This window comes from Notolepis coatsorum (genome assembly GCF_963971535.1).
Source record: "Notolepis coatsorum genome assembly, chromosome: 7".
NCBI lineage: Eukaryota > Metazoa > Chordata > Actinopteri > Aulopiformes > Paralepididae > Notolepis > Notolepis coatsorum.
This window is the reverse complement of record NC_140171.1, coordinates 46,471,848-46,543,936: the sequence shown is the minus strand read 5'-3', so window position 1 is coordinate 46,543,936 and position 72,089 is coordinate 46,471,848. Positions and strand designations below refer to the sequence as shown.

Below are 72,089 nucleotides of genomic sequence, written 5' to 3'. Positions count from 1 at the left end.
TCGCGTTCGTTGGTTGACTTTTTTTATTACATTGGATGCCATTTTGTCACAGGAAAGATTAGCCTCTAGGATGGAACCCAGGTAGGTAATTTCATCTTTCCTTGTGACAATATTGTCACCCACTGTAACCGAGAAGTCGTCAGTCTTGCTGAGTTTGTTATTTGAACCGAAGAGAATGGACTCTGTTTTGCCCATGTGTAATGATAGTTTGTTGTCGGCGAGCCATATGCAGATTTTGCCTAGTTCCGAGCTGAGGGCTTTTTCAACCTGTAACTTGTTCTTGTCAGAGACCAGCAGGGCTGAGTCGTCCGCAAACAGGAACAAGTTGCAGTCACAAGCTGACGACATGTCATTTGCATAAATTAGGAATAGTAGCGGTCCTAGTATGCTTCCTTGTGGAACACCACAGCTCACTGTGAGGGGGGGGGATAGGGTACCGTTTACTTCCACCATCTGTTCCCTCCCCTCCAGGTAGGATTGTATCCAGCTCACTGATAAACTATCAAAACCAATTGCTTTTAGCTTGTCAATCAGAATGGTGTGATTGACAGTGTCGAAGGCCTTTTGTAGGTCCAGCATGACCATGCCGCAGTATTTGCCCGCGTCCACCTCTTGTTTGATGTGGTCGTTCAAGTAGAGAAGGCATGTGTCAGTGGAGTGGGATGTTCTGAAGCCAGATTGGAATTCGTAGATTAGATTTTTTTCCGCGAGGTATTTTTCGATCTGTTCGTATACTATTTTTTCCATGACTTTCGAGATGGATGTAAGGATAGAAACAGGGCGGTAGTTACCCGGGTCTAATTTGCTGCCCTTTTTGTGCAGGGGTGTTACTCTCGCAATTTTGAAGTCCTTGGGGACGTGTCCCTGTTTTATGGAGAGGTTTATTATGTGTGTGATGACTGGGGTGATGGCTGCTGCTGAGTCTCTGAGGAATTTGGAGGGGATGTTGTCATGGCCAGTGGCCTTGTTTGGTTGGAGGGCGCTCAGTTTTTTGAGTACCTCATCTGTAGTTACTATTTCCAGTTTGAAGTCGTCTTTGTGGACGCCTAGGTTCATGTAGTATGCTACTATGTGTTCTACCCCATACTGCCCTGAGTGGGAGGGTAGTTTGTTTACCAGTGTTGTGGCTATGTTTGTGAAGAAAGTGTTTAAGTAATTGGCTACATCCAGCTTGTCTGTGATGAGCGTGTTGTCCGTCTTTATGTTTATGTTTGAGAACCTGGTTTTGAGTTTTTTACTGCAGCCTAGTTGATTGTTGAGTAATTTCCAAAGTTCACGTGGTTTATTTTTGTTTTCCTCGGTTTTGTCATTGATGAAATTTTTTTTTGCAGTTTTGATCATGGAGTTTACGTCATTTCTTAGTCTGTTTCTTTCTAGTTTGAGTTCAGTCACGTGGTCTTGGAGTTCACTGCTCGTGCTTTTGGTAAGCTTTGACTGACTTTTACGAAACTCAGAGCATTTTTTGTCTCTGGCTTTCATAGCGGTCAGTATTTCAGTGTGCATCCATGGCTCAGCGCGATTTTTTACCCTGGTGGTTCTTAGGGGGGCCATTTTGTTTAGTATTGATGAAAATTTGGTTTTGAAGCCAAGCCAAGTTTCTTCAACCAGTGTACCATTGAGTTCATCTGACCAGTCCAGACTCTCCAGTTCAAGGTTAAAGGCCTCGCTAGAGTAGGTTTTGAGGTCTCTAGATGTGACTGTTTTGTGACAGCCAGCCTTTAGTTTTAGCTTTTTGCGGGTACAGAATATCATGTAATGATCACTTAACCCGCATGCTATAACCCCTTTACTGGAGATCTTGGACTTGTCAGAGGTCAGTATGAGGTCAATGGTAGTCTGAGTTGATTCACATATCCTTGTGGGTTGGGTGATTAGTTGGCTGAGGCCGTGCAGATCACAAAACCTATTGAAGGATTTGAAGACGGGTGCATTTTTTTGTTGCATATCCGTGTTCCAATCCCCAATAAGAATTTTTTCCGCATCCTCAGCTCCAGCTAAGCACACATCCAGAGTATCATAAAAACCAGTCTGTTCTGGTGGTCTATAGATTGTGCCTATTAGTACTGATTTTGCCCTTTCAAATAAGATTTCAATCCATACAGTTTCAATCTCGTCATGGTTAAGGTCAGTACGGTTGCTGAATTTGGTATCTTTGTGTATATACACACAGACACCACCTCCATACTGGTTCCTATCCCTCCTGATGATTGAATAGTCCTCGATTTCTATCTCTGGATCCTGAACAGATGAGTCAAGTTTTGTTTCTGTGAAACATAATATATTTGCCTTACCGTTTAGAAACAAATGTCTGATTTCAGCCAATTTCGGTTTCAAGCTGTTTATGTTTAAGTGAAATATGTGAAGTCCATTTGAGTTTGTTATTTCATTAATGTCGTCTAGTTCAAATTGTTTTTCCACTGTGGTGTGTGGTTGATCTTGTGGCGGTAGGTGGGGAGGGGGGGATGGGGTCCTGTGTTCATTGATGTTAGGAGGGGGGGTGGGGATGATCCTTTGTCCTCTGCTGGTGTATTTGGTCGGTGTGAAAGCCCGCGACGTGGGGGGGGGGGGCTGGTTGCTGTCCTCAGATGTGTCTGGAGGCCCTCCGTTGTGGGGGAGGGGGGGTGGATCGGTTAGTCTAGCTGTCCTGGCGGGGCTAGCCGAGTCAAACGGCGGGTCCCTGGTGCTCACGTCCCGCGCTGATATGAGTCCCCTGATTGCAAGCTCTCTCCCTCTTGCATCTCGGCTCCTCTGCTTGGGCTTCGGTGAGGGGATGTCGCCGCCTGCTGGTCGGTTGGTGCATCCGCTGGCCATTGTGTCCTGGGCCGGCGACGGTGTGGAGATGCATGCTATTGGCGGTGTGAGGATGAGCCGTTGATTCTTCGCCTGTTGGCGCGTTAAAACAGGTCCTGGGTTCTGATGAATGTCTCCAGACAGGAGCAAATACAATAAAAACATCGATTTTCTACCAAACTTGCCTGTCGGGGGTAGTCTCTTTCTTTCGGGATTCGCCGTCAACAGTCTGTGAATAGTTGCCGCTCCAATAGCCGGATGTTTACTCTCCGAGCCATTTAACAGGTAAAAGTCACAATGGGACTGTAGATTTGCGCGTTTGTTGCCTTCCACCGCCGTTTCCTGACGATTCTGTGCTGAATTCAGGCACACGTCTGTAATCCAAAGTATGGCGAGCAAGAAATGCATAAATATTCCTGTATATCTTCTTTTTGCTGATTTTTGTTGTTGGTTTCCATGGGGACAGCAAGAGCTGGATATTCTGCGACCGTTCATGTCGAGATAGATGTAGAAGTCACCTATTAGCTATGCGATTAAGAGTTAATGCAAAATTTGCAGATATAACTACCATTAGAGCACAACAAGTACTTGTTACAGACCCTGAAAAAATAAACGCGACATTCAAAGAATTCTACTCCAACTTGTATAAATCAGAAACGACCTTCGATCAAAACAAAATGGACACATATCTTAATCAAATTAATCTCCCTAAACTTTCAGAGGATGACGCTAAACAGTTAGAAACACCGATCACACTAGAGGAACTCAAGAAGGCCATATCCGAAATGCAAAGTGGTAAGGCTCCTGGAAGAGACGGTATCCCACCAGAACTGTACCTCTCTTGTTGGGACATAATTGGACCCTTATTACTAAATATGATTTTATACTCAGTCAAGGAGGGGAACTTCCATAAGAACGACAATATTGCACTCATAACAGTCCTCCTTAAAAAAGACAAAGACCCCACGAGTGCGGTAGTTATAGACCCTTAAGCATCCTCGGAACAGATATCAAACTGTACTCTAAGGTATTAGCCATCAGATTACAAAAGCATATGACGTCTTTAGTTCATCCGGACCAAACTGGCTTCATAAGAGGCCGCTTGATCACTGATAACATAAGACGATTACTGCACGTACTAGATGCTGACAAGGACGACACATCACACCATACCTAAGGCGATGCTGTCCCTGGATGCAATGAAAGCTTTTGACAGGCTGGAATGGTCGTATCTATGGGCAGTATTAGAAAGGATGGGGTTAGGTAAAGGTTTCATTGATATGATTAAAGTAGTATACAAAGACCCATCGGCCATGATTACAACAGGTATAATCACCTCCGGAATCTTTCCGGTATCACACTCAGCTAGACAGGGTTGCCCTCTTAGTCCCGGACTATTCGATCTATCATTAGAGCCTTTAGCACAATATATAAGACAATCCCAATCCATAGAACCAATCGTAATCAAGGGCACACAACATAAAATTAGTTTATATGCGGACGACGTAATACTGTTCATGCAAAACCCCAACACCACATTGCCTCATCTGCTCAAGTTGATTGAGGACTTTGGAGATTTATCGGGATTTAAGATAAATTGGCCGAAGTCGGCTTTCCTTCCACTTAACGCCCCTGCAAAAAAAATATAACCCTCCCAGAAGAGATACCTATGGTAAAACACTTTAGATGTTTAGGAGTGGAAATATTCCCCACCATAGTTAAGATGGACGTACTACCGGCGGTTAGGTGGCGTAGCGGAGATTGCGTTCGTCTCCAACCCCGGAGCTGTGAGCTGGATTCGCACAGCTCCGGGGTTGTCACCAGCTTGGCTGGCCGTTCACACTAATACAATTGGCTGTATTAGAGGGTGGGAGAAGCTGGCGGGGTGGGTCCGGGTCGTTGTAAACAGTGACTCCTACAGTTCGGTCAGGGCGCCTGCTAAGCGCGGATAGGACCTGAGTGGGATAGTGTGATCCTTCCACAAGCTACGCCCTCTCAGGGAGGATCCGCGCTGCCAGGTGAAAAGAAGCGGTTGATTGGCTGGACGTGTGTCGGAGGAAGCACGTGATAGCCTCCACTCTCCCAGATGATCTGACTGTGGGGGGTAAGTGCGCAGCGACCAGGAAGGGGATTGGGAATTGGCATACGACTAACATTGGGATGGGAGAAAATCGGAGGAAAATGGAGGGGGAAAAAGATTAAAAAAAAAAAAAAAAAAAAGATGGACGTACTACCTAGAATCAACTTATTCAGCTCAATGCTACCGTTACCCCCTCCAGAGGGTTACTGGAAAAAATTACACTCCTCCACATACAAATCTATTTGGAATAACAAACCACCACGTATAAAAAGATCCACCGCACAGAGAAACAAAGCAGACGGCATTTCCAGATTTTTTCCACTATTTTAAGGCGTACACTTTAAGACCATTGACAACATGGTTTGATCCCCAAGCATTAGTATCCTGGAGAAAATTAGAAGAAAATATAGTAGCCCCACATAGACTGAAGGACATAGCATACACTAAATGATCAATTAAGCAATGCGAACGGAAATTTGGCCCCATAATTACTCATGTGATCCGGATATGGCGTGAAACACAAAAAAAATATTCTAACCCACATAAATGGCATAATCATACTCCCTTATTCAATAACAATGCACTCTTGATTGGAAAACGACCTATAAGATTCCCTATATGGGAAAAGCAAGGCATACACTCATTAGGTGATGTTTTTAACAAACAGGGTTTTTGTAGTTATGAAGAAATACGCAAAAAAATGTATCTCACCGAGTCCACACATTTTTTTTACGCACAGTTATTGTTATGTTTGAAGTCTCACAGTGTTCCATTAAAGATAGCAATTGAACACCACAGATACCACAAATTCTTCTATGAAAGAGAGACATCGAGAGGTTTTGTTTCAGATTTTTATCATCAATTACTAACGTCCTCGTATGAAACCCTCCACCTAGAATCCGTCTGGAGGAGGGATATACCAGACCTGGAAAGTGATTTTGATTGGCAAGAAGCCTGGGCAAATGTTCGATTTACATCAAGGAACCCGGACCATCAACAAATAAATCTTAACACTTTGGGTGCCATGGGTTAAATTCATGATATACCATAGATTGCCAGCTCTATTTGTCTATGGAGAAGTACCCCTTCTTTGCATGGCTATAACTTTTTAAATTCTATTGCTACATTGCCATTATTAGGGCCCATTCAAAGTCCTATATGTATTGTTCATTGTGTAGCAACGTTAAACTTTTTCATTCACATATTCATAGTAAAGTATGGTCTAATGTATAAGTATGTTTTCATCTCTTTCTGCAGCTTTCTCCAGAACGTGATCTATAGCCCCAAATGCATTATATTGATGATGAAATACAGTTTGATGGCAATCGGGGCGATATAAAAAATGTCAATTGGACGTACTTCTAGAATGATCTACGTATGATCTGATGATGACCGGATGGGCGGGGGATCGTTTATAATTCCGTGGGCAGCGTTATATCATTCATCTAGTGTGGGTCATATGTTCATCATAACAGTTTATATGGAACACGTTCAAAAATAACGCTGAATCTTACCGGATCTTCCTCGCGCCGTTGGACGATCAGCGTGGTGTAGACCGTTTTCGATTATGGGATGTTTATCCTGATGAACCATTTCCAGCTTGTATAATACTATATACGTCCAAATCATGTTGTTTATCGAGTTATTGGCAATGGATCGCTATATATTGTGACGAGCCAGAGTGCCGGTAGCCAAACCGAGTGCCCGGAAGTAATATGGCCGACCAGCACAACCTCCACAGCACTTCCTGTTTGGCGATTGCGCCGATCGGCCACCAGATGGCGCTCCTGAACCGCCAGAGAGCTCAGTGGGTCCTCCTGGTGGATCTCAGGCCAGCGGAGGGGAAATATGAATCCGATCACAGATTTTTGAAATATTGATATTAAAGACGCTGTAAAGCGTCCTTCGGCAACTTGAGCATGGCCGGGAATGACGCTGTAAAGCGTTTTCCGGCACCCAAAGTGTTAACTATATTCACAGGACATACTTGACTCCTATAAGACTGAAAAAAATGGGTCTTAAACAAGACTCCAAATGCTCCTTATGTACAAATGGGGACGAGGGGACATTTATGCACATGTACTGGGACTGCCCACCAGTTAAGATATTCTGGAAAGAGGTGACCCAGCAATTATCAAATCTCTTAACTCTGAATATACCTGTACACCCCTCTGTATTACTGCTGAATGATGTTTTTGAGTGTGCAGTACATCCACAGCTAAAGAGATTGGTTTTTATCGGGTATCACAGTGGCTAAAAAGCTGATAGCATCAAGATGGTTCCAACCGGAAAAAATGTGCCGAAAGGTCTGGATTATTACATATCTCGATGTGATTTATCAAGAAATATCTACAGCAAGAATTTTGGGTCTCAATGAATCCAAAATGACAATGTGGTTAGAAGTGGTGGAGAAAATAAAAGCTAGCATATAATGGTAGTGTCTGGTTAGGAGTGAGGGATAATGGATGGATTATCCAATGGGGGGTCCGGGAGGGGGGGGGGGGGGTACGAGCTAGAGCATATGTGTGTAGGGTATTAGATAGCAGGTATTGGGGGTATATCCTGTATAAGACATTTAACTATATGGTGATTTCATTGGATGTGCACTGTTAATAATGCTTGTATATCTTATCGTGTGTTGTCATGTTTGTTTATGTTTGTTTAAAAAAAAATACAAAAAAATAATAAACAGCGAACGATTTGGTCAAGAAACTAATGAAGGAACGGGACATTGCTTTAAAAATTGCCACAAAATCAAAGCTGTCTCACGATAGACAAAAATGTGTAATGTTGAGAAACAAAACAACAAGGGAACTGAGAAAAGCAAAAGGAGATTTCTTCATCTCAATTATTGAAAATGCCCACGGTAACTCAAAGGTTATATGGAGTCAGATCAAGAAATTAACTGGTCAAAACAAAGCTGCAATTAAGCCAATTGAACTGAAGGTCAATGACAAAACTTTTCTTTTTTAATCAAATTTGGTCAATGACAAAACTTTACAGTATCAGTCAGACGTAGCACCGGCCCTCAATCAGTATTTTGTAGAGTCTGTGGCCGCAATAGCCCAAAGCTTCGCAGTTCAGACAGTAGTCCTAATCTGCCATCTACTGCAGTGGAGGCTGGTGACCAAATTTTTAGGTGAAGCACAAATTATTATATTATATTATATATTAAATTATATTTTTAAAACATCCCCCACTGTGTGTCAGTGGTCAGTGGACACAGATGAAAACATATTAACATTAGGTGACAGCACACCTGACCAGATGAAATCATATTAGGTGACAGCCAGTGGCAGCTGCTGACCAAATTGAGCAGAAATTATATTTTTAAAACATCCCCCTCTAAACAGTCATCAGTAAATACTCACAGTGCGCTGAATTGAGGGAGGGACTGGGGGTTTGGGTGACCTCTGTTTCAGTTGGACAGTTGAGGGAGGGACACAGGGGGCTGTTTCTTCTCCAGGAGAGATCAAGACTGGTGTTGGACACAGGTAATTTCATCTGGGAAAACATAAAAGGCATAAAAGCATATTAGCAATTATCACAAATAGCATTTTATACAATGTGGATGTAGCCAAAGATGATCATTTTACAATGATTGTATTGTATTGTATTGATTTGTGTGGACCCCAGTAATAGGCCTGTGATTATATCCAAGGGGCTCAATAAAGGAATATCTTATCTTATACTGACACCTAGTGGTGCAAAGGAATAATATCACCCTAAATTAAATTCACATTTGTTCTTGCTGTTGTTAGTCTGACCTTTCACCTGGTACTAGTACACATAGCTGTCAACATTGGCAGGAGAAAAAACGTGCACGTTTTAGCCCCGCCCCCTCCCACCCGGCCCCGCCCCCTCCCTCCCGGCCCTGCCCCCTTCCAATGGAGCTGCCTCGTCGCTGCCATCTGCTGCTGGTCAAAACCTGTATTAAGGAAATTCACTGTATTATTTTTAGAGCTGGGCCGTTAACGGCGTTAACGTGCTGCGTTAACGCTATACTAGTATCGCGCGATAATATAATCAACGCATTAATCTAAAAATAATTTTTCTTTTTACATTTTTTTTTTTTATCTTTATTTACCCAGGGTAGGTTCGCTGAGCACAGATGCTCTTTTTCAGGAACGCCCTGCTTCACATTCACACAGTTCCATTCACACCTGGGAGCTGCCCAGTACAACCACAGTTGACACCATTGGCCACTGAGCAACTCCACTGGAGCAGTTGATTCAAGCCATGTCACATAGTTCAAGTAGTACAGCAAGGTCCTGCTCATAGTACTCAAGATATTAAGATCATAAGCTTTCCCACCACGCCAAGGTCACAGCAAATAGGGAAAGTTCTGACTCACACACTCCACTCAGTTATATGAGTGGAAGGTTGAGTGGTTTGGGAGTTTTATTGTCCCTTTATTATTTATGATTTATAATATAATGTATTCTGTATTATTATTTATTATTATCTACTTATTATATGCTATTTTTCAATTGGTTTTACCTTATTTTAATTACTTATATTTAATGTGGAGTGAAACTGTGGAACAGTCTAAATGTGGTGCTAAAATTTTTTCCAAACATGAGACAATTCAAACTGATGTATAAGGAAATTATGTTCACAAGGTACAGGGATGAGGAAGGGACTTGATATTCACGGGTGTTTACATTTTTATCTTATTTCTTTCATGTTTTACATATATAGTTTTTGTTTTGCATATATATATTTTTTTTTTCTTTTTTATGTTTTTAAATAGTACACTCATTTGAGTAGTGGAAAAGGGGTAGGATTAAATAAGTGTATATTTCTTCCTACTCCTTTTCGAACATGTAGATTGAGTTGTGTTTTGCTTTTGTTATTGTTTGTTTGTATTCATTGCATGTTCGAAATAAAGATTTCAAATCAAATAAAAAATTAATTATGTTATGTATTATAACTTAATATTAGGCGTATCTTTCCTAGATATTGAGTTACTTAGTTGTTGTAGCTAGCTAATAGGTAATTATAATTATTCTAACCCCTTGGATCAAATCTTAGGTAACAAGAACTGAACTTCAATTATCATATTAACAAAGTGACCATCGTTCTTCCATCTCAGAAATATAGCAAAAGTGAATCAATGAATCAAAATGAACTGAACCTAATTCATGCTTTCATATCTAGCCTAGACTAGAGGTCCAGCAGATTTTTTTATTGAGTTTGGTTTAGATGCTGCATATTGTTATGCCCTTCTCCATTGTACTCTAAAGAGTCATAAAGGTTTTTCCAAACCATAGCATCATAAAGGTTTTTCCAAAACATATCGTCGTAAAGGTTTTTCCAAACCATAGCGTCATAAAGGTTTTTCCAAACCATAGCGTCTTTGAATTATGGGTCCGGGGCCCATATGCCTATTTCAACATATGAGCTCCATTTCAACAGGCCCCTCCACCGATACCAACCTGTGACTGCAAACCAAAATCAATATGAGAGCTAAGCTCACTGCGCTCAACAGGACAGAACACAGAAAAACAAAAACCATAGATCTCTGATACCACCACAGCGCCCATATCCATCCCACCTGGCACTGGCAGTTCAGGATACTGCAAACCGTGAACATCCAGAGTAGGATGCACCGCCTCAGGTACAGCCCCACCGTCCCTGGAACATGGCAATACATCAGTCACAAAAGCGTCTGGAATACCATCCAAAATGGCGTCACACACAATAACATAGGGGCCCAAGGGGATCAATAAAGGAATATCTTATCTTATCTTATCTATCATCAAAGTCACCTCCGCCCACAGGGAGGGCCATTTATGTTGATGTGTGTGTGTGTGTGTGTGTGTGTGTGCATGAACATGTGCATCTGTGCGTGAGTGTGTGTGTGTGTGTGTGTATTAGTGTGCCTGTGTCCATGTGTGTGTGTTCAGTAACTGTTGATTGATATGCACTGTCCCTAAACTAAACGTGCCGGTGAGAATCAATCAACTCAAGTCACATGGTTATTGATTCTCCCTCACAGCTTGTAAATTAATTCTATCCTCCTTTCTTTCTTTGTGAAGTTGTCAATCACTCTGTCATACCAGCGAGGATTTTTTTCCATCGACTTGATTAGTCTCTTCTCAATTGCTATCACTGCCAAGTTTCTAAGTCGTTCCTGTCCCATGGTGTTCCTGGAGTATGTCTTGAGACGCTTCAGACATGAAAAGCTCCTCTCCACACCAGCTGATGTTACTCCAATAGTAGCAATTAAGCACATGAGCTGATACACCTGTGACATTGCCTTGTCCAGCTCAGTTGTTTTAAAAAAAGCTATGAGGTCACACAACTTGCCTTTGCTGATATGAAGCTGTCTGTCTGAGTACAGATGTCGCAACTCTGCTTTCAACCTGTCTGAATCAAAGAAATGCCCATAGCCTTTCTTTAGACACTCAAATGCCTCAAAGGGGAAATCTTTCGCCATGCTATCAAACTTCACTGGATCAAGCAGCTCCAGGAAGCGTGTGTTATCCATGTTAACATAACGCTGGGTGATCTGGTCAATCAAGTTGGTCAAGACAGCCATGTAAACATCCCTGAAATGCTGCTTGGGATCTTTAACGTTCCCTCTGCGTCGTCTTTTCCTGGGATGATTATCTGGCTCCTCTGTCATCCCAGCAGCTTTTGCATAATTTATACTGCTTGAAATGATGCCTCAGACTTCTTCTCCTTTGCAAAGGACAGAAGAGACTCAATTCTTGATTTGCAAAACACAACATCTGCTGCTTTCTGTTGCACAATATCAAAAACCACAGCTGTCTCACAGAAAATCTGTTCATATGAGAGTAACATAAATACAAAATCGAAATCTTCTAACGTTCTGATAAACCCAGTTGCAGCGCTGATAGTCTCCTCATCTGTCACACTGTCCGATTCAATCATGCTCTCAAAAGTTGTGATTCGCTTCTCGTGATTGTTTAATACTGTGCTGACAACGCGTGACGAAAAGTTCCAGCGTGTTGGTGCATTTTTAGGAAGCTTAGAACAACCACTTTCCTCCAAAAAAATTGTTCTCTTTGTCGACTTGGTGAAAAAAGTTGCAAAACCTGACAGGTTTGCAAAAAAGATCCTAGCCTCTGGTATGCATTTTGCTCCCTGACTCAGCACGAGATTGAGCCGATGCGCATAACAATGAACAAATTCTGCATATGGCGCAACTCTTTTTACTTTAGCCTGAAGGCCATTCAACGCAGATGCCATCACAGCTGCACCATCGTACGTTTGACAAACACGTTTCTGTTTGTAATCATAACTAGCCATCTCTCTGTCAACTAAATTAAAGACAGACTCAGCATCCCTGCCTCCTGACACATCAAAAAAACCAATGAAACGTTCCTGTATTATGCCTGCAGCATCGACATAGCGTACAATTATTGACAGCTTGGCTTTGCAAGAAATATCTGTCGCCTCGTCTATCTGCCACGCAAAAAACGGCGCAGCTGCAATCTCACTTTTGATCTCATCTTGAACAGTTGCAGCTATAGCTTCAATCAAGTCATTTTGTATGGTCTTAGACAACCCAGAAAATACAGTGGCCGATTTCAAATGCGCAGCTAAAACATCATCATAACGGGACAGTAGTTCTATCATCTCTCTGTAGTTACCCTTATTATCAGACGTTAACGTCTCATCGTGCCCCCTAAATGCTTGTTCCTGACGACCCAATAATGACACAGAATCAATCAATCTTTTCATAATGTCGCGGTTTTTACGGACCGTGTCGTTATGCTTTGTCAACTGGAGACGCTTTCCTTCATCAAGCAGAGTATCAATTCTGACTGTTCCCAACAGACTTAATTGTACTTCAGCGCTGACGTGATCATTAGATTTCTCATGAATCCTTACAGACCTGTCGAAATTCAGTATATCCGCAAATCCTTCTCTTGCAAACTTTGAACACCCTATTCCAGCAGGAGACTTAAACATAATGCACGGCCAACAATATGTGCGGTTTGTTTGCATGCTCCCAGTTAACCACAACACTTTATCATACTTAGCTGGTTGAAAACGGCGTTGTTTGCCCGACGCAAGTTGTTGACTCAAGTTGATCTTAGGTTTTGGTCTCCCGTCTGCTTTTACTCTTAGCTTTTCTTCATAGGAGAATGTGTGAAAAGATTCCTGTATGATCCGATCTACGATGTTTGGAGGAGCATCCATAATTCTTTGCAAAAATAATGTCCTATATTAGCCAGCTACAACAACAAGGAAGTTTGTTAGAACTACACTAGTCTTCAACTGAGATTTAAAAAAAATATATATATATCATCCAAGTAAACGATGCAGTGCACAACAATAAGTGAACAAGTGAATAAAGATCTTAAAATATGAATGATTATATTAGGCAAATTAATGTTCTTCTTCAGGCAAACAGATGATGCAACACAACGTTGACTAGTAGAACACTGACGCCAGTCCAGCTGCAGACTTCCAGGCACCACTTGCAGACAGTCTCTGATTGGATTTTGAAGGTTGTCAATCATTCAACCTCCGTGTAATATTGGATGTCAAGGGCTGTCAATCAATCAATCCTCCATTCAATGGCAAGAGTTTAACTGCACAGACCGTGCTTAGATGAAGTTAATAGCCTATTTTGATTCGCTGTTATATATTATTTATTTAACAAAGGGTCACACCTGTGAAGTTTTCTTCACGAATAATTACTGCAGGCAATACTGCAGTGCAGGCCTGCTCAGAGCTGTCAATTTTGGCCATTTTTGAAAAAAAATTTAAATTCACTGGCATTCTTTTTACAGAGGAAAACATTTATAATAAAAAAATAATAATAATAAAAAAAAAAAAAAATATATATATATATATATAGGTATATGTAAATTAATAATAATTATGAATTATGAGTGAATTTGTGTTTCACGTGTTGTCATAGAGAAACCTCCACTGATCTACTGTCAATATTTATGAACCAGCAGTCATACCAAAATCAGTCACTGAGATAGAGGTTGCAAATATAATTACATCCCTCAAATCCTCAAGAGCTAAGGATATATATGGCATGGACACACTCATGCTGAAAGAGATAAACTCCTCTATAGTGAAGTCACTGACCCATATAATCAATATGGGTTTCAATCAAGGGAGTTTTCCTAACCCATGGAAGCCTGCAGTTGTGTTCCCTTTATTTAAAAGTGGTGACCCTCTCATGACATCCAATTACAGACCCATCAGTATTCTACCCATAGTGTCCAAGGTGTTTGAAAAACTGATTGCCAAACAGGTCACTGATCATCTCAATAACAGCTCCTTCCCACTGCACCCAATGATATTTGGATTCAGGGCTAACCATTCAACAGAAACAGCAACATGCTTCTTTTTAGAGAGAGTCAAGGCTTCAATTGACAGGGGTGGGGTTGTGGGGGCTGTGTTCCTTGATCTAAGGAAAGCTTTTGACACTGTTAACCATACTATTCTACTCCAAAAGCTGGTCAATTTCAACTTCTCCATAGAGTTCCTCAACCTCTTCAAATCATACCTTTCATTCCGTTCCCAACTTGTCAAAATTGAAAATCATAAATCTACTGCCATCTGTATGTAAACTGGTGTCCCGCAGGGCTTTGTCTTGGGTCCAATCCTGTTCAGCATGTACATTAACGATTTGCCTTCTGTGTGTGGCCAATGTGATGTACTGATGTATGCTGATGATACAGTGATCTTTACACACGGTAAAACCACAGAAGAGGTTGCCACAAAACTGTCTAATGTCATGGTGAATGTCACATCCTGGCTTAAGAACAGCTGTTTACAATTGAATGTCTCTAAGACTGTCTGTATGTTCTTCTCCAAGGGCCATAGAGAAGTTGCAGAGCAGGATATCTTCATCTCCGGTCATAAATTACAGGTAGTATCAGAATATAAGTATTTAGGATTACACATAGACCCAAACCTTAGCTTCAAAAATCACATAAAAAAAGTCTGCAATAAGGTAAAGTTCAGCCTATCAAACTTCCGGTACATAAGAAACTTCCTTTCAACCAAGGCAGCAAAGCTATATTTTCATTCAATGGTTCTTTCCCACATCACATACTGTTTGATAACCTGGTCCAATTCACATTCCACCATTCTGAAACCACTTCAATCACTTTACAAACAAGCAATACAAATTCTAGACAAGAAACTATTCAGGTACCATCATTGTCACATTCTAAAAAAATATAATCTACTCAGTTGGGAAAACCTGACCCTATATCAAAACGTCTGTCTAGTTTTTAAAATAAAGTGTGGATTGGCTCCTCCTCCTTTGTCCGGTTTCATCAACCTCAAGTCTGCCTCAACCAGGAACACTAGAGGTCCGGCAAGGGGGGACTGTACAATCCCTTTAAAAAAAAGTGTATTTGGCCAGGCCGTCTTCTCATACAGAGCATCCCACCAATGGAACTCAATTCCTCAAACAATTAGAGTGTCCACATCATACCATTCATTCAAGTGCAGGGTTAGGGAATGGCTCATTGAAAACCAGAACTGTCAACACTGAGGTGTCTGTGTGTGTGTGGATATGGTGCGTCTGTCTATGTCTGGGTCTCCTAATATGTCATGATGTGCTCTGTCCTTGTGTCCATGACTGTATTATGACCTGTATCCCTACTATGTCTATGTGCTTTTGTTGTGTTTCTATTCTAATGTTATTTATCTTGATTTTATTCTGTTTTTATTGCTAACCTTTTTTTTACACAGGATTTTAGCCTGTACCTTCTGGCAGGGGGACTGCCAATGGAAATTAGCCTTTTGGCAAAAATTGGGTGCATTTACATTTTTAAAATGTTTTATTAATGTACACTGTCCCCCTTGAACAAATAAAGTAAACCTAAACCTACGTTTTGACTCTTGTGTTGCTTATTGAAGAGTTTGGCTGGCCGTCTACCTTTGATTAAAAACATCATTGGGAGGACAGCACAGTTAGCGTTACGGAGTACTACCTGCAGTGGAAAAGGAACGAAGTACCAGGTACCTAAAGCGAGTAGAGTAGAGTCGAGTAGTTACTATGCAATGGAAAAGAGGCAAAATTATCATACTAAAAGGAATACATGCATTCACTATTCACCAACATTCCTGAACATTCAAAACATGTTTCTGCCAGAACCAGAGCATGTTAACACTTTGGGTGCCGGGAAACGTGTTTAGACGTCATTGCCGGCCATGCTCAAGGTGCCGAAGACGCTTTACAGCGTCTTTGATCTGTTTACATCTTTTTCCGATTTTCCCCGTCTGAACTTCACTGCCGAGCTTTTGGCAGAACATTTTAACCGGAAACTGCATTTCCTCTCAAATTTCACTAGGTGGCAGTGTCCCCCTATTTTCTAACACTATCACAAGAGGGTGAATATTGTACCCCACAATGAATCTGGCATTTGATTGGCCAGCATACCTGGCCAATGTGACCACAGGTATAAAACGTTAGCGCGATCCCAGAATCGACGAGGTTTTGGAGGAGAGAGAGAGAGAGAGATAGATAGAGCGATAGAGAGAGATTGAGAGAGATATTTGAATTGAGATCAGCCTATAGTCTATATTTATAGTGTTATACAGTATAGTGGTAGTATCAGACTAATTGTAAGGTTTCAGCTGTGCTTTAGAAAGTACTTAGTCGTGCTAAGTAGTAGTACTATTGTGAGGGATTAGTGTGTAGTCTAGGTCAGGGGTTCCCAAACTTTTCAGGCCGGGGCCCAGAAAATAAGGCGTCAGAGAGCCGCGGCCCAATGCACATCGTCTGGCCTTTTTTTTTTTTTTTTTGCCAGGTGACCGATTTTTTAAGCCAAATATCACTTCAATCCTATTAAGTTAGTTCAAGTTAGTTATTCATTTATATGTGCTATTTATGAGAGGGCTAACTTGTTGCAAAATAATAATGATAATAATAATAATAGCCTCATTAAAATACTATTGTTGCTTCGGTTGTTTTCAGCGTTTTATGTGCATAATCTGTTATTTAGTTTGAAATGTTCGTTGAAATAAGTAGATTTTTCGTTTTTGTTTATTTATTATATAGTCACATTTTAGAATACAATAGAATAGCATTTTAGAATACAACTAGAAACACTGTCCTGGCCTGCTTCTAAGTTCAGTGACCTGACAATTTTTTTTTAATTTTTTTTTAATCATCTCGCGGCCCATCCGTGGCTGCTCGCCGCCCACCTTTGGGTCGCGACCCCGACTTTGGGAACCACTGGTCTAGGTAGTCTATTTCAGTAGTAGTAATAGTAGTTTGATCAGTTAGTAGTTTCATTTAGATTATTAGTTCAGTATGAGGAGACGTAGTGTAGGTAAGCGTGGGGACAATCCGGCGGCGGGTCGGTTTGTTCAAACGAAGCTGGCGTTTGGACCCGCGGTTGCTCCAGCAGCAGCAGCACCAACCTCTTTGGTAGCTCCGATCGGAGAGAGCCGTGAGACCGTTGCTGGGCCCAGCAACGCGTCTCGCCCCGGGACCGGGACCGGCTCACCCCGACGCAGTTCGAGGAAGAGGAAGGCTGCGGTGGTCATAGCTTCTTCATCCGAGTCAGCGGACAGCGATTTGACCGCCCACGAATCTGATGGGAGCGCCGATTGGGAACCACCAGGTAATTACACGGTCTTATATATATATGTGTGTGTGTGAAACGTGTATTTGATGATTTACCTAACGCTTATTTGAATCATTGTATACTGTGACTATGTAACGTTAGTTCGCCAAACCAACGCCGATATGCATTTATTATATATGTGATTGTGTGTGTGTGTGAAACGTGTATTTGATGATTTACCTAACGGTTATTTGATTCATTGGATACTGTGACTATGTAACGTTAGTTCGCCAAACCAACGCCGATATGCATTTATTATATTCTAGCTCCGGAGTCATTTGACGATGATCTCGGCTTGGATCGGAGGTGTTATGGGTCTGATTCATCGCACGAGTCAGACGTGGGACGCGGTGGTGGTCGACGACGGGGCAATGGTATGTCATTTTGCAACGTGAATATTGTTTTATGTTCAAATCGATATAGTTGATGACCATGTGCTACACGTTAGCTTTAGGTTGCATGGCCGTGTGTGTGTGTGTGTGTGTGTGTGTAGATGCACGCCCTTTGAAGTGTGTAGATTTAGGTTGCATGGCCTTGTGTGTGTGTGTGTGTGTGTGCATATGCAGGCCTCGCCATAGTTCAAAGGTGTTGGAGATGGTTGATGTGGTGTGTGTGTGGGGGGCAATGGTATGCCATTTTGCAATGTGAATATTGTTATGTGCATGTTCAAATCGATATAGTTGATGACCATGTGCTACACGTTAGCTTTAGGTTGCATGGCCGTGTGTGTGTGTGTGTGTGTGTGTGTAGATGCACGCCCTTTGAAGTGTGTAGATTTAGGTTGCATGGCCTTGTGTGTGTGTGTGTGTGCATATGCAGGCCTCGCCATAGTTCAAAGGTGTTGGAGATGGTTGATGTGGTGTGTGTGTGGGGGGCAATGGTATGTAATTTTGCAATGTGAATATTGTTATGTGCATGTTCAAATCGATATAGTTGATGACCATGTGCTACACGTTAGGTTTAGGTTGCATGGCCGTGTGTGTGTGTGTGTGTGTGTGTAGATGCACGCCCTTTGAAGTGTGTAGTTTGGTTGCATGGCCTTGTGTGTGTGTGTGTGCATATGCAGGCCTCGCCATAGTTCAAAGGTGTTGGAGATGGTACAAGTCTTTGATGTGTGTGTGTGTGTGTGTGTGTGTGTGTGTGCTGTAATCAATGGAATTTTACATATGCTACACAACCATGCATATATAGGCCTCACCATGTGCCCATGCCCTTTGATGTGTGTGTGTGTGTGTATGTGTGTGCTGTAATCAATGCTATCACGACTCTGCTATGTACACACATGCATGTTCAAATCGATAGTTTCATGCTATAGAGGCAGAGGCATCACCATGTGCTATATATTTGATTGTGTGTGTGCTGTAATCAATGGAATTTTACATATGCTACACAACCATGCATATATAGGCCTCACCATGTGCCCATGCCCTTTGATGTGTGTGTGTGTATGTGTGTGCTGTAATCAATGCTATCACGACTCTGCTATGTACACACATGCATGTTCAAACCGATAGTTTCATGCTATAGAGGCAGAGGCATCACCATGTGCTATATATTTGATTGTGTGTGTGCTGTAATCAATGGAATTTTACATATGCTACACAACCATGCATATATAGGCCTCACCATGTGCCCATGCCCTTTGATGTGTGTGTGTGTGTGTATGTGTGTGCTGTAATCAATGCTATCACGACTCTGCTATGTACACACATGCATGTTCAAATCGATAGTTTCATGCTATAGAGGCAGAGGCATCACCATGTGCTATATATTTGATTGTGTGTGTGCTGTAATCAATGGAATTTTACATATGCTACACAACCATGCATATATAGGCCTCACAATGTGCCCATGCCCTTGTGTGTGTGTGTATGTGTGTGCTGTAATCAATGGAATTAGCATATAGAGGCCTCACCATGTACTGCGAAGTTCAAAGGTGTTGGAGAGGATTCATGCCTTTTGATCTTGTGTGTGTGTGTGTGTGTGTGTGTACAGCACACACACACACACACACACACACACACACACACACACAAGATCAAAAGGCATGAATCCTCTCCAACACCTTTGAACTTTGCAGTACATGGTGAGGCCTCTATATGCAAATTCCATTGATTACAGCACACACATACACACACACACAAGGGCATGGGCACATTGTGAGGCCTATATATGCATGGTTGTGTAGCATATGTAAAATTCCATTGATTACAGCACACACACAATCAAATATATAGCACATGGTGATGCCTCTGCCTCTATAGCATGAAACTATCGATTTGAACATGCATGTGTGTACATAGCAGAGTCGTGATAGCATTGATTACAGCACACACATACACACACACACACACACATCAAAGGGCATGGGCACATGGTGAGGCCTATATATGCATGGTTGTGTAGCATATGTAAAATTCCATTGATTACAGCACACACACAATCAAATATATAGCACATGGTGATGCCTCTGCCTCTATAGCATGAAACTATCGATTTGAACATGCATGTGTGTACATAGCAGAGTCGTGATAGCATTGATTACAGCACACACATACACACACACACACACATCAAAGGGCATGGGCACATGGTGAGGCCTATATATGCATGGTTGTGTAGCATATGTAAAATTCCATTGATTACAGCACACACACAATCAAATATATAGCACATGGTGATGCCTCTGCCTCTATAGCATGAAACTATCGATTTGAACATGCATGTGTGTACATAGCAGAGTCGTGATAGCATTGATTACAGCACACACATACACACACACACACACACATCAAAGGGCATGGGCACATGGTGAGGCCTATATATGCATGGTTGTGTAGCATATGTACAATTCCATTGATTACAGCACACACACACACACACACACACACACACACACACACATGTACATGCTTTGATGTACAATGGCCGCTGATTTATTTTGTGTTCATACAGGATCCGACACAGAGTCTGGGGCTGATACACCAACATGCTTGGGTATGTACTAACTACATTCATGTATGTAAATGTATTACTATTGTGTTTTATGAGACTTACTTACTGAATGAATTTAATCCAATTCAGATTCTGGCGCAGACTCCGCAGAGAGTGACGCAGAGACTGGCAACGACATAGGATCACATTCTACTCCTGCAGGTAATTGTACATAAAATATAACACATAATAATATAATAATAATAATAATTTAGGACCTGCTCCGAGGTCACCATTTGGCACACATGCGAACCATGCATACAATGCGTATCTGCGATTAACCCATCCCGTCGTCCTTCCCCCCCAAGGGCAGCCGGGAGCAGACAGGCGCCACGTGAGCCGCGCCAGGGGACCAATCCAAGTGCTCCTGTCCGTCTTCGTCAAGGACGCCACAGCGTTAGCGATCTTGTTGTTGTGCATGTTTTTCCATTGGGTTTATCTTATCGGGGGGGGAAACCCTTGCGAGCACGGGGAGAACATGCAAACTCCACACAGAAAGGCCTGGGAGATACCCCACCTGGGTAACTGGCATCATGGAAACCTGGTCCCCAAGCGGGATTCGAACCCTGGACCTTCTTGCTGTGAGGCGACAGTGTTAACCACTACACCACCGTGCCGCCGTGTATATATATATATATATACATATATATATATATATATCATGTAAATACAATGACAATACGTTGCCCTAGTGTAATGTATTACATCATGTGATTCTAGAACTGGATGCTAGTCTGGACATGCCGGAACCCGTTGCAGGGCGGAAATGCACATCTAAGAGCGGTAAGTTGGCCTCACTCTGCACACCACTTCCAGCTCTGACCTCTGACCCCCACACCACGTCCAGCTCTGACATCTGAACCCCACACACACTCACTCATTCACTCACACACAGTTTGTAACTACGTGGCATATGAATGTCTACAGTAGGGGTGTTATAGTATATTTGTATAATTGACAGGTCGTGGCGTGCGACGCGGAGGAGCGAAGAGCAGGGCTGCGATCCGCCAGGAAGAGGAGAATGCCTGGTCTCGTGAGGGCTGGGTGCCTCACAGGATCCCCTTCACAGCCCAACCGGGGTTGCTCCAGGACGCCAAGGCACTCAAATCGTACCGGCCTGCGAAATGGATGGATCTGTTCCTGACAGATGCTTTTCTGAACTCCATTGTTGCCCAGTCCAACCTCTACGCTGAGCAGTTCATTGCCCGGCTGGACCCCACACTAACCAGTAGCAGGGCACTGCTTTGGAAGCCCCTCACATTGAAGGAGCTGAAGAAGTTCCTTGGACTCAATTTCCTTAGCAGTGTCCTGCGGAAGCCTCGCGTGGACCAGATGTGGACCACTGACGACATGATGTACACACCGTACTACTCTGAGACCATGCCACGCAACAGGTTTCAATTGATCTGGCGATTCCTCCACTTTGCGGACAATACTTCCCTGGAAGTTAGAGACAAATTGTGCAAAGTACGCCTTGTTGTTGACCATGTAAACGCGAGGTGCAAGGAGCTGTACCAGCCTGAACGCGAGCTCGCCATTGACGAGGGGGTGATGGCATGGCGAGGCCACCTGACCTTCCGGGTCTACAACCCCAACAAGCCCACCCGCTATGGCATCAAGTCTTACTTCCTGTGCGAATCTCGCACAGGATATTGCTTTGCATTTAAGCCATATTGTCGGGAAGGCTCGCTCCTGGGGGACACGGTCGTCGGTCTGCTTGGACGTCTGTCTGGGGCCGGCTATACGCTCTATATGGACAACTTCTACAACTCGGTACGTATGTCCGCCAGGCTCCGACAGTTGAGGACCGACGTCTGTGGTACCCTCAGGAAGCACCGGGGGGAGCCAGCCATCATCAAGAACGTGACCAAACGTGACATCGGTGTGGGGGAGCGCATTGCGGTCAACAACAAGGAGGTCCTGATCGTGGCATGGCGCGATAAGAGAATCGTGAAGACCATCAGCAGCTTCCACGAGGACACCATGGAAACGGCGATGGTGTGGAAGAAGCAGAAGAAGGGCAAAGCGCTGAGGGTGGAGATGCTCAAGCCGTCATCAATCATGGAGTACAATAAATTCATGAACGGCGTCGATCAGCTGGATCAAAATATATCGTACTATCCGGTTACACGTAAGACTGGAAAGTGGACCAAAAAGTTTGTGATGTATCTGATCCAAATATGTATGTTCAACGCTTTTGTCTTGTACAAAAAAAAGCACTCACAAGGGCATTACTACAACCTCTTCCGGTTCACCAGGGCTGTGGCGCGGACCTACACAGACGGTAAGGAGAAGAAGATTCCTGGGGTGACAGCGGAGATGGAGGTGGAGGCGGAGGCAGGGGAGGAGGCAGGGGAGGAGGCAGGGGAGGAGGCAGGGGGTGGGGATGAGGAGGAGGCAGGGGCTGAGCAGGTGGGGCGTGTCGACCCTAGGGCCCCACTAAGGGACCCGCAGAGCAGATTAGTGGGTGGCTTTGTGAAGCATGTAATGGTTGCATACAAAGCCACCCCCAAGAAAAAGCTACCGTGTAGGAAATGTCGTGTCTGCAGTAGGCGTGGCATCAGGAGTGAGACCAGATATTTTTGCACATCGTGCAAAGTCCCCCTACATCGTGACAAATGCTTCACTCTGTACCACACAAAGAGGGATTTCTCTAAATAGTTTCTTTATTAGTTGTCATACAGAAGTACAGACTACTTCTAAATAATCCGGCACACAGAAGTACAGATTACTTCTAAATAATCCATCATTGTGTGATACAGACAGAACCATGTGTACCGGTACATAGTATAGCTAGCTGAGAGTAGTATAGTGTAGTATAGTATAGTATAGTATAGTGTATGGGTAGTTGCACTGTTTTCTGTACAAGACAAATGCGTTGAACACATGTATTTGGGCCACGGTTGTCGATATTGCATAGGCATGTTTGGACCACTTGCAGATGAGACGTTATGTTAGCGATCTAGCTGTATCGACTCCATTCATAATTTGCATTGTGTGTGTATATAGTTTTTTTTTTATTTATCTTTTTCCCCCCTCATTTTTACCGTTTGCACAGAACCAATGGTTGCTGACAGTCACCCAGTTTATAAAAGTATATACTGTAGGTAACATACCACACTTTTCTAATGCAGTCCATTGGCCTCTTATTTATATACTTTGGAAGCATGTATTGGATATTTTTTGGTCCACAGATCATCTGGCGCTTCATCCATTTATCAATGGACAATGCAGTCATCGATGCGAGAGACCAAGTAAGATATGCCCTGTAGTTCATGTGACGTGAATGTTACCAGCAAACTTCTAAATGCACTGAAACAATGGTTGGTTATCCTCCAGTGTTAACTTTTTATAAGGTATTGTCTTGGTAAATTACCATAATCCTATACTGTGAATGTTACCAGCAAACTTCTAAATGCACTGAAACAATGGTTGGTTATCCTCCAGTGTTCACTTTTTATAAGGTATTGTCTTGGTAAATTACCATAATCCTATACTGTGAATGTTACCAGCAAACTTCTAAATGCACTGAAACAATGGTTGGTTATCCTCCAGTGTTCACTTTTTATAAGGTATTGTCTTGGTAAATTACCATAATCCTATACTGTGAATGTTACCAGCAAACTTCTAAATGCACTGAAACAATGGTTGGTTATCCTCCAGTGTTCACTTTTTATAAGGTATTGTCTTGGTAAATTACCATAATCCTATACTGTGAATGTTACCAGCAAACTTCTAAATGCACTGAAACAATGGTTGGTTATCATCAGCCAGTGTTCACTTTTTATAAGGTATTGTCTTGGTAAATTACCATAATCCTATACTGTGAATGTTACCAGCAAACTCCTAAATGCAATATCACAATGGTTGGTTATCATCAGCCAGTGTTCACTTTTTATAAGGTATTGTCTTGGTAAATTACCATAATCCTATACTGTGAATGTTACCAGCAAACTTCTAAATGCACTGAAACAATGGTTGGTTATCATCAGCCAGTGTTCACTTTTTATAAGGTATTGTCTTGGTAAATTACCATAATCCTATACTGTGAATGTTACCAGCAAACTCCTAAATACACTGAAACAATGGTTGGTTATCATCAGCCAGTGTTCACTTTTTATAAGGTATTGTCTTGGTAAATTACCATAATTTTATACTGTGAATGTTACCAGCATATGTGTCTAATGCACAGCAACAATGGTTGGTACTGATGACTTGTCACCCAGTTTATTGAACATATTTTACAATAAAAATTTTCATGGCATCAAAGTTTCAAGTTTTCTGCATTGTAAAGTATTCTGTATTTTATAATAATGTTTTCTGGACCTACACCAGTAGTTATAACTTACTTGTTCATTAGCGCCAGGCATGGTGGTTGATGAGGTAGTAGTATTTCCAGGTGAAACTAATTGATATATTATCAATACAAGATATTATTACTTTATGAATGTGTTTATCATGTATGGACGAATAAATTGGAAAACAGGTAGGTACAGAAAAACACTGTCTACAACACAGGAGCAGATTATGCACAGTACATGAATGAGAAACAGTCCAAATGTTTTTTGTTTAGTTTATTGCATGCACATGATCTATAATACCTGATCGGTACAATATCTACTAACCTGATCAATACAATATATTCCCACCTGATCGATATAATAGTATTACTGCATTTCAAGTTTGTCAGTCAGTCGGACTGTCAGTCAGTCGGACTGTCAATCAATCAATCAATCAAACTACCAACAAATCAATCAATCAATCAATCAAACCAATCAATCAATCAATCAAACAATCTATGAATCAAACAATCAATAAAACAATCAAACAATCAATCAATCAAACGACCAACAAAACAATCAATCAATCAAACAAATCAATCTATGAATCAAACGACCAACAAAACAATCAAACATTCTATCAATCAAACGACCAACAAAACAATCAATCAATCAAACAAATCAATCTATGAATCAAACAATCAACAAAACAATAAAACATTCTATCAATCAAACGACCAACAAAACAATCAATCAATCAAACCAATCAATCAATCAATCAAACAATCTATGAATCAAACAATCAATAAAACAATCAAACAATCAATCAATCAAACGACCAACAAAACAATCAATCAAACAAATCAATCTATGAATCAAACAATCAATAAAACAATCAAACAATCAATCAATCAAACGACCAACAAAACAATCAATCAATCAAACAAATCAATCTATGAATCAAACGACCAACAAAACAATCAAACATTCTATCAATCAAACGACCAACAAAACAATCAATCAATCAAACAAATCAATCTATGAATCAAACAATCAACAAAACAATAAAACATTCTATCAATCAAACGACCAACAAAACAATCAATCAAACAAATCAATCTCTGAATCAAACGACCAACAAAACAATCAAACATTCTATCAATCAAACAAATCAATCTATGAATCAAACAATCAACAAAACAATAAAACATTCTATCAATCAAACGACCAACAAAACAATCAATCAAACCAATCAATCAATCAATCAAACAATCTATGAATCAAACAATCAATAAAACAATCAAACAATCAATCAATCAAACGACCAACAAAACAATCAATCAATCAAACAAATCAATCTATGAATCAAACGACCAACAAAACAATAAAACATTCTATCAATCAAACCAATAAAACAATCTGTCAAACAATCAATCAATCAAACCATCCATCCATCCATCCCAGTCTAAATTGCTTTATAACACGTTCAGTACCTATTATCACCCCGCCGGCACACCGTTCATAAAAGTGCCTGTAACTCCTGTTCTAAAGAATTTACCTGTATTTTTACCCTTTGTTGACGTTTTTTAACTTGTATTGTGAACGAACAAACGGTTTTTTTCATTGTGTACATCAACTTGTCGTCTTCAAATGAGCCAAAACATTTCCCCATAGTTATAATATAAAATATAGAAATAGCTCCGCTAAGATCATGAGATATGCTAGAATCGCCCAGGAATCCTGGCAATCCACAGTCATTTTCCGGATTTCTGGCCGGCACCCAAAGTGTTAAATGTATTTCTTTTTAAACTCATAAGATATAGATACCGTTTGCTATAGATAGAGTTTCAAATAATTCTACCAGAAATAATGTACAGTATTAATTTATTAAATTCTGGCCTTAAAGGACGACTCCACTTTTTTTGGAAATTAGCTTATTTAACATCTTCCCTGGAGTTAGACAAGAAGATGCATACCTTTTTTGTCTCTGTGCGTGCATTTTAGCTTTGGGAATAGACGCTCCGTTAGCATAGCTTAGCTTCATCACTGGAAGTGGGGGAGGACAGTAGCCTTACAGTGCCTTACAGTGTATTGCAAGGTCTGACATTGACCAAACTTGATATGCATGACCTTGGTGGGCTCTAGGTCAACTCCTGAAAAGGGGGTCAATGTCAGACCTTGCAATCAAAAGTTAGGGGGCGCACTGAAATTATGGCAAGGGTTATTAGCCCCCTAACTTTGATTGCAAAGTCTGACATTGACCCCCTTTTCAGGAGTTGACCTAGAGCCCACCAAGGGCATGCATATCAAGTTTGGTCAATGTCAGACCTTGCAATACACTGTAAGGCACTGTAAGGCTACTGTCCTCCCCCACTTCCAGTGATGAAGCTAAGCTATGCTAACGGAGCGTCTATTCCCAAAGCTAAAATGCACGCACAAAGACAAAAAAGGTATGCATCTTCTTGTCTAACTCCAGGGAAGATGTTAAATAAGCTAATTTCCAAAAAAAGTGGAGTCGTCCTTTAACTCAAGATCTTAACAGAGAAAACACATTAGAACTTGGCTATATTGAATTATCAAAGACATTTTATTTCTATTAATATTTTTTTGTTCCCATATGTGAACATATCACAAACAACACATGGAGCTCATTGGCTCCAAATCCACCCTCACCAAATCACAAAACACCCCAGTTCCAAACATCACCATCGACGGCTTCCCTGTACCCTTCTCCCCCCAAGTTAAAAGCCTCTGTGTCATCCTGGACGGTTTCCTCTCCTTTGCACCACACATCAAAACCATCACCCGGTCTGCCTTCTTTCACCTCTGTAATATCTCCAGACTCCGCCCATCCCTGTCCCAATCAAATATGGAAACCCTGGTCCACTCATTTGTCACATCCCAGATCGATTACTGCAACGCTCTCCTCACCGGCCTTCCCACCAAACTCATCAACAGACTCCAAATCATCCAAAACTCTGCTGCCAGGATCATCACCCGCACAAACTCATCCGACCACATCACCCCCGTCCTCATTCAACTACACTGGCTCCCTGTGCACTACCGGATCGTTTCAAAGCCCTCCACAATCTAGCCCCCATCTACATCACTGACCTCCTCCAGGATTACGCCCCCTCCTGCACCCTCCGCTCATCCTCTACTGGACTCTTATCCATCCCCAGCTCACGCCTCAGCACCATGGGTGCCCGAGCGTTCAGCTGCTCGGCTCCCAGACTCTGGAACTCCCTGCCCCCACTTATCCGACAGTCTGACTCACTCTCATCATTCCGATCACAATTGAAAACCCATCTATTCAAACTTGCATACTCACTACTACCCTCCGTCACTGTCCTATACCCCCTGCTGTTTGTTTGTCTGTTATTTTAACTTCACTGTTCCTTATACTTCTTGTTGTTTGTTTGTTTTATTTATTTTTTAACCTTGACTTTTAACTGCCTTGCACACTCACTATAACTGTACTCTGTGTGCCACTGTTTTATATTTCATACTTAAACAATGTTTGTTTTGTTTTTAACTCCACTGACACTTTTGCCAAGACCATTGTCTGTAATTTTGACTGTCTTGCTTTTATGCCCTGTAAGGTGACCTTGGGTGTTTTGAAAGGCGCCTCCAAATAAAATGTATTATTATTATTATTATTATTATTATTATTATTATTATTATTATTATTATTATTATTATTATTATTATTATTATTATTATTATTATTATTATTATTATTATTATTATTATTATCATGATAAGTGCAATGTCCCCCAATGTAATGTGTAAGGTGCACATGCAATTTTGACTACCACACTCTCCCAAGGTTGTTGAATTGCAACAAAGACATAACAAGTTCAAAATCAAATGTGATGACTGTATTCCACAATAACAAAATAAATACATGTTCTAGAATCTAGACATTGTAATAATCCCAAAAAAAATATTTAAGGCATTTTACTTACTTGCATCTGACAAATCCAGTCCAATAAAACAAAGAGGTGTTGCTTGCAGGAATAGTGAATGAATGAATGAAAACTTTATTTAACAGATTGCAGAATGGGTACAATACAGTACGGCTCAATACATACAATTGTTAAGGGGATGCAGACCTGAGAAAGACGTTTGTCTTGTTTCCATCAGGGTCCCCCATTTTCAATTCATATAGACATATATGACATACATGACATACAGATAGTCAGTACTGCTACATCTATACATTTATGACATACCAGATTTGCAAATACAGTACTGTTTGTGATACAGAAGGAGTCAAGAAAAGGGAGTATATACATTTGACGTAGAAACTGTACATTGGAGGTTGGGTGGGGGGGGTTGGGTACATTGGGATATTGACAACCATACTGGGTAATTTACATTGGAGGTGGTTGGGGGGGGGGGGGGGGGCGGGGGGCACACTGTATAAACAAGTAACACTGTACATTGAGGGGGGGGGGGGAGGAGACACTGTACAAACAAACACAATTGTACATTGAACTATTGACAAAACCATACTAGGTAAATGACTGTACATTGGAGGGGGTTGGAATGATTGGGTTAGGATATTTACAGGGGCCAGTGTTGAATTGCAGTCTCCCGTAGGTGTCCCTTGAGAGAGGTTTTGAAAGTGGGTAGTGATCCACATTCCTTTACAGCTTTGGGTAGGGCGTTCCACATTGATGTGGCATAATTGCGAAACGTGTTTAGTCCCTTATTTGAGCCGAATCTGGGTTTGACATGATTTGTGGAGCTCCCTCTGGTGTTGTGATCGTGGTATTCACTGACCTTTGGGAAGTATTTTGACATGTACATGGGTACCTTGGTCGTGTAGTGTATCTTGTAGACCAGGCCCATTGCAAGTTGTTGTACTCTGTCGTCTACTCTAAGCCATCCTAGGTTGTCGAAGTGGGCAGGGGTGAGGTGGGTTCTAGGAGTAAGGTCAAGCAGTAGTCTGACCAGTTTGTTTTGAGATGTTTGTAATTTTGTTTTTAGCGCCTTTGAGGTGCTTTGGTACCATGAGGTGCAAGCATAGTCGTAGTACCCCTGAATGAGTGCTCCTGCCAGAGTCTTCAGGGTGTTCTTGTTTACCAGAGAGGAGATCCGGTACAAGAATCGAGTTCGTTGGTTGACTTTTTTTATTACATTGGATGCCATTTTGTCACAGGAGAGATTAGCCTCTAGGATGGACCCCAGGTAGGTAATTTCATCTTTCCTTGTGACAATATTGTCACCCACTGTAACTGAGAAGCCGTCGGTCTTGCTGAGTTTGTTATTTGAACCGAAGAGAATGGACTCTGTTTTGCCCATGTGTAATGATAGTTTGTTATCAGCGAGCCATATGCAGATTCTGCCTAGTTCCGAGCTGAGGGTTTTTTCAACCTGTAACTTGTTCTTGTCAGAGACCAGCAGGGCTGAGTCGTCCGCAAACAGGAACAAGTTGCAGTCACAAGCTGACGACATGTCATTTGCATAAATTAGGAACAGTAGCGGTCCTAGTATGCTTCCTTGTGGAACACCACAGCTCACTGTGAGGGGGGGGGATAGGGTACCGTTTACCTCCACCATCTGTTCCCTCCCCTCAAGGTAGGATTGCATCCAGCTCACTGATAGACTATCAAAACCAATTGCTTTTAGCTTGTCAATCAGAATGGAGTGATTGACCGTGTCAAAGGCCTTTTGTAGGTCCAGCATGACCATGCCGCAGTATTTGCCTGCGTCCACCTCTTGTTTGATGTGGTCATTCAAATAGAGAAGGCATGTGTCAGTGGAGTGGGATGTTCTGAAGCCAGATTGGAATTCGTAGATTAGATTTTTTTCCGCTAGGTACTTTTCGACCTGTTCGTAGACTATTTTTTCCATGACTTTCGAGATGGAGGTGAGAATAGAAACAGGGCGGTAGTTGCCTGGGTCTAATTTGCTGCCCTTTTTGTGCAGAGGGGTCACCCTCGCAATTTTGAAGTCCTTGGGGACGTGTCCCTGTTTTATGGAGAGGTTTATTATGTGTGTGATGATTGGTGTGATGGCGGCTGCTGAGTCTCTGAGGAATTTGGAGGGGATGTTGTCATGGCCAGTGGCCTTGTTAGGTTGGAGGGCGCTCAGTTTATTTAGTGAGATGCTTCCACCTGCAGAACCACAGAGCCCCGCAGGCTGAGGTCCCGCAGGCTGAGCTCCCGCAGGCTGAGGTCCCGGACGCTTCCATTGGCTGATTTGGGTCACGTGACCGTCCCACCCAATGGCTGAATTGGAGTGTTGCACCCCTGAGGGGACCCGCAGGCTGAGGACGCTCGCTTCCATTGGCTGATTTGGGTCACGTGATTTGGAGCGGCGGAAAGGAACCAAAAAATAATAATAATAAACACTGAACAGACGTAAACAATATGGGGGCATCTTTGGACACCCCTGCGGCTTGTCCTTTGTGTAGTTATGCATATCGGGACCCGATCACGTTGAAGTGCAAGCATCGTTTCTGCAAGCGCTGTATTGGAGACTTCTGGAGTGACTTTGCGACCGGTCCGTTTTATTGTCCCGAGTGGCGGTGCAACACCTCGTACAAGATTGATTGATTGATTGATTGATTGATTGATTGATTGATTGATTGATTGATTGAAAAGTTTATTAACAGATTGCAGAATGGGTACAGTACAGTACAGCTCAATACATACAATTGTTAAGAGGATGCAGACCTGAGAAAGACTGATGAATGAATTGAAAATGGGGGACCCTGTAAACAAGACGAAAGTATTTCTCTGGGCTGCATCCCCTTAACAATTGTGTATTGAGCTGTACTGTACTGTACCCATTGATTGATTGATTGATTGAAAAGTTTATTAACAGATTGCAGAATGGGTACAGTACAGTACAGCTCAACAATACACAGACCAGAGAAAGACTTTCGTCTTGTTTACATCAGGGTCCCCCATTTTCAATTCATCATAACATATATGACATACACGACATACAGATAGACAGTACTGCTACATCTATACATTTATGACATACCAGATTTGCAAATACAGTACTGTTTGTGCTACAAAAAGTGTCCAGAAAAAGAGTGTATATACATACATACTTCCTTAACTGTCTCAGGTGGTAGAGGCGCTGCTTCACCTTCTTTACGACTGAGTCTAATAATAATAATAATAATTTAGGACCTGCTCAGAGGTCATCAATCGGCACACATGCAATTCGTATCTGCGATTAACCCATCCCATCGTCCTTCCCCCCCAAGGGCAGCCGGGAGCAGACGGGCGTCAACGTGAGCCGCGCCAGGGGACCAATCCAAGTGCTCCTGTCCGTCTTCGTCAAGGACGCCACAGCGTTAGCGATTTGTTGTTGTGCATGTTTTTCCATTGGGTTTATCTTATCGGGGGGGAAACCCTTGCGAGCACATGCAAACATGCAAACATGCAAACTCCACACAGAAAGGCCCGGGAGATACCCCACCTGGGTAACTGGCATCATGGAAACCTGGTCCCCAAGCGGGAATCGAACCCTGGACCTTCTTGCTGTGAGGCGATAGTGTTAACCACTACACCACCGTGCCGCTATCGTCTGTGTGTTGTCCATGTCAGGTCCTCTGAGATGTGGACCCCCAGGTACTTGAAGCTGCTCACCCTGTCCACGGTAGCCCCGTTTATAACATTACATCTCTAATATATTGTATAACATTACATCTCTAACATACTGTAGTATTATAACATTACATGTCTAATATATTATATAACATTACATCTCTACCTACTGTAGTAGTTTAAGTAACAGGACATGTCTAACTCATCTCTGATCGCCTGTCTTCCTCTTGTATAGCTGGGCATATCTCCACTGTTGTTCCATGAGGTCTACCTGCCAAAGAAGGACGACGGGGTAAAGACCGTGTCCCGCCGCCTGGACAACCAGAAGGGACACGGAGGCAGAGAGGACGGGGTAAAGACCGTGTCCCGCCGCCTGGATGACCAGAAGGGACACGGAGGCAGAGAGGACGGGGTAAAGACCGTGTCCCGCCGCCTGGACGACCAGAAGGGACACGGAGGCAGAGAGGACGGGGTAAAGACCGTGTCCCACCGCCTGGACGACCAGAAGGGACACGGAGGCAGAGAGGATGGGGTGAAGACCGTGTCCCGCCGCCTGGACGACCAGAACGGACACGGAGGCAGAGAGGACGTCTCCCTCCCCTGTCCCCGACTCTGTGTCCTGGACAGAGAGGAGACCGGGTTCGGGTTCCACCTGGGCTGTGTTCAGGATGAGCCCGGGACATTCATTAGCCAGGTACTCCATACTATAGGGATGCACTGATCCGACTCTTTCAGTCCCGATACTGATACCGATATACCTGGGCTTTGGGTATCGGCCGATACCGAGTACCGATCCGATACCCATTGTTCAATTAATAAACTGTATGCCTCACTGTGTGGAAGAGACTGGGATCATTATTTTGTGCAAGGCAACATCAGGCTTGACATAGATATAAATGTACTGAATTGTTATTTATTATTAAATTAAATATAAACATATAAAAAACAATAAAAATATATATATTTAAAGTGTCTCCGATACCCGATCTAGCTATTTTCGGGGCCGATATCCGATATCAATATCGGATCGGTGCATCCCTACTCCATACTGTTATACTGGATCTATAATGGATGCCTTTTATATACTGTAGTGATGCACCGATGTGAAAATTGTGGCCGATACCGATAACCGATATTAATATTGCTGTTCTGGCCGATACCGATATTTACCGATGTCGATATCTCTGTATAGAAAACACTTTTTTATGATAATCAAATAAAGAGCTATTTTCCAAAACGCATAATTTTTTTACTTTTGTAACTTATTTTCAGAAATGACTGATATTTTGAAACTATTTAAGGCCAAAACATGTAAGAAGTGTGTCGACGATATATCGGCCGATATATCGTGCATCACTACTTTTATACCAAGAATGATCTAACGTCATAATGAATATATACATTAAATTGTAAATGGTGCATTTATATAGCAGCTTTTATCCAAAGCGCTTTACAATTTTTGTTCCTCCACATTCACACACCGACGGCAGAGGCGACCACGCAAGGTGCCAACCTGCTCATCGGGAGCAGTTAGGGGTTAAGCGTCTTGCTCTTGTTTCTTTATTTTAAACAATATTTGTATTGGGTTTTACAGTACACAAGTCAGGTTTTCATTGCCATCAATTATTTGATTGACAAAGGCCACAGGCCGAAACGTTGTGTTATAGTATATTAAACTTGGGAACACGGCAGACGGTGTGCTGACTTTTTTTCCCACAACTTTACATATCTATTTGAGTCGAGCACCCGTGACTATACTTGGGATGTGTGTGAGTCTTTTCTACTACGTTTACTACTATGCACTCAACACTGCAGCACCCAAGTTTCAGCACTGTTTGATGAACATTGTTACTCAGCTGTAAGAGTTGTACCCTTCCTTCCTGCTGACTTGGATAAAAACGTTCAGCTAAATGACTAAATGTAAATGAGCGGTGTATATATTTTCTGTTAGGATCTCTGTTTAAAGTACTGTATATTTGCATATCTTGTGTGTCAAATGTAACAGTACTATATACCTGTATGTCATGTATGTCATGATATATATCTCCTGTATATCTGTATGTCGTGTATGTCATAAATGTCACTATGAATTGAAAATGGGGGACCCTGATGTAAACAAGGCGAAAGTCTTTCTCTGGTCTGCATCCCCTTAACAATTGTGTGTATTGAGCCGTACTGTATTGTACCCATTCTGCAACCTGTTAATAACATTTTCAATCAATCAATCAATCAATCAGCTCTGAGTGCAGCTCTGTGTTCCGTCCACCAGGTGGTGCCAGCGGGCTCGGGCCAGACGTGGTGGAGGTGAACGGACGCAACGTGGAGAGGGAGTTCTTCGAGGAGGTGGTGGCGATGATGAAGAGGAGCGTGTCGCCCCTCAGACTCCTGGTGGTGGAGGGGTGCGGCTACGACGCGCTGACGAAGAGCGGGCTTCCGGTCACCGCACGTCTCGTCCTCTACAGCAGCATGCAGGTCAGGGGTCAGGAATCAGAAATCAAGTTTTGTTTGATTTGTCACACATATATAAGGTACATTATATACCAGTGTTGTAGTACTGGACTGATTTTCAGGACTCGTGACTCGACTTGAGCACTGATGACTCAGACTTGGACTTGGACTCGAGCATCGACTGCATTCGGACTCGGAAGGTGCAGACGAGGACTCTGACTGGTTAATTGATAAATACAGTTATTTATATTAAAAAAATTATTGTAATAGGCCCTAATAATTTTCCATAAGATATTGATGGCTAGTGCATTTTGTTTGGCTATTGTGTCACAAAGTAAATAAACTCCCTTTGAAACGGTGACCGCTGTGTCATTTATGTTTAACGTAGACCTTTTTTTATTTGCATGTCAGCTCTTTGACTGCCAGAGTGGAGTGGACTCAACCTCGATGACTCGGACTCAGACTAGGGTAATGGGGACTCGACTCGAACTCGACTCAGGCTCTTCTTTGGTGACTCGGGACTTGGACTCGTGCTCGAACACTGGGGACTCTCGACTCGGACTCAAGATTTTGTGACTCGACTACAACACTGACATGTACATTACAGTGAAATGCTTGGTTCTGTATGAGTGGGTTGGAGTTGACTGGTGGGGGGGGTTCCCATTGCTGGCCTCACCTCAGGCTCTGCCAAGAGAGGTCTGGAGAAATTCACCTTGCAATACGATACAGTAGAGGCAAGCGCTACCGGAGTCTCATGGCCAGTACAGAGAGACTCAGAAGGAGCTTCTATCCCCAGGCCATCAGGATGCTCAACGACAATGACACTATTTAACAACCCATCATGACTACACTCACACAGCACACACATCCACATGCACACACTCACTTTAAATAAACACTCACCTTGGGCACCCAAGTGGCGACCCATCTAACGCACTGCGTCGCGAAGCGGCCGACCCGGGTTCGATTCCCGGACCCGGCGTCCTTTGCCGAATGTCTTCCCCCCACTCTGTCTCCCGTTCTTCCTCTCTCTCTCCCTCTGCCGGACTGCCCGGTGGAACAAACAAATAAAAACCTACCAAAAACATAATTAAAAAAAATTAAATAAACACTCACCTTAACACCCACTTTAGACACTTTAACACAATTTAATTTATATTTATTAACAAAGAGATTTGCACTACAATTCATACCTCATTGCACCTTACCCTAAGTTTTACCTCATCCCATTTCTGTATTGTACCTCACTGTTACTCTTTTTACTCTGTATTGTATATTGTATATATTGACTGAACACTTTATTTCATGTACTTTTGACTTTTTCTATTTGATACTTTTTATCTATTTTTATCTAGCACACTCCCAGGGGCTCATACAGGAAAAAGCATTTCATGATAAAGTATTCTGTGTTTTACTATGACAACTAATAAACAAACTTGAAACTTGAACTTGAAGAGGTCACTGTTTGGCGACGTTACAGATTCTACCTTCAAACTAAATGTTTTTTTTGTTTTCCTCTTTAAGGTTTCAGAGAGAACAGCTGATGTGTGATGGAATATCGGGGGATGATGACCAAGAAGGCCATCGCTGGACAGAGGAACACCAGGAATATGGCCTATACTACTAAACTGAATTGGTAGCACTGCAGGCCCTGTCCTCTACTCTACACGCACTCAGCTGCTTCTTCTGACGCAGGACTGAACCCCTCCGTCCACATCGCACACCTTCCCTTCCTCTCTGGACCACGGCGACGGAGAACCGATCCGTCTCTCTTGACCTCTGCGACCTCCTGCTGCCCTCTTCGAGGGGAAAGTGCGATGTGAACGGAAGAGGATTACACGCCGCTTGGATTAAATTATTTATCTTAATTACTGTGTAATAATAATGGATGAAACTTTGTTTTGTTTTCAAAGAATAAACACCATCGTGATTCATCGTATGCTGCAGCGTTACTGGGGGGGAGGGGGGTGTACGCATTAAACCCATGTCGATTCGCCATATGATTGGTTTATTAAACTGTTCTTAGGCTTTTATGTAGCCTATTAGTAAGATTAAGAATACATCATGTGTTTTTGTATTCATCAATGTATGTATCAATATCTGGAATTACTCCTATTTCCTATTAGTTGGCTATTTATATATTATCTGGTTATTGTAAGGAAGTTATTGTATCTTATTTCTCAGGCTACACACATTGATATGAGCTATAACCAAACTTTTATGCAAGCCTAGCTTAATACAGGAAGTATCAGTAGGCCTACCGACCATAAAGCAATAGTCTCAATGGGTTTCAGAATAACCAGGGAGTGATACTGGAGTCCCTAAACAGTTGGTTGTTGATATAATAGTCTATCCACCGACACGTTTGTTTAGGCTTCGATGTTCTTTCATGATAGGATATAATAGCTTACGTCTTCCATTGATCTCGGGAGGAAATTGGTCGTTCATGCCAAAGGTGGTGTTCTTTAACTCCCTGCCCCTACCCTTGACAAGCTCCTTCTGCTGGTGATGCTCAAAACGAGCCACTATTGCCCATGGTCTGTCCCCTGAGGGTTTTCCCATTCTGTGTACTCTAGAGAATGTGATGTTCTGAACAGTGTCCCTAGGCAGTCTTAGCTGGTCTGAACTCCCTTATGACTGTTTCACAGTCTTTGCTCTCCTTCTCTGCTATCCCTGTAAAACCAGATTGTCTTGCATAGACCTACACTGTACATCCAGAAGAGATTCCTTCAACTTCCTGTTGTCTATCTCAATTATGTCTACTTTGTTTCCCATGTATTCCACCTTTCCTTTCAGGTCAGCATTATCCTTGACCAGCTCATCAATTTGTCTCCAGTCCAACATATCCAGTTTATCAAGTCTCTTATTGATGGCCTGTAATGTTAGATTCATGTCAACCTCTCTTATTGTCAGCGCTTCCTCCAATGAAGCTTCCTCTGCATCTTCAATGTCAGAACGTGATCTTTTACTCAGTTTGGGCTTAATACAGTCTGTAATCTTCTGTGACTTTATATATAATACAATATATACATACATGAACAACACATTTAACACTGTACATAACAGAATATTTTAAATAAAGTGCATGATGAGTGGTAACAGTGATTATCAAGTCCAGGTAAGTGCATGGTGCACGTGAGGGGACAGTCAATGAGCGTTTAACAGTCTGACTGCTTGGGGGAAAAAGCTGTTCTTAAATCTTGAACTCTTGGCATGTATGGACCGGTATCTCCTCCCTGGGGGAAGGAGCTAAAAGAGGTGATGTGCTGGGTGAGACTGGTCCTTGATGATACACTTGGAGCGGTGGAGGCAACAGGAGGTGAAGACGGAGGTGATGTTTGGTAGAGGAGTCCCGACGATCCTGCCTGCCGCCTTCACCACCCTCTGTAGAGCCTCTTGCTCTGCCTTTGTGCAGCTGGAGAACCACACAGACACACCGTAGGTCAGCACACTCTCTATAGTTACTGTCTGTACAATACTGCTGTAGGCCTATAATACTTATGTAAATAAGTAAGGCAATTGAAATATATCTGCAGTACAGCTCAATACACACAATTGTTAAGGGGATGCAGACCAGAGAAAGACTTCCATTTTCAATTCATCATAAATGTACAGTTCCCTCCCCCTTGTATATATTTACTGTATGTCACAAATGTAACAGTACTGCATGGTCTGCATCCCCTTAACAATAGTGTGTATTGAGCTGTACTGCATTCTGCAATCTGTTAATAAAGTTTTCAATCAATCATTCCGGGCCTGTGACGTCACTGTACCCATTCTGCAATCTGTTAATAAAGTTTTCAATCAATCAATCAATCCGGGCCTGTGACGTCACTGTACCCATTCTGCAATCTGTTAATAAAGTTTTCAATCAATCAATCAATCCGGGCCTGTGACGTCACTGTACCCATTCTGCAATCTGTTAATAAAGTTTTCAATCAATCAATCCGGGCCTGTGACGTCACTGTACCCATTCTGCAATCTGTTAATAAAGTTTTCAATCAATCAATCAATCAATCAAACAATCAATCAATCAATCGGTCACTGTACCTGTTCCATCCGAGGAGTTCTGGGCTAGGACGAGTGGACCTGCACATTGGATTACCTTACCCGGACGACGGCGAGCCCTACACGGCTTGGATTATCTACTTGCTTTGGGTGCTTTGATTATGCCATGGATAACAGCCAACACTGGTAAGTGTTGGAACTACCCCCGAGAGGAGTCCAGGTGAGACGGCGCTCTAACCCGAGTGAGGTCGCCTCACGTCTCTTCGTTGTGGACCGGCAGCTACCGTCTACAAGAGGGCCCAACGGTATTCATCTGTGGACCAAGGTTCTGTGGGCACCGTGTTCAGCACTCTGAATTCTCCCAAGAAATCGTTGGCCAGATGGGATATCGCCAGCGGCTCTCCTAACCCCCCCCCCCCCCCTACTGACTTACAACCAGCGGGACCCCCTTTAGTATATCCAGCTATAATCATTAAGTACCATCGCTATAGTTCCCTAAAGAACCAGGTTGTATACTTGCTTCCTGCGTAACCAGAGATTGGACATTCAATGTTGATTTGCCTACGAATACTCATTTGCCTTACAAGTGCATTCATATCTATATCGTGTACTGTGTGGCCAGTAGTTAAAGTACATAAAGCGGTAGTGGTTTAATGATACCATACTTATCAATACAGTCAGGGAATTGTACCCCTCAGTTACAATTGGTCCTTCGAGCCGGAGGGTAACTAGTGTAATATTAATATAGTGTTATTAATATTAAAATGGCCTATGATGAACACTCCACGAAACGGTCCTCCTAACGTAGAACGCCCGCGGCGCAGACGACAGCCACCTCCGTACTTAGAGGATTACGCTGTCAGTCAACTACCTAGCCTTCTACAGACGGTAAACGCGGTAAAAGTAGAAAGTAAAATTATGTCTGACCTTAACGACCAGGTTACCCCGACCACAGAGGCCCTAGTGGGTTCTAATGTAACTGACCAAGCTCACGGTGGGGACCAGGAGGGAGCTGACATGCCTTTACCCCCCGCCAATACCGAAGAAGTAGTCCCCGACCAGCCCCGGGAGGAAGACAACCCTACAGAGAGAACTCTGCACGGAACAAGATGAGGAGAGCGCCGAGGAAATAGAGCTCCAGGACTCCCCGACGAGTACAGCCAGGAGCGGCTCACCTCTACAACCATCTTCTCCCAGCGAAGCGGAGAGGATGCTATCACAGGCGTTCCTCGTCAGCCTGACAGCCTCTACCGAACGCGATCGACTCCAGGGTGAACGCGATCGACTTCAGACACAGCAACGGAGCGAAGAAGAGCGCATACGCCTGGAGATGAGACGCCTTCAGACGGAAGAGAATATGGCAAGAGACCGAGCAGACACCCAGCGTGCCGCTGCCGGTGCCCAAAGAGAAGCAGAGCGCGACATCGCTTTCATCAAGCGCGAAGCCGAGCGCGACAGACTACAAGCGCAGCTAATGGAGCAGCTGATCACCAAGGCAACACCCTCTCCCTCCGCCAGGGGTTCAAGGAACTCGTCGAGACAACAGTCAAGGGCAGCATCCCCTAACCGAGCAAGCGACCCTGAACTTGACCAACAGACCAAGCCTATACCCCCCGCAGACCCCCTTCCCAGACCGGTCCAAGCGAGACCCAGCTACAAGGAAGGAGCAGCATACACTGCGGAGAAGCTAAATAAACGACTACAGGATCTAGAGGACCTGATAGAAGAAGAAGAGGGAGAGGAGGAGAACCAAGCCCGACGACAGCACAGTACTCCACCGGACCAGGAGGTCCAGTACAGCCCAGGCTATACCCCCGCGGCGCTGTGCTACAGACCCCCGACTCTATTCACGGGTGAGCATGACGCACGACCAGCCCCGAGGAATAGCACCTGGACCAGCGGGCCATGGTACCCTGCCGGTACCAGCCCACAGAGAGGCGCAAGAGGAGACTCGCCTAGGAGGCCTCTCCCCCAACGCTTGCCGATGTATCAGCCATCCACGGCGTCATACATTGGCACACCGACGATTCCAGACTTCACCCATGAGAATCGAGCACAGTACACGGAGCTCCGGATGTGCTTAGAGACAATGATGGTGGATGTCGCTGATGAACGCCACAAGTATGCAATATTACTGAAGCACCTGAAAGTACCCCGAGCGCACAATATAGCGCTAGCCTATGCCACCTCTACGACCCCATACACCGCGGCTCTAGCAGCGCTGGACCAGAGATATGGACGTATATGGGATTACGTAATCCAAGAGATAAGGCATATTGACCGCCTACCCCCAGCAACAGACAATCGCTCATTAGACGACCTGTCTATAAAAGTGCAGTCCCTGGTAGGGATGCTGGGAGCGCAACGAGAAAAGGGTATGCACGAGCTATACGCCAACTCTAACGTCGAGAGGATTTTAGAGAAGCTGCCACCCGCCAGACAAGAGCGCTTTAGGCGGCAGAGAGACCACCGTGATCCTAACGGTCCCGAACCATCCCTCCTCGATCTAGCCGACTTCCTGGCGAGAGAAGTCAGCAGCTTACGACTGGATACGTTCGTGCGGAGCACACCAAGCTCCAGAGAGGGACCCAGGAGAATAAACGATGGAAGAAGATCGCTGACTGTCATGCACCAATCAGAATCAGTACCGAGCAGTAAGAACCACAGTACCCCCTCGAGGAAAGAGAAGTGGAAGATGGTGTGCCCGTACTGCGAGAAGGAACACTGGCTGTCACAATGTGACCTGTTCACCAAGATGAATGCAGAAGAAGTGAGTCAATGGATAAAGTCCAACAGGCGCTGTTACCGATGTGCGCGCAGTCACATGGCAGCCGAGTGCCGCCTAAAGAAGAGGTGCAGTCGGTGTGACGGAGCCCACCTAGATGTCCTACACGACAGTAACAGAAGAAAGCCTGCACCTGCACCATCGAGCAGCACCAAGGCAAGTGTCATGTACATTGACCCCGCCAGCAGCAGCGGCGCCCAAGTGCTCTTAAAGGTAGTCCGTGTAACATTGAGCTACCAAGATAAAGTCATGGACACTTACGCCGTCCTTGATGACGGGTCAGAGAAGACCCTTCTGCTCGCGTCCGCTGCGGCCCAGCTGGGACTGCGGGGGAGCGAGAACCAAATGACGATTCGGACAATAAGAAGAGATTTAAAGACGATAAAGGGCGAGAATGTCTCCTTCACTATCGCAGCAAGCGGGCAGCCAGAGCGACGGTATATGATTACAAATGCTTTCACCAGCCAAGAAATAGGACTATCACAGTACACCTACCCCATCGCCAAGCTGATGGATAAATATGTGCACCTGCGTCAACTACCTATCCCGCTCATAGACGGCGCCACCCCGACCCTGCTGATAGGCTCCGACCATGCAGACCTCATAGTCCCGATAGACCGGGTCCATACAGGACCCAGAGGCTGTCCTGCAGCAGTCGAGACCCGCCTAGGATGGACACTACAAGGCCCCCTCGCTAAATCTCTTAACCGAACAGCAGCCACTAGCTGCCTCCACTCCAGAGTGACAGAAGAAGACACCACTCTCCTGCAGCATGTCGAGAGGCTATGGACACTAGAGACAATGCCCTTTAAGAACGAAAAGAAAGACATTCGTTCTAAAGAAGACATTTACGCCATAAACCTCCTCGAGCAAGGGACAAAGAGAGTCACAGTCAGCGGAGTGATGAGATACGCAACTCCACTCCTGAGGCGAGAGGGAATGCCCACTTTTCACGCAAAGAAAGAAGCTACGGAGCGGTATCTATTGAACACAGAGCGGCGCCTAGCCAAAGACCCCGCTCAAGAGAGTGTGTACCGCGCTGAGATTGAGAAGCTAATCACAGCGGGACACGTGACAAAGATTGACATTAAAGAGGCCGATCAGACGACCGAATCATGGTACGTGCCGCACCACAAGGTCCACCACAACGGCAAGGATCGCATTGTGTTTAACTGCAGCTACCAGATCGGATCCCAAAATCTGAATAAGAGCTCTTGCCCGGCCCCACACTCGGCCCCTCTCTACTAGGCGTGCTACTACGCTTCCGCCAGGACAAGGTGGCTATCAGCGGGGCTATCAAAGGGATGTTCCTGCAGGTGAGACTAGTGGAGGAGGACAAGCCCCTGCTGCGGTTCCTATGGAGAGAGAGGATCGGAGATGAGCACCCCGCCATCTATCAATGGGAAGTCCTCCCTTTCGGAACTACATGCAGCCCGTGCTGTGCTACATTTGCACTACAGAAACACGTCGCAGAGGACCCAGCAGCAGATGAAGAGGTCCGACACAGTGTGAAGAACAGTTTCTACGTGGACAACTGTTTACAAAGCGTTTCGACTCAAGAAGAAGCCGAGGCTCTCCTACTCAAGCTACGCGCCTCTCTGATCAAAGGCGGCTTTGATCTCAGGCAGTGGGCCAGCAGCGACCCGCACGTATTGCGCAGCCTCTCCCCCACGGACAAGGCTGCCAGCAGCGAGACCTGGATGGCGACAATCCCAGGAGAAGCCCAAGAAATGACACTAGGACTAGTCTGGCGCTTCAAAACAGACTCGCTCCACTATAGACACAAACCCCTGACCACGGAGCAGGGAAGGTCGACGGCGATACCGACCACCAGACGGAGTGTGTACAGAACACTCGCCAGACAATATGACCCGTTGGGATGTATTCTACCTTACACCACCAGGGCAAAGATGATTGTACGAGCACTATGGGACAAGGACCAGGGCTGGGACGACCCAATACCCGCACCCCTTGCCTCCACATGGAGAGAGTGGGAGACGGAACTCCGCTCACTCCCAGGCGTCAATATACGCCGCAGCTACTTCCCACCCACAGTGAGGCCAGAGACATGCAAGATGGATCTACACGTCTTCAGCGACGCCTCCGAAGTAGCCTATGGATCAGTGGCCTACTTGCGTGCCCAAGAGAAGGGAGAAGAGATACACACCGCCTTCATCCTGGCTCGCTCAAGAATAGCCCCACGAAAGCAACAATCTATCCCGCGTCTAGAGCTCTGCGCAGCCCTAGCAGGAGCGCATCTAGCCACGTTAATCCAACGTGAACTCACCATTCCGGTGCACAGAACAATCTTGTGGTCAGATTCCACGACAGTACTCACATGGATCAAGTCTGATTCATGCAGATACAAGGTCTTCGTGGGAGTCAGAGTCACAGAGATTCAAGAGTTAACAGAAGCAGCGAGCTGGCGGTATGTGGACACCAAACACAACCCAGCTGACGTCATCACCCGGGGAATGTCCCTAGATGACCTCACCCGTCACAACATCTACAGTGACGGACCAGAGTTCCTCAAGCTCCCGGAAGGAGAGTGGCCTACGCCCACCCCACGGGAGGCGAGTAAAGAGGAGGCTGAGAACAAGAAACCTATGTTCTGTGGACTGAGCACAGTCGCCTCCACAGACCCCAACATAGATGATTGCCTCACCCTACAGAGTGCGCAACTAAAGACATTTCTGTGGCACCACCCAGAGATTCAGCCCACTGCCGACATTTCAGCAGCTGACTACGAAGAAGCAGAACTTCTTCTACTACAACGAGCCCAGAGAGACTCGTTCCCCGACGAGCTAGACTGTCTACAGGGAGGAAAGCCCGTCCCATCAGACAGCAGATTGCTCCACCTGGCACCCGAGAGCGACGCCCATAATCTCATCAGAGTGGGTGGTCGTCTGCGGAGGGCCCCCAATCTACCGGATGACGTTAAGTACCCGATAGTCTTGAACAGCCGACACAAGGTCACAGAGCTGATCATAAAGAAATACGACGAGGATGTACACCACGCAGGAGCAGAGAGAGTCTTCGCGGAGATCAGACGTCGCTATTGGATACTTCAAGGAAGAGAAGCAGTGCGACGCTTCCAGCGAACCTGTCTAGACTGCCGAAAGTGGCGCGCGCAGCCCAGCATACCCCGGATGGCTGACCTACCTCCCTGTCGCCTCCGACTCGGCGACAAGCCATTCCACTCCACAGGCATGGACTGTTTTGGCCCGTTGTATATAAAGAAAGGAAGAGGAACCGAGAAGCGGTGGGGTATTGTATTCAAATGCATGACCACCAGAGCGATACATATCGAACTCCTTCCAACCATGAGCACAGACTCATTCCTTATGGCCTTCCGAAGATTCACATCACGGAAAGGAAAACCGTCTACATTGTTGTCTGATCACGGGACAAACTTCAAAGGCGGAGAAAGAGAGCTGAGAGAGAGCTTCCAAGCTATGGGCCCAGAACTTAAGACCCACCTCGCTCCATCCCAGATTGACTTCCAGTTTAATCCCCCGAACGCACCCCACTTCGGTGGAACCTGGAAACGAGAAGTACGTTCTATAAAGACAGCCCTGTACGCCGTGCTTGGGGCCCAGACTGTAGCGGAAGAAGTCCTAATGACAGTCCTCACGGAGATCGAGGGAGTATTGAACTCCAAGCCCCTCGGCTACGTCTCCAGTGATATAGCAGATGTCGACCCAGTCACCCCCAACACACTCTTGATGGGGCGGCTGGACCCCGCGCTACCCCAGACAATGTACAGGCCTGAAGAAGCGAACGGCCGAAGAATGTGGAGGTACAGTCAAGTACTAGCTGACAAGTTTTGGAACAGCTTTCTACTCCACTACCTACCGTCTCTACAGACCCGCCAGAAGTGGGTAAAAGAGAGAGACAATTTGACAGAAGGAACAGTCGTCATGATTATCGACCAGTCACTACCCAGAGCTATGTGGCCGGCTGGCCGCGTAAGCAAAGTGATCACCGGTGCCGATGGCAAGGTCCGAGCAGCTGAGGTGCTCGTCCAAGGGCGAACTTACACACGACCCGTGGCGAGGCTAATAGAACTGCCCAGACTCCCAGACACTATCGATGACGACCATGACCCCACGACTTTGTGAGTTGACTGACCCTTGCAGCGGACGTTGAGTGGTAGACAGTGCGGTTAATCTGTCTCTGCTTAGCTAATTAGGTGGGACTAATTAGGGGGCGGCTGTTGTGAAGGATCAGATTAAACCGAATATATATATTTATTTATGGATATATATTTAATAGTATTTGTATATCGTTTGATATCCCTTGTATATTCCTTGTACATATACACTGAATATCCCTTTAGTCTACTAACAGCCCATAATAGTTTCATTCTCTCATTGGACAAGAACTTGGCGCCAGCAGCCAAGCCCCTTGGTTCAAGTTCAATCGTGCCGACGAACATGTCGTTACTAGCCCGGTTCCGCGTAGGAATACGTCTGGCGAAACACGAATGGTACTATTTGTTCACAGCGCATATATATATGGCGCAAGTAAAGTAGAACTTTCTTTTTAGTCCCTTAGCCCTTAGTTCTTTACCCTCCAACCTAGTGGCAAGACGTTAAGCCTCACCCACGATACACGTGTGGTGCAGTATGGTCAACTTGGCCTCAGAATGGCATTGAGACATCGTGTGGATTAATAGTTGAATTGTCATAGTTTGGCACTATACCGTCGAGTGGGACGTATTTCTATTAAGTTAATAATAGTCTATTATGTATGGTGCATCGTTCGGTTAGAGTTATAAAGTGAGCAGTACCCCCATCGTTTCCTCGCGTTATCTAGAGTCTTAACCAGGCTGGGCAGACCACGTGTGGTGCTTTCATCCGAGGAGTTCTGGGCTAGGACGAGTGGACCTGCACATTGGATTACCTTACCCGGACGACGGCGAGCCCTACACGGCTTGGATTATCTACTTGCTTTGGGTGCTTTGATTATGCCATGGATAACAGCCAACACTGGTAAGTGTTGGAACTACCCCCGAGAGGAGTCCAGGTGAGACGGCGCTCTAACCCGAGTGAGGTCGCCTCACGTCTCTTCGTTGTGGACCGGCAGCTACCGTCTACAAGAGGGCCCAACGGTATTCATCTGTGGACCAAGGTTCTGTGGGCACCGTGTTCAGCACTCTGAATTCTCCCAAGAAATCGTTGGCCAGATGGGATATCGCCAGCGGCTCTCCTAACCCCCCCCCCCCCTACTGACTTACAACCAGCGGGACCCCCTTTAGTATATCCAGCTATAATCATTAAGTACCATCGCTATAGTTCCCTAAAGAACCAGGTTGTATACTTGCTTCCTGCGTAACCAGAGATTGGACATTCAATGTTGATTTGCCTACGAATACTCATTTGCCTTACAAGTGCATTCATATCTATATCGTGTACTGTGTGGCCAGTAGTTAAAGTACATAAAGCGGTAGTGGTTTAATGATACCATACTTATCAATACAGTCAGGGAATTGTACCCCTCAGTTACAGTACCCATTCTACAATCTGTTAATAACGTTTTCAATCAATCAATCAATCAATCAATCAATCAATCAATCCGGGCCTGTGACGTCACTGTACCCATTCTGCAATCTGTTAATAAAGTTTTCAATCAATCAATCAATCAATCAATCCGGGCCTGTGACGTCACTGTACCCATTCTGCAATCTGTTAATAAAGTGTTCAATCAATCAATCAATCCGGGCCTGTTACGTCACTGTACCCATTCTGCAATCTGTTAATAAAGTTTTCAATCAATCAATCAATCAATCAATCAATCAATCAATCAATCCGGGCCTGTGACGTCACTGTACCCATTCTGCAATCTGTTAATAAAGTTTTCAATCAATCAATCAATCAATCAATCAATCAAACAATCAATCAATCAATCGGTCACTGTACCCATTCTGCAATCTGTTAATAAAGTTTTCAATCAATCAATCAATCAATCCCGCAGTGCAACGTGACCCAAATCAGCCAATGCCCGCAGTGCAACACTCCAATTCAGCCATTGGGTGGGACGGTCACGTGACCCAAATCAGCCAATGGAAGCGTCCGGGACCTCAGCCTGCGGGAGCTCAGCCTGCGGGACCTCAGCCTGCGGGGCTCTGTGGTTCTGCAGGTGGATAGTATTGGGAATAGTTGGCAGTTGTGTGACTTGGGAGGCTAGAGGGTGGGACCTATAAACTGATTTACTATCCAATAGCATTGTGAGGCTGAACAACAAGACCCATTGACTATGTAAATGTATTAATAAACATTTTTAACTAGCTAAAAGTGATGTTGTCATCTTGCAACTGAGGGCCTTACAGGGTTTTAAGGAAGACACAATTCAATTCAGGGAGGTGGTTAATTATCTTACCAAATATCCAAATTAATGAACATCATAAGGTTAACTTGTTTTACTGTTTGCTACTTTTGCATCTCATTCCTCTTCCTCAATCACTTTGGTTTATTTGTTATTAATTTACAAATGCCATTTTACCTGTGTCCGTATTGCAAATGTAATGAGACTATTGGGATTTGAAAAAACAGGATATTTTTAAAGAACATTTACACTAAGTTCTCTTTTACCTCTTATTTAATTCATTCATTAATTTAATTATAGGCACTGTTTATATTGTTCATATTCCTGTGTGTTGTATATTGTGTCCTATGTTACTTTTGTGTTTATTGTCTCTTTCTATATACACCGTGGGAAGGGGGGCACGTAATTGAATTTTATACTGGCACATGGGTCTAATACAGCAATGGATTATGGGTAAATGCAACGTTAAAGCAGTGCCAATGTAAGACTGACTTTACATTAAACGAATGACAATAATATAGTATAAAGTAGGGTATTATTTGGACTAAAGAATGGTGTTGTCTCACAACCCCACATTTCCGGTTTTGCTTCTCTGCCAATAAAAAAGTTTGTTCCAACTGCCAATAAAAATCAGAAGAAGAAGCTTTTCTCCCTTTTGTAGGTAGTAGTTGTAGAATGTAATACATTTCACGCTAAACCACTAGTTTATCCCGTCGCGTCCTCCGGTCTGACTTCCTGTGCTAACGTTCAAATCGAGGGCACGCTATCTCCACCAAGTCCTGCCCCCGCTGAGTAAGCGCCGAGACCTGACCTGTAGGCGTCACTGTCCACAACGCCAGATTCCCACCCCCCAACACTGCCAATTGTATTAGTATGAACGACCAGCCAAGCTGGTAGCAACGCCGAGAGCTGGGCTCGAACCCAGCATCTCCTGCGCTGGTGATGAGCGCAATCTCCGCTACGCCACCTGACCGCCCTCCGGGAAAATATTTTAACGGGATGACGGCGGGAAGGAAGGTTGAAATACAGTACAATCCCGGGGAAAACGCGATGGTTGACAGTCACTATCTATACCAAATGCATCTCCTTTGATCACAAGTTGTACAAGCATTTTACAGAATTCTTTTCCAAAACGACAAAACATAAACATTAAAGCCATATCCATGTTCATACCAGTTGAACACCAAGTTCAGTGACAAAATATTACTTAGAATTTTTTTCTTCTTCAGTACATGTATTTATTTATTTTATTATTCTTACAGAGTGAAACCACCACAAACAGCCAACATGTGTTCTGGCTTGCTCAAAATGATGATGTTCATCTTCAGTGGCTGCATTTTTGTAAGTAAATGTGTTTTTATCAAGGACTCATCTGTCAATCTTTTTGTAGAATTATCAAGAATCCACCATATGTAGTGTATGCAGTTAGCTACAGTCAGTACAGTATTAAATACAGTATGCAGTACAGTCAGTACAGTATCAAATACAGTATTCAGTGCAGCTATACCTTCTCCACATCCAGAGACATATAAGCTGCTGTTTTTCATCAAAAGTTGCTTTGGATAAAAGCGGCAGCTAAAATGTCTAAATGTTATGTAAAATGTATACCCGGCCTGCCCTGTTTTTAGTGAATAGAAAATGACAATAATGAACACAGCGGAGGGAACTTTGTGTGTTACAAGGTAAAGAGGCTGGAGCGCAAGCCGCCCTTGATACTTTCAGCACTCTCTCTCTCTCTCTCTCTCTCTCTCTCTCTCTCTCTCTCTCTCTCTCTCTCTCTCTCTCTCTCTCTCTCTCTCTCTCTCTCTCTCTCTCTCTCTCTCTCTCTCTCTCTCTCTCTCTCTCTCTCTCTCTCTTTCTGTTCCTTTCCCTACCCTATGTTTGTATGATCCAGGTGGCAGGTGCAGCTATCTTGGGAGTGGGTGTGTGGGTGAAGGTGGATCGTGGCTCTTTGCTGGGAGTGCTGGACAGCATTAAGAACGCCCCAGTAGGACTAGACCTGCTGACCAAAGTGCCCTACCTGCTGATTGGTGTGGGCGCTGTGCTCCTGATCATGGGCCTCCTGGGCTGGTACGGGGCAGGGACGGAGACCAGATACATGCTGCTTATGGTGAGTCATGTTCAAAACTCAAGTTCAAAGTTTATCAGCGGGTTAAGTGATCATTATATGATTTTCTGTACCCGCAAAAAGCTAAAACAGAAGGCCGGCTGTCACAAAACAGTCACATCTAGAGACCTCAAAACCTACTCTAGAGAGGCCTTTAACCAAGAACTGGAGAACATGGACTGGTCAGATGAACTCAGTGGTACACAGGTTGAAAAACATGGCTGGGATTCAAAACCAAATTCACAACAATACTCAACAACATGGCACCCCTAAGAACCTCCAGGGTTAAAAATCGCGCTGAGCCATGGATGCACACTGAAATACTGGCCGCTATGAAAACCAGAGACAAAAAATGCTCTGAACTTCATGAAAGTCAGACAAAGCTTTCCAAAAGCTCAAACAGTGAACTCCAAGCCCATGTGGTTGAACTAAAAATTCAAAGAAACAAACTAAGAAATGACGTAAACACCATGATCAAAACCGCAAAAAAGAAGATTCATCAATGACAAAACTGAGGAAAACAAAAACAAACCATGTGAACTTTGGAAATTACTCAATAATCAACTAGGCTGCAGTAAAAAACTTAAAACCAGATTCTCAATCATAAACATAAAGACGGACAACACGCTCATCACAGACAAGCTGGATGTAGCCAATTACTTAAACATCTTCTTCACAAACATAGCCACAACACTGGTAAACAAACTACCCTCCCAATCAGGCCATTATGGGGTAGAACACATAGTAGCATACTACAAAAACCTAGGGGTCCGCAAAGACGACTTCAAACTAGAAATGGTAACAACCGATGAGGTACTCAAAAAATGTTGCGCCCTTCAACCTAACAAGGCCACTGGCCATGACAACATCCCCTCCAAATTCCTCAGAGACTCAGCAGCCACCATCACCCCAGTCATCACACACATATTAAACCTCTCCATAAAACAGGGACACGTCCCCAAGGACTTCAAAATTGCGAGAGTGACCCCTCTGCACAAAAAGGGCAGCAAATTAGACCCAGGCAACTACCGCCCTGTTTCTATTCTTACCTCCATCTCGAAAGTCATGGAGAAAATAGTCTTTGCATCTATGAACAGGTCGAAAAGTACCTGGCGGAAAAAAATCTAATCTACGAATTCCAATCTGGCTTCAGAACGTCCCACTCCACTGACACATGCCTTCTCTATTTGAACGACCACATCAAACAAGAGGTGGACGTGGGCAAATGCTGCGGCATGGTCATGCTGGACCTACAAAATGCCTTCGACACTGTCAATCACTCCATTCTGATTGACAAGCTTAAAGCAATTGGTTTTGATAGTTTATCAGTGAGCTGGATGCAATCCTACCTGGAGGGGAGAGAACAGATGGTGGAGGTAAATGGTACTCTATCCCCCCCCCTCACAGTGAGCTGTGGTGTTCCACAAGGAAGCATACTAGGACCGCTACTGTTCCTAATTTATGCAAATGACATGTCGTCAGCCTGTGACTGCAACTTGTTCCTGTTTTCGGACGACTCAGCCCTGCTGGTCTCTGACAAGAACAAGTTGCAGGTTGAAAAAACCCTCAGCTTGGAACTAGGCAAAATCTGCATATGGCTCGCTTATAACAAACTATCATTACACATGGGCAAAACAGAGTCCATTCTCTTCGGTTCAAATAACAAACTCAGCAAGACCGACGGCTTCTCAGTTACAGTGGGTGACAATATTGTCACAAGGAAAGATGAAATTACCTACCTGGGTTCCATCCTAGAGGCAAATCTTTCCTGTGACAAAATGGCATCCAATGTAATAAAAAAAGTCAACCAACGAACTAGATTCTTGTACCGGATCTCCTCTCTGGTAAACAAGAATACCCTGAAGACTCTGGCAGGAGCACTCATTCAAGGGTACTACGACTATGCTTGCACCTCATGGTACCAAAGCACCTCAAAGGCGCTAAAAACAAGATTACAAACATCACAAAACAAACTGGTCAGACTACTACTTGACCTTACCCCTAGAACCCACCTCACCCCTGCCCACTTTGACAACCTAGGATGGCTTAGAGTAGACGACAGAGTACAACAACTTGCAATGGGCCTGGTCTACAAGATACACTATACGACTAAGGTACCCATGTACATGTCAAAATACTTCTCAAAGGTCAGTGAATACCACGACCACAACACCAGAGGAAGCTCAACAAATCATGTTAAACCCAGATTCTGCTCAAACAAGGGACTAAACACGTTTCGCAATTATGCCACATCAATGTGGAACGCCCTACCCAAAGCTGTAAAGGAATGTGAATCCCTACCCACATTCAAAACCGCTCTTAAAAAGCACCTACGGGAGGCTGCAATTCCAAACTGGCCACCGTAAATGTCCAAACCTCCCACCCCCTCCTAATAGACAGTCTCCTCCCCACCGCATGTATATATTCTCTCCCCGCCGTATGTATATTTCTCTCCCACCCACCCACCCCCTCCAAATGTACAGTCTCCTCCCCCACCCACCCACCCCCTCCAAATGTACAGTCTCCCCCACCCACCCACCCCCTCCAAATGTACAGTCTCCTCCCTCACCCACCCACCCCCTCCAAATGTACAGTCTCCTCCCCACCGTATGTATATTTCTCTCCCACCCACCCACCCCCTCCTAATGTACAGTCCCCTCGCCATCATATGTATATACTCTGTCAGGATCTATGAGTAACAGTACTGTATAGTTGAATACCGTTTATGTCACAAATGTATCAGTACTAAATACCTGTATGTCCCTATGCCATAAATGTCATGTATGTTGTGTATGTCATAAATGTCTATATGAATTGAAAATGGGGGACCCTGATGTAAACAAGACAAACGTCTTTCTCTGGTCTGCATCCCCTTAACAATTGTGTGTATTGAGCCATACTGTATTGTACCCATTCTGCAATCTGTTAAATAAAGTTTTCATTCATTCAATCAAGCTTTGAGATGCAGAGCATTGAGCAGATTCGACACAAGTCTTGGGGTCAGGACCCTGTATAGGGCCCTTTGGTATGTAAACAGGGTCCCCAGACATTTTTATTATTATTATTATTTATTATTATGTCATTTTGAGCACTGTGAAAGTCACACATTCTTACTTGACCATACAGTTGACCATGGCCATCTCACAAGAGAAGAATTTCTGTCCTCAGTGTGATGTGTAATCAGTACAATGTTATCTCAGTATGGATTCACTTAGGGGCGTAGCAAGAAACTCTGGGCCCTGGGTATTTCACTCTTGTGAGATCATAAAAAGACTATTTCTAGCACAGCAGATAATGTATAACTACATCGGTCCTAATCTGGACATTTGATTATTGTGCATGATAGCTTTGATTCAATATAGTCTTTCTATATATATCTTTTTAGCTTTTATCATACCAGTCAGCTAAGTACACTTCCGTCTTTATTTGGCGTGAAAGTGATCACTGTGAATAAGGGCATGTTCTTGATACATTAAATCACTTTCCATGCCCAAAACGTGATAAGACGTTTTATCAGCCCAATGCCTGAATGCCCACGACGACAATTATCGTTTGACTTTTTTATTAGCGATCTGAATTCATATTTCATCAACCGAGTCTCCCGTTGGTATGCAGCCCCTGTAGGAGCTCAGATGTGAAAAAACCGCCCCCTATCGTCTCCCAGATGGTAATGCACCCTTTTGGAATGGACTCAATGAAAATGGATGAGAAAAGAAAAATCCGGAATCCACATTTTACTTCTCAGGCATGTAACCCGAGCCGATCGGATTCATTGTGGAGCCTCAGAACAGCGTGGAATACATATGTACAGTATGTAGCGTTGGATCAATAAAAGCGATCGATTTTTGGAATGGCGATCAGGAATTGGAATGATCTTTTTGGAGAACATCTGATCTGAGGTAAGGAATCTATTTTACAAGTCTTGGGATAATCAGAGTTGTATTCGCTGAGATCTCAGCGTTCACCTATGTGTGTGTGTGTGTGTGTGGGCGATCGCTTTGAGGAAATCAGAGAATCGATTTTTCAGATCGCCTATATAGCGTGCATACGTACACATATACTATCGATAATCTAGCGTTTATTTGAAAACGATTCATAAATAGGCCGAAAAATTACAACGTTTTTGTGTATTCTAGAATATTCCGGTAAAGGGCGATTATCATGGAATATTTATATTTTCCTTGAAAACGAGGGCTTTTCACAATGCTATAAAACGAAAATGAACCGATAAAAAAACTATCCGCTTCGACAATGTTGACTGGAAAACGAGTCATTGATAAGCGACGGGCAGATTAGACACATAATTTAAAACAGATTAGGCGTTATTAACGCTAACATTGAAGTGGATGGTGGGCATTCAAGTGGTAAATCAAGATTAAACTTGGGCTCTGAAAGTGTTAACCTTTTGTAGTTTTTGACGTCCACCAAGTTATAGCTCACTATATTACCCATGCAACGATTTGGTCTACTGTGTGCTTACCTGCAACCATGTATCTCCTCCAGTTCTTCATCATCATACTGATCATCTTCATCGCAGAGGTTACTGCTGGTGGTGATACTGTACTTGTATTCAAGCCATTGGTATGTTGTTCTCTAAAACAAAAACAAATATATTTTCTGTGTCAGTAACTAACTGTCAGTGTTCTAATTGACCTAACTTGAAAAGATAGAAAGAGACTCCACTGAAAATGTAATTACAACAACAGAGACTATTATTGTAGCACTAACTTCTGCCTTGTCCTTCTCAGGCTGCAGAATTTCTTCAAGGCAGAAAGAGCAGCATAATAAAGGACTTTGAGGATGGTGAAAGTGTGACGAAATCACTGTTTACCATTACCATGATGAAGGTACTGTACTGCATGTCCCAGACAGTGAAGCTTGTATACCATAGCTACACTCTTCTGTATGACCTTGTAAATACCTGAGATTGTTTGCACCCAATGAACTCAGGGGGTTTGGAGGTAAAGCTTTCAGAAAGACCTGGGCCGCTTTAAATATTTATAGGGACAATGCCTGATGTTACAGGCCCTACACATGTCTTATTAATTCTTAATTTTCTTAATTCTTACCAAAGGATGCTGGTAACACTTTGTATTTTTGTGTTTCCCTTCCAGTTCCAGTGCTGCGGAGTCCACAACTACACTGACTTTGAAAAGTTCTTTAACAACACTGGTAGTTTCCCAACCCCTTGTTGCACATCAACCATCAACCTGCAGAATTCACCCTGCAATCGCGAGGACGCAGCATCATCAGTAAGACCATCTTAGAGTTTGGTGTGTGTGTGTGTGTGTGTGTGTGTGTGTGTGTGTGTGTGTGTGTGTGTGTGTGTGTGTGTGTGTGTGTGTGTGTGTGTGTGTGTGTGTGTGTGTGTGTGTGTGTGTGTGTGTGTGTGTGTGTGTGTGTGTGTGTGTGTGTGTGTGTAAAAATCACATTGACACTAATCAGTTGTGCCTCAATCTGATGAATGAGTTTAATGTTGCTTTGTGGTGGGATTTCCTTGAACAAGTTGACTATACAGTATGCATCTTAACAACAGAGCCATGACTTTTCATATAGTTTATCAATAATGAGCCTAATCCTGCGGTTTCTCTTCCAGAAAATTGAAGGCTGTTCTTACAAGCTGCTTCAGCTGATATACGACAATGCTCTGCTCATTGGAGCGGCTGTACTGGGTATTGCTGCGATTGAGGTAAGCAGACAGATGACAGTCTGACTGTTCAAACTGAATAAATAGTATCACCCTGGGACTCTTATTCCCTTTTGAGGTGTATGATTACAATTTTGAGAACTCAGCATTTTAATAACGGTGTAACTATGACTGCTGGTCATTGAAACCTGTAGAGATCTTGAATTACAAAATAAAATTCTGAGGAAACAAAAAAAAATAATACCTCACACCTCATAGAGTTAAAACATAACTCTTGTCACATGGAGACCAACAGAGAAAGGCCGGTGATACATTTTGGTTCATAGTTTCATAAACACAGTATTTTTCAGCCTACATTATGTTCAGGTCAGAGCTATAGCGCTAAACTACTGTGCATGCTCCAGCTTCCGGCTTTACAAAGGACTACACTGAGGTGAAAAAGAGCAGGAGTCAGACAACAACAATCAAAGGTTGTCATTCCTACCAAAACACACATAAGAAGGGGAGGGGCTGAGTTTTTTATTTTTATTTTTTTTTACTTCTGGTTATCCGTTACATGGTGAGAAAGAGCTGATGGAGAGAGACAATCAAGGTATAAGGACATTCTAATTACTTGCCCATTGTAGTTCCTCAAAATTTGTGGTGGAATTTCCCTTTAATGCACAATTCCTTAGTAGATAAATGAGAACAGACAACTCAACTTGTTGCTTTAATGTTGCACCATGTAGTCTGTAGTGAAAAGTGTTGTGTAGAATCCACCATAATGTTTACATGACACATTTCCCTTACAGGTTGGAGCCATGTTGGTTTCGATGATCCTCTACAAGCGGATCAGTAACAAAAGGCGCCATGCGTGAAGTGTCATGGTGTCATGAATGAATGAATGAATGAAACGTTTATTTTTGAACATGTGATTCCTCATATTCTTCCAAACAAATCACGGTATCTTGTTTCGTCAAACCAAACAATCATAACAAAAAACATGAAAAAAAACATTAAAAAAAAAAAGGAATTATAAACAAAAAGTCAAGAGCAATGTGTTTGGTTAGCAGACATGTCCAAAAAAGGAGTAGAGGGAAGCTAAGCTTATTGATCCCCCTTACATTTATATTTGTTCTTCCATTAATTTAACTAGATATAACATAATTTAGTATATTACAATATTACAACTTTTACTTATATTAAAAAATATATATAATAAAAAATAAAGGGTAACAGTTATGTTTAAAACCTTCCTGCACCCCACTAAAACACTGCTCACCTTTACCCCTTTGGGACATTTTCTGTCCCATGTACTTTACATGTAATATATATATATTTACTTATGAATTATGAATACCATTATTAACTTCAGTCCTCAACATACATAAAATATTCATTCATTTTCAGGATTTTAACCCCTTAAATACCAGTTTGTGTGATTGAAGCGTGGCTTATTTTAAAGACAAAAAACACTAAGGGTTAATTATTTTCCATATTTGTGTGTCGAAGATTGGCAAAGAAAATAAATTTGATACATATAAATGTTTTGTGCAGTGACACAGTGTATAAATCACTGCACACGTTGACCCCTTTGGTCAAAAAACGTCCCTATTGACTCCCATGTTAAACACGTTTTTTGAAAACGACGCCATTGCAGATTGAATTTAGATTTTTATAATTTTTTTCATCTAGGCCCCTTTATGGGCATTTATATGCATGATTACAAAAAAAATTCAAGATGGCCACATTGCGTCATCTATCTCCGGCGGCCACAGCTTGTGTTTACTGCTTATATCCTGCAATGCCGTTCAAAAAATATTTTTTATCTAAAATGATTTGAGAATGTCTTATGGAGGTCTTAGTGTGGTGTGCATGCGTGTGTTGAGAAATTAATGTGTGTGCATGTGGTCATTTGCAGCCATTATGTGAAAATGGCTAGTACACAGTAAGGCTGACCCCTATTAGTCGATTAGTTGACTAATCGTTCGAAAGGAGCCGTAGTCGACTGCCAACCTCTTAGTCAAATAATTTTTTTTTAATTATACTTTTTATCATTCTTTCCAAAAGAAAAGAGGCATAGAAGCGTGGCTAACACTAAAGGCACGCATACCAGAGGCTAACTGCCTAAGAAAACAGGCACAGAGGCACTGAAAGAGGATTTCACCCATCTAATGAACACACTAGACTAGACAAATATCAAGATGTATCCATCAGTGGACCAATTGCATGCTTTTGCAGAGGACAAGAAGCCTTCAGTCGACTCCTTCAGACATTAAGCACCCCCACAGCCCAAATGGAATGATAAAAAAAATTTAAAAATAAAATAGCCGACTAACGGCAAATTTTGGCCAATCATAGTCGACTATCCAAATCCTTAGTCGGGAACAGCCCTAGTACACAGTAATGTACTGTACTAGTAATGCTAGTACAGTAATGGCTAGTTTTCACATAATGGCTGCAAATGACCACATGCACACACATTAATTTCTCAACACACGCATGCACACCACACTAAGACCTCCATAAAACATTCTCACATCATTTTAGATAAAAATATTTTTTGAAAGGCATTGCAGGATATAAGCAGTAAACATAAGCTGTGGCCGCCGGAAATAGATGACACAATGCGGCCATCTTGAAAAAAAATTGTAATCATGCATATGTAAATGCCCATAAAGGGGCCTAGATGAAAAAATATATTTAAAAAAAAATTCAATCTGCAATGGCGTCGTTTTCAAAAAACTTGTTTAACATGGGAGTCAATAGGGACGTTTTTCGACCAAAGGGGTCAACGTGTGCAGTGTTTTTTTGCAGGGCAAACTATAGCGTAAAAAAATAAATAAAAATGCACACCTCATCTTTTGCCCCAGAAAAACTGCCTGACTTAATTTCAGGGGATATGCATTAAATCAAGACAAGGTTATCCCAAGTACAGTATGTACAGTATCTACAGTTGTGAATTTTTTTGTCCCAGGGGTGCAGGAAGGTCAAGAGACAAGTAAACATCACAATAAAGTGCCTAACAGATTGTGAGAAACCTATAACCTATTGGGCCATTCTACCGAATTGCTTGAAAGTCAGGTTGGAAATATTTAGATTTTTTTTATATTGTATTTTCAGAATCTTTTTCCTCCCAAAAATGGTCACTACCGAAACATAGTAATACACTATAGTAAAAAGGTATTATATGAACCTGTTACGATTGTGTTTCCTTCCCTTCTCTTTTTGAAAATTATTCTTGAAGGTTTTCACAATTAAATCAATACAAATAAGATTTTTACCAAATTTCTAAGTTCAATTGATACAATTAGATCAAAATCTAAAAGCATCTTTCTGTAAAATTCATAACACTGATCATATTGATTTCAGAGTTAATGATTGATGAAATTGAACGTACATTTAACCAATCAGTATCATAACATTTTAGTTTATAACTCAATATACTTAATTTTTTTTACGAAACACCCAGTGTTTCGGTAGTGACTGCATAATACATAAAACATAATATTTAGCATAAAACCCCCAAAAGTTTACTTTATTGAAGAGAATATATGTTCCATTCTTAAAGTTACACACTGATTTTCTGACTTTGGAACACATTTATTTCAAAATGGGATTTAACTACTTATCATTCCATTTTGTCACTACCGAAATGATCACATCACTACGAAACTTTACCATATGTCTAGGTAGTGACAATTCTAGCTAACTCTGAGCATAACTAAAGAATGTTAGCAAGTGTTGTGTATCTCTTAATGATACACTGTTCTAGGTACTAGCATTGTTATCAAAGCAAACATATACTCTTCTTAAGAATGGGTTGTCCAGACAAGCGCTCCTGATTTGTTGCAAGTTTATTAACCAAAGCAAGACAATGGCTGCTTTATTTTTTTTTTATCAAATCTTTTTTATTTTCCATTTTTCAAACAGGAAACAACACAACTCACAACACAATAATAACAATAATACATAAAAGACATCCAAAAACATAAACTAACACAACAATGATTAGACAATAAATTAGACAGATTATACATTTAGGAGGAGTTAGAGAGTTCCCATGTTTGTGGTGCTGCAAAAGAGCAGACATGTAGTACCCTGTAGTGCCATGTAGTACCCTGTTGTGCCATGTAGTACCATGTAGTACCCTGTAGTGCCATGTAGTACCCTGTAGTGCCATACCCTGTAGTGCCATGTAGTACCATGTAGTACCCTGTAGTACCCTGTAGTACCCTGTAGTACCCTGTAGTACCCTGTAGTGCCATGTAGTACCCTGTAGTGCCCTGTAGTACCATGTAGTACCCTGTAGTGCCATGTAGTGCTATGTAGTACCATGTAGTGCCATGTAGTGCTATGTAGTACCATGTAGTACCCTGTAGTGCCATGTAGTACCATGTAGTACCCTGTAGTGCCATGTAGTACCATGTAGTACCCTGTAGTACCATGTAGTACCCTGTACCCTAACTAAACTAGACAGATTAATCTAAAGGTCAGTCCCCGACCAGGTGAGATCAGGGTAGGTTGAAGGAGAGAGAGAAAAGATGAGTCTTAAGCAGGGATTTAAAAGCTTCGACAGAGCAGGCGCCCCTGATGACGGCAGGTAATTTGTTCCACAGGTAGGGAGCGCGGTAGACAAAGGCTCTGTGGCCGGCGGATTTCTTTTTAACCCTAGGGATCGATAGAAGCCCCGCATTTTGTGAGCGCAGAGCACGAGCGGGTGAGTATCGGGAGATGAGATCGGATAGATAGAGCGGTGCAAGCCCATTTAAAATTTTGTAGGTGAGGAGTAGCACTTTAAAGTCAGATCGGGCTTGGATAGGAAGCCAGTGTAGGGCGGACAAAACTGGTGTGATGTGATAACATTTTCTAGTTCTAGTTAGTATCCGTGCAGCCGCATTTTGCACAAGTTGAAGATTTTTGATGCTTAAATTAGGTAGGCCTGAAAAAAGTGCATTACAGTAGTCCAGACGTGATGAGACAAAAGCATGAATCAGGGTTTCAGCATCAGCCAGTTAAAATGGGGCGAATTTTTGCGATATTACGAAGATGGAAGAACCTTATTCAGTACTCAATTTCCAAAGTCATATGCGTTCTTTTAGCTTTTCCACCACAGCCAACCAGACTGCGATATTGGCTTCATTAACACCTATGACACGTGCAGTGGAAATCTCCAAATAAATAACATCAAGATAGGTGAGAATTCATACCTTTGGACATAACTTATCTGGTTGTATCCAGCGTGAGGCAATCAACTTTTTGGCAGCCGTAAGGTCAGCCAAAATGAGTCTTTACATGTACAGAGGTCGGCAATTGAGAAACATCATTTAACAATAATACAGAAGGAAAGGTCGGTATAGTCAAAGAGAAAATCTCTGATAGCTAAGAGGTAACATTTTCCCAGAAGGTCTCAACAGGAGGGCACTCCCAGTACATATGCATATATGTTCCAATGGCACCGTTTGGACACAAGGTACATCGAGAGTCAGGTCTGAGACCCATTAGGTTCAATCGCCTGGGGGTCAAATAAGTCCTATGAACAAAATGTAGATGAATCTGTTGGTGATCTGGGTTGCGTGATGATAGCCTAATATTTTCCCAGACTGCATCCCAATCAAAATCTATATCCAACTCAGGGATATCCTTTCTCCAAATCGTATCTAGGGGTAGGTCCTTATATGAGGACATAAGTGCAGATAAAAGTCCGAGACGAAGCGTCTCGATGTCTCCCTGTCATAAAATAATTTGTTAAATCGGTGTCGCTCTAGTGGAGCGTCCCATGGAACGCCATGAGCCTTCAGAGCTGCTCTCATTTGTAAATAAAAGAAAAAGGAGTTTCCGGGGAGATCATATCCGATGGATAGATCCTGGAAAGATCGGAGACCAGAGTCATCAAAGATATCCCCCAATGTATGGATGCCTTTCCCTTCCCATCTAGGGTATCTAACGGCTCATTGCCCAATAAGGAGTAAGTTGTTATTGAATAGGGGGGAATGCGTGTGCCATTTATAGCGGTTAGTGTGCCTTCTGTGTGTCACGCCAAATCTGGATCACATGTGTGATCAGAGGGCCAAATCGTAACTTGCATTGCTTAATTGAAATGTTGGTATACACGATATCTTGAAGTCTATGTGGGGACACCATCTTCTCCTCCAATGGTCGCCAGGACACGGCTGCCTGAGCGTCAAACCAAGTGATGAGAGGTCTCAAAGAGTAAGCTTGAAAATAATACTTGAAGTCTGGAAATGCTAAACCCCGTCGAGTTTACTCCTCTGTTCAGTGGATCTCTTTAAGCGTGGGCGTTTGTTGTTCCAGATGAATTTATATGCAGCAGAGTGCAGTTTTTGCCAGTAGCCAACAGGGGGAGATAACGGTAGCATGGAGCTGATAAAATTAATTCTGGGTAAAACATTCATCTTGATTATTGAGGCACGGGCCTGTAATGAGTTTTTCAATTTGGACCACCTGTTAAAATCATTCGTAATCCTGTCACCCAAGCTGGAGTAGTTGTACTTTACTGTCTGGTTAATAGTTGGGAATATTTCAATCCCAAGACATTTAAAGTGCTCTACCATGAGTATGTTTGCTGGGAGGACGGTTGCCGTCACAGTCTCGTTGAGTGGAAGGAAGGCCGATTTTGGCCAGTTGATCTTAAATCCAGATAGACTGCCAAAGTCATCTATTACTTGGAGAAGATGGGGTAGAGAGACGGCGGGGTTCTGCATAAATAGGAGTACATCATCCGCGTATAAACTGATATGGTGATGTGTGCCCTTAATTGACACAGGAGATATAATCCGGGATTGTATTATGTACTGAGCTAGAGGTTAGAGTCATAAAGCAAAGAGTCCGGGACTAAGAGGACAACCCTGTCTAGAAGAGCGCGAGACAGCGAAGAGTGGTGAGCAGAGTTTCCCTGTTAAGATCATGGCCGAAGGACCTGTGTAGAGAACTTTGATCATGTGAATGAACCCCTCACCCAATCCCATCCTTCTAAGGACTGCCCACAAATATGACCACTCCAATCTGTCAAAGGCCTTCATTGCGTCTAAGGACATGACAGCCGTAGGGGTTGCGACATCCTTGCTGGCATCAATCACATGCAGTAACCGTCATATTATCCGTGACCAGCCGGCCTCTTATAAAGCCAGTCTGATCGGGGTTAACCAGAGATGTCATATGCTTTTGAAGTCCGATGGCTAGCACCTTAGCATATAGCTTGAAATCGGCTCCGAAAAGACTTAAGGGTCTATAGCTGCCACATTCGGTGGGATCCTTATCTTTCTTGAGTAGAACAGATATAAGTGCCATATCGACATCCCTGGAAAAATTGCCCTCTTCGACTGAGTGTAAAATCATTGAAAGTAATAAGGGGCCGAGTACATCCCAGAACGCAGTATGGAGTTCCGGTGGAATGCCGTCCCAACCAGGAGCCTTGCCCCGTTGCATATCAGCAATTGCTTCCCTGAGCTCCTCTAGTGTAATAGGTTCAGCTAACCGTTTAGCGTCATCCTCTGAGATTTGTGGTATGTTTTTTTATTTATTTTTTATCTTTTTCCCCCTCCTTTTTCCGATTTTTCTCCCATCCCACTGTTAGTCGTTATGCCAATTCCCAACCCCCTTCCTGGTTGTTGCGCACTTTCCCCTACTGTTGGTCCGAGAGGCCGGAGACTGTCACATGCTTTCCTCCGATGCATGTGCAGCCAGCCGGCAGCCAGTCTGGCCGTGCAGATTCTCACTCGGAGAGTGTAACGTGTGGGAGGCCGCACTACCTCTCTCCAGATCCTACCCTCGCTGAGCAGGCGCCCCGACCGAACTGTAGGGGTCGCTGTCCAAAAAACGCCCAGGACCCACCCGCCAGCTTTCCCCACCCCCTAATACTGCCAATTGTATTAGTGTGAACGGCCAGCCAAGCTGGTGACAACGCCGGGAGCTGGATTCGAACACGCGAACCCAGCGTCTCCAGCGGATTTGTGGTAAGTTAATTTGACTAAGATAGTCCTCCAGCTTGGTGTGATCATAGACCACTTCTGACTTGTACAGGTTGGAATAAAACGAGCGAAATGTATCGTTGATTTTGTTGGGGTTGGTGGTTATCTCCCCCTGTTGGTTCTTAATGGCAGGGATATCTACATGTTCACTGGCCCGTATCTTCATAGCCAGTAGGTGACTAGGTCTAGAGCCATGAAAGTAGTAGTGTTGTCTTCTGTGCATTTGAAATTCAGACTTGTCTTAAAGTGAAGTTAATCTCCTTTTTCACCATTTTAATTTGGAGCTCCAGTCGGCTAGAGTATCTGTGCTGCATAGAAGACATCATTGTTTTATGAAGCTCTTCCAATTATACTAACTTGGAGAGACGACCCTTGCGGAGATTGGAAGCTAATAGAGTGGTGTTACTTCTAATAAACCCCTTAACCGAATTCCACAAAGTTCTGGGGTCCTGTACCGATCCAGCATTAAACTGCAAGAATTCAATGAGCTTCTCCTTAAATTGTAGGTTAAATTCCTCGTTCTTCAGCAGCGTTGAGTTAAAGCGCCATCTAGGGGCACGGGACGTCATTTTACTGAGTGAACTCTTAACACTTTCAGTGCCAGGCCGTGTTTTCCTTTTTACCCCGTTGATGCCACGGTCCACGGCCCATGTAACGTTAATATCGCCTAATCTATGTTTTAAATTATGATATGTGTCTAATCTGCCCATCGCTTATCAAAGAATCATTTTCCAGTCAACATTGGCAAAGCAGATTGTGTTTTTATCGCTTCATTTCCTTTTTATAGCATTTTGAAAACCACTCGGTTTCGAAGAAAAAACAACACATCCCATGATAATCGCCTTTTACTGGAATATTCCAGAACGTTATCATTTGTCGGTCTATTTATGAATCGTTTTCAAATAAACGCTAGATGGTCGATAGTATATGTGTGCGCACGCACGCTTGTGCCGTGCGCTGATAATCGCTGCTATTATTTCCTCATGGCTTTTACAGTGAAACAGCCATATCACATATAGTGGAAACGCTTATATCTCCATGAAAACGAGTCTGATTATCCTAACACTGTTAACATAGATTCCTTACCTGACATCAGATGGTATCCAAATGGTATATTCCAATTCCTGATCACCATTCGAAAAAATCGATAAGTATATTGATCCAACGTGTGTACAGTATAACCCATGATCGCCGACGCTCAGATGCTCCAGAATGAACTCTGGTAACTCCGGCTGCATCAGTGGACTGGAAAATGTGGACTGGAATATTTTTTTCCCCCATCCATTTTCATTGAGTCCATTCCAAAAGGGTGATTTACCATCTGGGAGACGATAGGGGGCGCCTTTTTCACATCTGATCGCCGGCGGCCCCTGGATCTCCAACGGTAGGCTTGCGTGATGCAATATGATTTTCAGATCGCTAATAAAAAAAAAAAAAAAAAATCCTGAGAAAAGCCGTGACATGGCTTTCAACGTCACAATCTTAAACCCGAGATTAGCCGTGAGTGGAGCTCAAAGTGTTAAGGAGGATGTACAGTATTTGTGGTCTTGACAGTGCAATGGGCCTCAAGTCAACATCAAAGCTATCGAATAGCCTAGGTGAGGAAAAAACCTAATAAATTCTGGAAAAAGTTTTATGTCTCGCGGAGAAAAAAGAGTAGTCTCGCGCGGTTGGGTTGAGTAACCGCCACATATCAGTAACCCCCGTGTCTTTAGACCAGTCACGTAGGGCCGCGGTAGCTTGCTTCTGATCGTGGGTTTCAGCATCACCGGATTTATCAATCAATGGATCCCAAATGGCATTGAAATCAGCACCCACTATAAATGATTACTCAGGTAGTTTCAACATCTCTAGTGAGTGCAGTATAAAAGTGCGCGTCATACACATTAGGGGCATAAGCGGCTATAAGAGCAATTTTCCTGTTAGTGTATTCCATCTTCGCAATAGTAATTCGACCTTCTGCATCAGACCACACGTCTAATAATTTAATATTCAACTTTCGCTTAGCCACTGGCTACTCCGCAAGACTTAGTCCTAAAAGAAGAGGAGCTTATGATAAAAAAAAATTGCAAGTTTTGCACTGTCAGCCTTTAATAGATGCGTTTCACTCAGCAAAGCCATATCCACCTCCTGCCTTTTCAACCATATTAGTACACTTGTGCGTTTATGTGGAATATTAAGACCCCCTGTATTCGAGATCAAGATGTTTAAATTAGCCATAGTCCAACCAGGTTGCAGTATGACTGAACGTGATTCCCTTGAAGTAGAGCACCACAACATATACACATCCCCACGCTAAGGTCCCGTTGGGCGAGAACAAACACATAATAGAGCGAGCCAAAAGAAATGAAAAACAAAAATCCCCGTATCCCCCCCTCCCCTCCCCCCTCCCCCCCATCAAATATCTTGTCCGATGTCGATCAAACACCATTTGGCACTGCGACCGGGTCACAGCAACCACAACCACATTACGTAACTTAACCAATCTAACCAAAACATTTTATATTGTAACTATTTAGAAATAGGGGAACCCCCTATCGCTCAACAGAGAGAATAAATCTATATAGAGCTCAGTGCATAGAACATTATGCAGACGATAAAAGCACATGAAACACAGTTCGTCCGAGCTGAACCTGAGTAAAGTGAAGTACTCATAACACATGTCAAAATAATACCACTGTGGTAATAAACCCCGAGCATTACCGTGCTGCTATGACCGGTGGCGGCCATGTGTATTGCTGTGATAAGAAAGACAGTTAAAAGCATGCAGTATCTGCAGCGTTAGGAGAGTCTTAATCTGCCACCCGCAGACAGTTCGTTGCAAGGGGGTCACCCCCCTTGGTTGAACGGTTCATAAGCACATACAGTCTGTTTGAGTGAAAATTGTGATATTCATTTCGCCCGGTCAGAGCCGGATAAAGATAACAAATATACGTAACAATCTCCGCGCAGTTCAATGCATAGTTCGAGTGTCAGATGATAAAAAAGACAAGAGATAAAGAATAAAGAAAAAATCGATAAGAGTAAAGGACGTCTGAATTACCTTTCAAATAGTCAGTAATCATGCTCGTGACTGAGACCATACCGTATAGAGAAGTCAAGTATTACCGTTCTGAGGGCTGAGAAAACTGCGGTCGGCCATGTTTACAACAGTGCTAGCTTGGATAGCTAGCCGGTGTGCTAACAGCTCTCGTGCACCAGAGCCGTTAGCTTGGTTAGCTAGTATGCTAGCAGCCCACGTGTGGAGCCCGCTCCAATCTTCAGGGCCGCTAGCTTGGATAGCTAGTGTAGTATATTTCCTAGGCTCAAACTGTAATTACTGTAGGAAATGGGTGGGAAAGTATTGAAATCTGTATTTCCCCAAGGTCGGCCGCTACTGGGACTAAGCTGATAAATTGTAAAGGTCCAGTGCACACACTTTAGAATAGAGTCATTTCTGGTATTATTCTGCTAGGCCGCCAAAAGGCTATTCGAGTAGGTCTGAGAGAAGAGTGATTAAATCCCTCACGCCCTTTTGGCCCCTGCCACGGTACACAGACTTTAAGTCTGGAGACAAGTGATTGCATTATAGTAGTAACCGTAAACACAGGCTTTTGTCTCCTTCCCCCATGCTAGAACTTAGAAACAAAGGACTGAATAGAAATGGTCTGTTGATCAAGCCCGAGTGGAACAAAGAGATGGCCCGTAGGCACTCGCCACTGATACTGTAAACAGGATACTCCCGAAAATGCAGCTGTCCTGCTAAGCCATAAACCAATACAGGAAATAGTAAAGTTGGTTAGCTTAAAAACTTTATGTAGGACCTGGTTGGAAATATAGTTAAACATATCAGACCTAGATAGTTGGAGAGTAAATACTTTGATTTAAGGATAAAGTATTTGTTAAACTATAGTTGGTCAATCTAAAAGCAGTCAGCAAAATCAGGTATAAAGTAGATTCTTACATTTGAATTAAAAATAGGTTAACTTAGGTATTTAAGTCACTAGGAAAGTCTACAAAAGCGTTAAGCTATTAGTTTATTAGAGTTAGAAAATATCCCTGGGATTTTAAGATAGTAAGATTAAGCTAAATACCTTTAAAAGCTAAAAATCCAAAACAATATATATTTTAAGGACGGCCTCTTAATAAGTAATGTCTGACGTCAGACCTGGTCCAAAATGGCCGACTATGCGCCTTAAGCCAATCAGATTGAAGAGGTCCTCCCCTCTGACGTAAAGTTCTAGTGCATTCTAGGAGGAGGAGTCAAAGCATTTAAATAGCCTGCCACGAGAGTAGGAGAAGAAGACACACACAGAGAGAGACGCTTTTTGACCCACCCCCACTGGAACGAGATGGCACGAGAACAGACTTTCTTTTTGTTCTTAGGAAGAAGAGACGATCATCCGAGAAAACCATTCTTTAATTGAATTATTTTATTCTGAAACAGATAGCCGATGGCATAGTATCGGGTATATCTCTTTCTGTGCACACAAGTTCTGTTTATTTCACTTCCTGACTGTTGAAATAAACAAGTATTTTTAACATTAGCTCGACTCTCTTCTCTTCATTTTGCTCTCTTCGCTGCCGTCCAACAGGCCGGGTTGGCCTTTATCAGTAATAGGGTTTTAACAACGGATCAAACACAACGCAGAGTAGCTAGGATATTTGGTTTTAATAAGTAAAACCATTCGACCCTATTTACGATACTAGCATGCTAGCAGGCCACGTGTGAAGCCAGCCTCAGGTACTTGCTCCGGCCTCTCACTCCCCGTCGCTCGGAGTCTGCTCCACCGGGGCCGGTCTGTTCCTCTCAGCTGGAATGACTGTATTGCTTTTCCGAATGAAGTCCTCCGCCTCAGATGGTGACTTGAATAGACGGTTGCACGACACCTCTCCCCGTCCCGTCTTTACTTTCAGCGTTGCCGGGAACAGTAGGTATACCTCCACCGCCCTCCCGTGCTAGATCCATGTCCCCGGCAAAAGCTCTGCGGCGCCTCGCTGTGTAGTCACTGAAGTCAGCGGCGAATCTCAGGGTACGGCCATTCACCACCGGAGGATTCAGCCTGGCCTCTTTCAAAATATACTGTCTTGTCTGGAACCTCAGGCAGCAGAAGATGAATGTGCAAGGGTTTGTACGCTCGCTCTTCATCAGGGTAGCGGGTCTGAAGATCCTGTGAGCTCTCAATCTCGGGGCGGGCTAGCTTCGGGAACCATTCCGGTATAATTTCCTCCAGATCTGCCGATTTCATCTCACCAGCTCGTAGTTTGTCCTTCAAGTACGATATCTCCGTGGCGTTGGTATCAGCCACCTCCACGACTGCGGATAGACCTTCCTCAGCCATGGCTAACCGTGTGTCTATGCTGGCTACCGTCTCCTGCAGCACATCCACTCTGCCGGTTAGCTTAGCCACCATAGCGTCTATTTCCTCACGGAATATCGACCTAATGAGTTCCTTATCCACAGCGTTCAGGGTTCCCATCCTGGTCTGCGTCTGTTTAGACATGATTCTAACGTCAACCAAATTAAATGGTATAAAAAATTAAAACGTAATCAAGGTTAATGTGACATGGTTGCTGAGCTCCGCAAAATCAGCCAGCCATGCGTTGCTGATCGGAACCGGAAGTCACAATGGCTGCTTCTTAAAAACACTTGCTGTCATTCAAAAACACTGGAGTTATACAACAATTTAAGGTCGGAATCCGCGTTCTCCAAGCTAATCTAACAAAAATGTCCGCTGATCGTATCTCGTCTTTGGCAATGTGGATATAGCTTATCCTTCATCGATGGGGCCGCCCGTCCAAACGTCTTCTTCCGTCTTCTTCCGCCTGTCTCACTGATCTTCCCATCGTCGTGCGAACCCACCATTTATAATGAATCAAGGGCCGGCTCGATGACATCATTTTCATAGCGACGTCACCTTTGCCGGTCCAATCAACATCAAGCCCTTGGCACATGTTTAACACTTTTCATCACAGAATATGCATTCTAGTAAATTCACTTGATCTTTCTTTATATAAATGTTTCTAAACCAGATTTACTCTATAACACATAATACTTTGGAGATGTACTGCTTTAAGTTATATTATTAGTTATCTGTGGTGACCAAGTATTTGAAGCTCAGCTACGTGTGACCTCTTACTCAAGCAATTCAGATTACCTATAGTTCTAAATGTAGTAACTTTGGTCGCCAGCCTGTTATTCTTATCTTCCCCCTGTCTCTGTAAACACAGCTGTCTTGCATGTAATTTAGCTGACTTAATGGCCTACCAAGAGTAATATCATGCCTTGCTTTACCACTTATCCTTGAGAAGTCAAACCCAAATTCTTCCTAACTGTATTCTTGTTTTTGCATTCTCAAGTGTAATTGGTTCAGCCAATTATACGTCAAACCACTCTTCGATGGTACTAACCATCGTACAACCGTCGATACCGTACATACCATAACCAAACATTAATATTCATAAAAAATTAAATTAATACAAATCTTTTTTTATTTTTATTTTTTCTTAATGTACTTCATGATATCAATTAATTCGTTACTTAACTCTTTTCATGCAAAATATAAACAACATTCAACCAGTTTTTAATACTCATAAATAAATATATATCTTGATGTACTTGTACATCTTACACTTCCCCACTCTTTGGCACCTGTTATCCCCCTTCTGATATTTATCAGAAATCGCTTACCAGGATACATTTCCACTGGTTTCTATTAGGGGCACCAAATTCTGGCTTTTAACAGGGAGAGGGGTTCAACGGTCGCCTTGTTGACCTGCCAACCCCCACCTCTTCTTCTCTCAGGGAGGGTGCGGATTGAGACTGCTTATGCCAATCTCAATGCCCCTCCTGATGCTCTGGCTTCTAGCAGGGAGGGGGAATCAACGGTCGCCTTGTTGACCTTTGATCCCTCCCCTTCTTCTTTGGGGGAATGAGGTCAAATGGTCGCCACTATGACCTTTCCCTCTTCTCCCCTGTCTGGTTACTCCTCATATCTCCTTGGCCTTTGTCGAGGCATCGGCCAACTCGTGCTGTCACTCGATAGGTGCGTGACCCCTGCTGTATTCGGCCTGGCAGTTGAGCGAGGAGATCTTCCCTCAGATGACAGTTGCGCAGACTTTGGTGGGAGTAATGAGACCCCCGCTGTGGAGAGCTTGACCCCTGTTCACTGGCCGGCAGATTGGAGAGGTTTGGTGCCTCTGTCTGATGCCAGCCTCGTTGTTGTTAAGGGCTCAACCCCCTCGTTGGATGGCGGCCGGACAGTTGATACAGGCTCAGAATCCTCGTTGAATGGCGGCCCGTTGTTTGGGGCTGCTCCGAAGTCCAGGACCTCGAATCCTGGCTCCTCCTCCCCGATCGGCTGATCCCTGGCTGGTTCCGGGTCTCCCTGTCTCTCCCCCAGGCCCTCGGGACCTGGGTCCCCTTGATCTCCTATCAAGGGGACTGGCTCTACTCCATCTGGCGGGGCCTTCACACAATGTGAGTTGTGAAACCACATTGGTGAACCCTTGACTTGCAAGGCCCTTCTCGTCTCCCCATACCACTTTCGCCAAAAGACCTTAACGTATACCTGGTCCCCGGGTAGTATGGGAGGTATCGCCCGTCTGTCCTCCTCCTCTGTTTCCCGCTTGCTGGAAACATAACTAGCCACCTCCTTGTGCAGATTAGACATATATTTCACATATGCTCGCATGTCACTGTCCAGTATGTCCAAACTCGGACCTTTCCCGGCCGCGCGTATGCCAGGCACGACCATACATCGGCCCATCAACAGCTTGTGAGGTGTCATACATAACCCTCTGATCTTGCTTGAGCGGCACGCCATCAATGCTAAAGGCAGTGCGTCCTGCCAATTTAAGCCAGTGTGTTGGCACATTTTTACAATGTATTCTTTAAGACTGTTCATTCGCTCCACCGCTCCTTGGCTCCTGGGATGGTAAACGGAACCAAACCTCTGTTTTATGCCAAATTTTTGCAGAATCAACCGTACAGTATGGTCCACAAATTATTTTCCGTTATCTGAGCAGACTTTGTCTGGTATTCCTAAACGCGATATTATTTCTTGGCATAAGAACTTGGCAACCGAGAGGCCGGCTAAGTGGCGTAGTGGGCAAGGCGCTCGCCACGAAATCTGGAGACGCTGGGCTCGCCTGTTCGAGCCCAGCGCTCCACATTTGCTTTCAGTTTAGCTGGTCGTCCGTACTAATACACATTGGCCGTATTAGGGGGTGGGAAACTGATGGGTGGGGATCGGGCGTTGTGGACAGCGACTCCTACAGGTCGGTTGGTGCGCCTGCGCAGTAGAATCAGGAAGTGTCGGGGGCAGCGTGAGCCTCCCACGCGTTACTCCTCGCCACTGAGAGATCGAGCTGCGCAGGTGAAAAGATGCGACTGCTGTTACCTCAAGTACCGGAGGGGACTTGTGCTATGTATGACTTAGTCCACATTGCAGCCGGCTTGTGGGAGGCAAGAAACAGCGTTCGTGACAGGGGAGGGTTGAATTGGATGATAC

The 72,089-nt window shown here is 43.5% G+C and overlaps 1 protein-coding gene across 1 annotated transcript; it reads left to right on the top strand.

Moving 5' to 3' along the window:
* Nucleotides 1-49,160: 49,160 nt before the first annotated feature.
* On the top strand, nucleotides 49,161-56,484 carry LOC311231644 (tetraspanin-1-like; the record flags this gene model as incomplete). The annotated part of the gene is made up of 5 exons (XM_084318272.1): nucleotides 49,161-49,214; nucleotides 49,768-49,983; nucleotides 55,095-55,232; nucleotides 55,577-55,669; nucleotides 56,419-56,484. 5 exons carry the CDS (start codon nucleotides 49,161-49,163, stop codon nucleotides 56,482-56,484), a joined length of 567 nt encoding a protein of 188 aa, XP_084174398.1.
* Between the last annotated feature and the right edge of the window lie 15,605 nt (nucleotides 56,485-72,089).